The sequence below is a fragment of the Magnolia sinica genome, chromosome 11 (assembly GCF_029962835.1).
Source record: "Magnolia sinica isolate HGM2019 chromosome 11, MsV1, whole genome shotgun sequence".
NCBI classification, from domain to species: Eukaryota; Viridiplantae; Streptophyta; class Magnoliopsida; order Magnoliales; family Magnoliaceae; genus Magnolia; species Magnolia sinica.
Window position 1 is genome coordinate 77,536,600 of NC_080583.1, and position 72,089 is coordinate 77,608,688.

General features: G+C 40.6%; 1 protein-coding gene across 1 annotated transcript; it reads right to left on the bottom strand.

Moving 5' to 3' along the window:
* Positions 1 to 24,353: 24,353 nt before the first annotated feature.
* Positions 24,354 to 46,472, bottom strand: LOC131219424 (pentatricopeptide repeat-containing protein At1g07590, mitochondrial). Its single transcript, XM_058214547.1, has 2 exons — positions 45,892 to 46,472; positions 24,354 to 26,805 (listed from the first exon to the last, which is right to left on the bottom strand). Exons 1-2 carry the CDS (start codon positions 46,228 to 46,230, stop codon positions 25,555 to 25,557), a joined length of 1,590 nt encoding a protein of 529 aa, XP_058070530.1. The 5' UTR covers positions 46,231 to 46,472; the 3' UTR covers positions 24,354 to 25,554.
* Between the last annotated feature and the right edge of the window lie 25,617 nt (positions 46,473 to 72,089).

Here is a 72,089-nt window from a genome sequence, read left to right on the forward strand (position 1 = left end):
CCGGTAATCCATAAATCGTACAATATCGAATAAGCGGAAATACCGACAAGATCATGAATTATCGGAGTAAGCGAAATCTTGACAAGATCAAGAATTATAAGCGTAAAGCGAAATACCGACACGATCATAAATTATCGAGTAAGCGGAAATACCGACAAGATCAAGAATTATAAGAGTAAACGAAATCCGACAAGTTCATCACCGTACCAAGGCTATACAATTCAAAAACATAAACTATTATCACGTACTAAGGAAGCAATGTAGATCTATGCAATGCGAAGACATAATAAGATAAATTTCAGGAACCGAGGATGCAATGCAATACAATATGAAATTTGATAGAGCTATGAATACCATCAACCTCATCTAAGTCATATAAACACAGTAACCCAAAATACCATATGCCGCAGATGTAATGCAATATATGGTGCAAATGGAATAACCATGCTCGTGTGTGAAGTCGGGATGATAGTACGTAGTATCGTAGGCTATGGTGTTCATCACAATGGACTTCTATTCAAACCAGTCCCATAACTAAATTTGGATAATCAGACTCAATGTGATAAACTCTTGATCTCAGGTTAGTTACACGCCCTAACCGAAATCTTGGCCATTGTGAAGGTACATATAACAAATAGTTAAGCACCACCAGCCCGAGTGGATAGTGAATGAATGACTGAATATGTAACTCCTGCTCAATAAGTCCACATATCAGTATTGTTCATCTCTGAGATCATCACTGGGGTCTAGTACACTCCAAGCTAGCTACCGCCCCTGCCGATAGCGCAGCCTAGCGAGTGAAAAAGACCTCATTACCTGCTTGCCAATATTAACCCGGCTCGTTGATAGCGAACCCATTTATGAGCCGGTCAAACTTAGCCTAGCTTACAGCTCCCTCACTTAGGCGAATAAGGCCACACCCTCTCTCAACCGACCATGACACAGAGGGAAGTGCGGCCTCCTAGTAGTCAACACTCGGCGCTCATGTCTTCCACTCGGTCTAGACGTTGGAGCATCACCTAGCCATGGGAGTTTAAGGACTTTCACCCACGGACATCCAAATTGCCTATATGCTCAAACCAAACATTTCGATGTCCCGTTTGACCATATATGATATGCCGTGGAGGCTACGGCCCCGATGTCGCTAGGGTGTACAAGAATCATAATGCAAGATGCATGAGTCATACAATCTAGTCATGCATCAATCCGCGCATACCACGCGCTCATGTGAGATAACCTCCGCCTATCGGGAGTTTCATAAAAACATGCTCAATGACATATGCAATGATCAACCACATCTCATAACAAACATGCAGATGATGCGTATAGGCATGTATCATGATTATCTTGTCACATACTCATAATAGGTATCAACAACTGGCATCAACAATCGACCTCAACAATGTGAACATTTAACTAACATTGCCCCAGGAATGGCCCACATAGAGCCAAACATATAATGGGCCCACGGCCTCACATAAAGGCCTTGATATACAACACAATGAGCCTTACTCAAGGGCCACATATATACAACAGGCGGGCCCTACTCATGGGCCTCAAATACATGACATGTGGGCCCTACACATGGGTCTCGAATACATCAAATGGGTCATGTATCATGGGCCTAATACATATCATAATGGGCCTTGCCCATAGGCTACGAATACATCACAATGGGCCTTGCCCATGGGCCTCAAATACATCACAATGGGCCTTACTCATGGAGCCTAACATACATCACAATGACTCCATCGTCTGGCCCTCAAATGCATCACCATGGGCCTCATCACATAGGCCTCATATACATCACATTGGGCCTTAAACACGGTGAATACACATCACAACGGGCCTTAAATACGGTCACATATACCTCATGTTGGGCCCAGACAAGCGGAATCAGCAATCGGCCACGATAATCGAAATCGGAAATCGGCCACGATAATCGGCAATTGGCCATGACAAATCAGATGGTAGTCGGCCTCGATTGATAATCAGCAATCAGCTACAACAAATCAGAATCGGTAATCGACCTCGATCGATAATCGGTAATCGGCCACGACAAATCAGAATCGGTAATCGGCCTCGATCGATAATAGCCAATCGGCAACGACAAATCAGAATTGGTAATCATCCTCGATCGATAATCGGCACTCAGCCACGACACATCAGAATAGATAATTGGCCTCGATCAATAATCGACAATCGGCCATGACAAATCAGAATCGGTAATCGGCCTCGATCGATAATCAGCAATCGGCCACGATAAATCAGAATTGGTAATTGTCCTCGATCGATAATCGGCAAGCGGCCACAACAAATCAGAATCGGTAATCAGCCTCAATAATAATTGGAATCGGCCTCGATAATTGGATGAACAAGGGCTAATATACATCACAGGTGGGCCCTGCACATGGGCCTCATACACATCAAGTGGCTTGCATTAATGGGTCGCACTAATGGGCCTTATACACATCAAGTGGGCCACGCATCATGGGCCTAATACATATCACAATGGGCCTTGCCCTTAGGTCACAAATACATCACAATGGACCTTGCCAATGGGCCTCGAATTCGAGCAGGTGGGCCCCATCACATGGGCCTTAAATACAAGGCAGGTGGGCCCTATCACGTGGGCCTCAAAATACAAGGCAAGTGGGCCCCGTCACATGGGTCAAAATACAAACAGGTGGGCCCCACACATGGGCCAAAAATACATCATGATGGGTCTCTATTACGGGCCCAATGCACATCACAATGATCCTCAGCGCATGGCCCGAAAATTACATCACGATGGGTTACACAAGTGGATGGCATAGATGAAACACGTACAACATGGTGGGCCCACACCTAGCTCGTCTAGACGGATGGTGCAAATATATAGCACATACTACAAGGTGGGTCACACATAGAGAGAGATGAATGGGAAGGACTCCACCACTATGGGCCCTCCCCCTAGACGGTGTGGATGAAACAATATATCAAGGCGGACCACACGTCCATTAAAATGGACAGACAGTGCGAAAACAACACATCATCAAGGTAGGTCCACCGTTCTCGACAGATGGACGGAGCTGATAAAGTACATAAATCATGGTGGGCCAGGATGGACGGTCTGGATGATCAGATGAATAGTGTGGGGAACACATTTACTATACATTAGGGTGGATTTCCACCGTCCAGGGATCCTGGACAGTGTGAAAAATACATACATAGGTGGGTCCCACCGTCCCATCCATATGGACGGTGTGGATAAGACCCATACACCAAGGTGGTCCTTGCACAGCACCTTCCAGCAATGGACGGTGCAGATGCAACACATAAAATCCGGTGGACTCCACCGTTCGGAATGTTTGAGAGCATGGTGCGGTCCACAGCACACCGTCCAAATGGACGGTGTGGATATACAATGAGGTGGGTCCCATACGTATACAATGAGTGTACAAATATATAAAATAACATTTAATATTATATTAATATCAGTTCAAACGTCCAGCCTTGGACGCCATTCAACAAACGGCCGGGATATAGGCTCCATGTGGGACCCACTACCCTAGCTGCTGGACGGTGGGGTCACACGTGGTGATCAAGGTGGGTCCACACAATCTGGACGGTCCAGATTATCAGATATATAAGGGTGGCCCACCAACAGATGACGGTGTGTATAACATCATCAAGGGTCCCATGTGCTGCACTCAGCACGAACGCGCGTGGATATAAATCACATGCGTCATGGTGGTAGGGTCCACGTGACTTGCTAGTGTTCAAGGCAGCAGCAGCTGCCCACTACATGGGACCTGCTGTCCAGATGGACGGCCTGGATCTAAACACATCAAAGGTGAGCCTGCAATGGACGAACGGTGTGGATTTTGCATACATCTTGGTGGTCCCCACCGTCCAGAACACTGGACGGTGTGGATGAAAGGCACATGCATCATGGTCAGGGTCCCATGGACCTGCTGACGAACAGTCTTGGTATAACGTACCTCATGGTGGGGTCCACCATACCAGTCAGTGGATGACTGGATAAGATACATGCATTAGGTGGTACTCAGCACCGTCCATCCATATCCAGCACAGATGGATGGTGTATATGTATTATACATGCTTCACGGTAGCGATCAGAACTGGTTGACGTCGCTTACAGTAGTTGTGCTGCCCGTACAATCAGATGGACGGAGAGGGTTTAGAATAAATACATCACGGTGGGTCCACACGATCTGGGCGGTCCTGATACAAACCTCGTGATCAGACCCAGGGAACTTGCAGGCGTTCATCCAACAGCCAAATGGATCGTGGGTTGCTGGCCCAGCATCAGATGAATCCACTTGCTAACAACAATACAGCAGCCAGTAGCTGTAGGGTTCCACACGTCCACATGAACTGTGAACAAAACACTTACATCACGGCTAGCCCCACCGTCCAAGGTCTGGACGATGGGTAGCATGGATGAAATGCAAGCATCATGGTGGGCTGCCACATGGGTGTGGGCCACATGCGCCAACCTGATGGACGGCTGGATACATCTGGTGGGTCCCACCACCCCATGTAGTGTACGGCATGGATAAACACATTCAACATCGGGTGGGCCACACATAGAGAGAGAGAGAGAGAGAGAGAGAGAGAGAGAGAGAGAGAGAGATGAATGGGAAGGACCCCGCCACTATGGGCCCTCCCTTTATAGTGCATACACCAAGATGGGTCCCACCGTATGTGGGCCCTCAAATCATGAAATCAAATAACAAAATCACCCACCTTTCCTTCTTCTTCCTCCCTAGTGTTCCAAGGCTCCTAAGAAGCTCCTCGATGGTGGAGATGATGATCTATGGGTTGGATGGTGAGGATTGAGGGGGTAGGGAGTGGACCACACCTAGCTCTCTCTTGGAAGGTTTGGACATTGGAGTGCTTGGAATGAAAAATGAGAGAGAATGAAAGAGAGAGAAATTATGGGAGAGAGGGATGGTGGAGTGACATGAGAGGTAAGGTGATTGTTGACTTTATGGTACTTGTGTAAGAGAGAGGTAAGCTAGGGTATGGGTTGCTTGTACTTGACTTTGATTGATGGATTGATGTGACATTTGATGTGATTGATGAGACTTTCTCTTAGGATTTATAACGAGCGGCGTTTTCCTCGAACTGAACGCGGGCCTACATCTCTTGGCTCGAGTATCACCTCGGCGCGTAATATGTGGCGTCGGAACTGCAGCGACAGCGCAGTCGTATTGGACCGGCCAAGGGAAAAAAAAAAAAAAACAACTTATTTTAGGGCATGAGCCTAAAAATACGTTAGATCCAACGTTCAAGTGGACCATATCACTGGAAACGGTGGAATAATGACACGCATACCAAAACTTTTTGGGGGCCATGACTTAGGCCACGTTTATTAAATCTAAAGTCTAAAGCCTAAATCTACAGTGTTGAATGAGCCACATGATAGGAAATAAGATGTATCCAAAACTTAAATTGGCCACATGATAGGAAATAGTGGGGATTTTGTGACCATCGTTGAAACATTTATATGGCCACAAAAGTTTTGTATAGGTTTAAGTTCATGGTGTTTTCACTTCATCTCAGTCAAATGACCTTATAAATAGTTTGGATGGAATTTAAACATCAAGGTGGAGTCTAGGAAGGTTTCAACGGTAGGCATTCCTTTTCCACTGTTTCATCTCGTATGGCCTACTTGAGTTTTGGATACTCCTCATTTTGGTTGAATGTCCTAAAATGAGCTCAAAAAATGGATGGACGTGTTGGATTTCTCGCAAACATCGCAGTGGGTCCCGCCCAAAATCCTTGCGTATGCCAGATTTACCACTAAAGCCTCTTACAGAATTCCTTGCGCTGAAAACGAAGGTGGGCCCACCTTCATATGTTTATGAGAAATCCACCTTGCCCATCGGTTTTGTGAGTTTATTTTAGAACATGGGACTAAAATTGAGGTGGATCCGATAATCAAGTGGGCCCAAAACATGAGGATTAAACATCCTGATTTGAAATATTTGTGGGGGCAATATAACGAATTTATCTATTTTTTTTTAATGAATGATGATATTTTATCCGTTTTTTTTTATAGGAATAATGATATTTTAATTTTTTTCTCAAGTACTTTAGTTTATTTGAATTAAATATAATAATTTTAATCTCATTTAATAAAAAATAATTTCTTTATAATGTAAAACATTTTCAAATAGGAGATAGGGGCAAATGCATCAAATTAATGTATTTCAGACATTTCAGATGTTTGTTAACAAACAGATTGTTTCAAATTTAGTACCTAATTTTTAGACTTCATCCATAATTACCAAACAAGTTTTTTGACTTCAACTTTCAGATTCAGCCTTTAGATTTTAAATTCAGGCTTCAGATTTCAGATTCAGACTTTAGACTTCAGATTTTACAAACAAGGCCTAAGAGTCAAAAATACAATATTAATAGTGGCGATCACTCAAAATGGGAATTATACAAGCCACAATGAACATACAACAAAATTTACATATAAAGCATAACTGATCGGAAACTCTAACATATACATTCACAAAACAAGAATAAAAGCAAAGTCTTCTAGCTTCGCCTGACTCTCCTAAGACATCACGGCACCGAAAGTGCAAGCTAATCCAAGCCTACACGCTGGAAGCCTCGATATAACCTGCATCAACAACAATGCGTGGTTGGTGTTTTAAAATATCGTTCCAGGTGAGAGTAAGTAGCTAACTCAGTAGTTCAATTAGTTCTAAATTATACATGTTATCAACCCAAGCAGCGTAGGTAATAATAAAATAAGAAATCAAACATTCCCTAAATACTCTTGTTAAATGCGTGAATGTGATTATATAATGATGCATGCACCTTTTAATCTAATACTCCCTCACAAGCGACTTCAACGCAAAATCGCAAAATCATATCTAATGCAATGCGGTGAATACGTATGTTAGTCGAGTAATTAGTAAGTTTCATTCATCTAGCATATTGGCAAAACTAGGATACTAATGTTATATCACGTTTCCTTATCTAGATCACGTGGCTCGTTGTCACACGTTGCAGCTTCTCACCAACGTTTCTTGATCCAAATTTAGGTATTACCTGTTTATCTCACAAATCAACGATTCCAAAGGTACGGCATGATACCCAAAGGTATGGGGATCAATCCGATATGGATCGTCACCCAAACATTGAGTATGATCACTCAATTTCGAGGTGCAGGCTTGTCACATAAAACCAAATCACATAAGGAAAGAGCTCATCACCCAATTTCATTCACGCACGAGTCATTCGAACAATACTCTGGCACGGAACTATCGACCAGGTTATTTGACGGGGGCCTTTCGAACAATGATCTATCACCTCCATTAGTGCTCACTGGTCACTATGGGGAGGCTCGTCACCCCAACATAGGCCAATAACTCGGACAAGGTGTCCCATACCATCATACCCTGCTCATAAGTCTTACTGGGATCGTATCGCACTAACGGTTATGAATGAACTCATCCATTGGTAACGGGGTATCTTAGATTTAATTCGGTTATATTATACATTATAAACATATATGATCAGTCGGTTAGTGAACTAATTTGATTGTCTTGGGAAAACCCCGGCGCAACTGGCATTAGGTGCAAGCATCCCGTGTAGTCTAGCTACTGTCGGTTGTCCGTATTCAATATAAGCCGATCGAATAAGCCTAGGGTGGCTGCCCTAACTTGGGCCACCCTTTTAGTTCAGGAAGTTAGCTAACTGACCCAACATCATAACAATCCTAAGTATTATTATAGACTAACACTACATCACACAATTATAACATATGTTCTACTACACAACTGCTTAGGCATTTCATCGAACATGTCAGCATTCATAGGGTACTACATTTACTAAAGCATTAAATTAAACATATGAGCATGCATAAAGTAATACAATCACTTAAGTATTAAATCAAGCATGTGAGCATCAACAAAGCAACACATTTCATTAAACATGCGAGCATCCATATCCAACCAATAACATATATTATAGCAAAATCAAAATATTAACATATTGGCATATACAAATTCATTTACAAGCAACTAATCATTAACTGAGACCATCAAGGGTCGATAAATGATAACTTATAGATAATGGTCTTCACATTTGTAATGATTCGCCCGACTCAAAGCGCTCATAGGATTAGGGATTTGGAGAAAATGATCTTATACCAATTTAGAAGCAATTAGGTAAGATTCATGTAATTTAATCGAAAAAAACCTATGTTGGAAAGTAGGAATCATTTCTTACTTCTCGATCACAAGTGGAATGGATTCAGCGGAGGAGAACAGTTGGGGCTAAGACTTGATCGAAGGAACTCATCAAGAACACTCCAAGATCTCCCTTTACTTTCTCTCTTTATCTTCTTTTTCCCTCTTTCTCTTACTTTCTTTCTTTCTAGGATAAATTCGTATGGGGAGAGGGGTGTGAAATGAAATGGTATTTATAGTGCTAGATGTTGCACAAATGACCCCAATGACCCTTTATTCATTATACTAACCCTGTAGGGATTGTTTCCAACTAATGGGACCCACTGGGAGGTGTATGAGTCAATCTAAGCTATGGGATAAGTGTCCCAATAGACAATTTATGTTTGGATACAAATATATGATGAACTAGTATGCCGATCAACAGGGAAGGGCCTAACTTAGATCGACGGTCACTGATGATCAATCGAGGTCGTGGCTATACGGATATGTGTGAAGAGATATCTTTAGTTGGTACCCCTAATGTGGCCATGAACCGACAGTCCGAAAGTTGTAACTTTGCAAAAGAGCAATGGGCTAGTTTCACTTAAATTTCAAGTTTTCACTTAAGGCATTTACAAATCTCATGCACTTGGCTTGAAGGCGCAATTGAGCAATTTGATATGCAAACTTGGTTCGATGTCTCATGATGGATGTCAAGCCCACTAAGACAAATGTCTTTCTATAGTCTCGGGTTTAGTGGCCTACTAACGAGCGGTCTATAGCTTGTTTAGATAATCAGGACATTTCTAGAATGAATTAGGTATCGAGATTTCTTGTGCGCAATGATTAGGGTTTGTATTAGGTAAGTTCATAGTGTGGCCTATTCGTAACTAGCGAAAATGACTATTTGATCATAATCACCCTAAACTGTTTGGTTTTTTAATTAAGATCTGACCTCTACTTGTCTCGACTTTTGATAGGTCTTTATTTAGGTGTGTTTGTCTTGATTAATCAGTGATATGTCAGCTAGATTCGGGCCCTATGTGAACAAATCATGAGGTTAAGCCTAATGTTTAAGTGATAGAATGGATTCATTGGTTTCCTACGATTGATTAATCGAATTTGTGCGGTTCTTTACTAGGATTACTCATGTATAGGCTCACCTCGAGCATCAAGGGTCAGTAAGTGACAATGTAGGCTAGTTATATCGAAAATTTTCAAGATTTTTTTTTGAAATTTCAAAATAGTGAAAATCCAGGATGTTACAACATATAACCACAATAAAACAAAACTAAGTGAATCGGGGAGAATATACCACACCAAGAGCACTCCTACAAAATTTGAGGCCGATCCATAGGATGGGCAGCACTCAATATGCCGCTTGCCACATAGAACCCCATCAAATTTCACAATGAGGTTAGGTGGGCTGATGACGTCACCTCTACAAAAGATGGGTCTGATCCACGTGGTGGGCGGCACATTGAGTATCACCCGCCACGTGGCAGTTTCTCAACTTCCACATGAGAAATTAGGTGGGGTATAATATTCTCCCAGCTCCATGGTAAGTGTGCTAGAATGAGAAAACACTCTGCTACCCTCACCTTTGTCCAAAATTACAATCTTTTACCCTTATCCAACCGCGCCACGTGGCAGGAATCAATCACAACCCTTAAAATCTATATTATCCCTGAAATTCTCAACAATTTCCAAAAAAAAAACAACCAAAAACCATATAGATAGCCCAATCCCTTTCCTTTCAAACGGCCATCTCCTTCAAGCATCTCTCACCTTCCATCTCTCACCCTTCATCCAATTAATTCACCACTCACTTAAGCATATCCATATACCGAGGAAGAGACTAAGAGAGGAAGCCCCTTCTAGCCTTAGGTCAACCTAGCCAAGTCTTAACCTTTATCACCTGAGTCACCAAAGGCCAATCTAGTCCACTCAAACCACTCATTGTGACGCAACTGTTCACCCATTTATCCAACTTTAATCAACTTCATTCATACTTACATTAGCATCATGCATCATTCTCTCCACTCTAACTCTATGTTACTCTAGTCGGTTTAAGTGTATGCTCTACAACTTGCCAATATACTGGATCTTGCTCATTAAAGACGTAGATTGCTTGGCATCGACTGCTTCTTTAAATGAGTGAGCCAAGATAGATTTATCTGACTCGAGTCATTGCTTGTTACAGGCATCACATCGCCATACTGCATTACACACACATTTGTATTATCATGACAAAAACTAATCCAATACCTGAAAGTCTGTCTAATCCTGTGGAGTACGGATCGTACACTTGTATGGGCAGATAGGGTACCTAACACTTTCCATCTTTATAATTGTAGTCCCTTACTCAGAAATATTTTTGTCATGGATCAAAAGTCATTTTAGGATAGAGAATCCAACAATTCCTTTTCTCAAAATTTTAACTGACATTGGAAATATAAATAACTAGTTAGCAGTGACTTTAGTCAAAATATAGTAACCCCATGCCTCAAACACACCATGAAAAGTCCAACATCCACACAATGTAGCCATGCTTGATTGAGGCGGTTTGGATCATTATGTATGCACGTAGTGTCCACGGCCGATGAGTTGCTATCGTTAGAGATGTACACGAACCGAGTTATCTAGGTTTACTTGCTTGACTCAACTCGGAAAAGCTTAACTCGAGTCAAACCTAATTTCAAGCTAAGTCGAGCTAATTTTTTTTAACTTGAAAAAATTTTGAGCCAAGTCCGAGTTAGATTGAGCTCGACTCGACTCAGCTCAAAACTTCTTTTTTTTTTTTGGTTTTTTTTTTACACACGCACACACACTCTCACCGTAGTGGGATTTCACCACCCATGGATACTTGAAACCCTTAACTGAGTGTTGAAACTCCTGAGAGTCTACCACCGGAGCAAGAGTAAGGATCCTCTCGGCTTGAAACTTGACTTGAACTTGAGTCAATTTGAACCGATTCAACTCAGATGGATTTCACTTAATATAAATATTTACAAAATATTTATATATTTAAATAAATTATATATTATATATTATTAAAATATAATTATATATGTTAAAAATCTTAAAACCTAAACTGAACTCAGCTCTTAGGCTCAACTCGTACTCAGCTCGAATTGGCCAGGCTGCTGACCGACCTGGCCAATCAGACACGACGACCAAGCCAAGCTGAGTTTGAGCTGGGTAGCCTGCTGGCTGAGACGAGCCCAGTTGGGCCAAGCTCGATTCGATTTGGTTCGTGCATAGATGTAGCTGCCATTAATAAAATGGGTGAATCACATGAAATCGGATTGCGTACTGAGTTACTCAGTACGCTCTTATCGTACTGAGTACACTCAGTTGGCCCCACTGCGAATGCATGTGGTTTATCCACGCCGTCCATTCGTTTTTCCATATCATTTTATGGGTTCAACCCAAAATCGATGCATATACAAAGTTCAAGTGGGCCATACCACTAGAAAAAGTGGAAGTATTGATTTCAACCGTTGAAAATTTTCTAAGGCCCCCAGTGATGTTTATTTGCCATCCAACCTGTTCATAAGATCAGAAAGACATGGATGAAGGGAAAACATAAGTATCAGCTTGATCTAAAACCTCTGTTGTCCCCAACAATTTTTCAACGGTAGATGTTCAACTCAGCTCTTAGGCTCAACTCGTACTCAGCTCGAATTGGCCAGGCTGCTGACCGACCTGGCCAATCAGACACAACGACCAAGCCAAGCTGAGTTTGAGCTGGGTAGCCTGCTGGCTGAGACGAGCCCAGTTGGGCCAAGCTCGATTCGATTTGGTTCGTGCATAGATCTAGCTGCCATTAATAAAATGGGTGAATCACATTATCCCAGCAAATATCCATGATACGGAAAGTCATGTACACCAAACATAGCCATCGGTCCAAATCCAATGAACAATGTCCATCAACAGAGGATAGAACGTCAAATCCATCTACTATATTGGGCCAATGATCTGGACAGTTTGGATTAGGTTACATATACGCCAGGTGTACAACCGCAGGACTGTCTTCACGGATAGTGACATGTCCAGTCGTACATTAGCAGAGGATCAAATGCCATGATGAGATGTACACAAGGGATGGACTCGGATTGCCTGGAGACCTGACTTTGTGAGGCCCACCGTGATGTGTGTATTTTATCCTAGCCATCTATCCATTTTTTCAGATCATTTAACGGTATAAGACCAAAATTGAGACAGATCCAAATATCAAATAAACCACACCATAGGAAACAGTGGGATAATGACACCCACCGTTGAAACCTTCCTTGGCTCACCATGATGTTTTTCTGCCATCCGAATTTTTCATAAGATCATACAGACCTGGATGAAGGGAAAAAAATATCAGCCTGATCCAAACCTTCTGTGGCCCACAAGATTATCAATGGTAGGTATTCAATCCTTACAATTTCTTATGGTGTGGTCCACTTGAGCTTTGGATCCACTTCAGTTTTGGGCTCATATCTTAAATTGATCTGGAAAAATGTCTGGACGGAGTGGATAAAACACAGACATCACATTGGACCCCACAGAGTCTGATCACCAGGGCTATCCCTAGGCAATCTGCGTTCACAAGGGATTTTGGAAGGAGAAAAAAAAAAAAATATATATATATATATATATTTGTTAGCTGTTAGTGCACCTACTGGCAGTTCACACGTCACTGTTAGCCACCCTACCAGGGAATCGATATCAGACCTCAGTCTTGAAACGAGGTATCTTTCACTCAGTCTACCACGCTATGGATCTGGGTGTGGAAGGAAAAAAATATTGATACTCTGGACGAGTGTGATGGTTGATATACAGGCACTAAAAATATACAACGTGTCATACAAGTAACTCAAAGTAAACTGTCCAAACTGTGGGCCACAGATTAGATGATAACCTAACCGATCTAATTTTTGGACTATACCCTACTTGTGGTGGCTGCCAAAATTGAACGGTTTAGATTGAGTTAATTAATGCCACGAGTACCTAGGTATGTATCATCACACTGTCCATTGTGTCTAGAACGTATTTGGTAGGCTATCATGTAAAATCCTCACGGATTCGATGATCCTATCCAGCCGTAAGTTGGTCTTCTTTCTGCAGCCCTCCATTTTCCAAGCCATTGATCGCATCGTTAGGATTACGTGATAAAAGTGATTCTTCAAAACCATGAATGAAACATGATGAGTTCCAACAAATAGATAGCTCAAATTGTTTACTAGACCTAGTTTAGTATAAAATGATCTTGACCATCTATTTTGTAGGCTATTGATTGAAGGCTTTGATCATCCTACCGGTGTGATTTCTATCCAAGGAAAGATTTATCTGAGATAATGGACAGTCCAGATCGATCGATGGGATAGCCCTAGTGTCCTGATGAAGCGAGTAGCATTGAAACTTATATTACTGAGAGAGCACTGGACCATGTTTTCATTAACCATTTCCCACGGACACGGTTTGGTTGGGAACCCCACACCAACCAGGTAGCTAATGGAAAAGCTCTGTGGGACCCACCATGATGTATATGTTTTATCCACACCGTCCATTCATTTTTTCAAATAATTTCATAATATTATCCCAAAAATGATACAGATTCAAAGCTTTAATGGACCACACCACAGGAAACTGTGGAGATTGAACACTTACCGTTGAAAACTTATTAGTCGCCACAGAAGTTTTGTATCAAGCCGATATATGTGCTTTCCCTTCATCCAGGGTTACTTGGCTTTACGAACAGGTTGGATGGCAAATGAACATTGCGGTGGGACCCAAGAAGTTTTCAACAATAAGCGTGCAATCCCCCACTGCTTCCTATGGTGTTGTCCAGTTCAGATTTCAGTCCGCCTCAAGCTCTAGAATCAGCTTGCAAAACGAATGGACGGTGTGGATAAAACATAAACATCATGGTGGGGCCCACAGAGCTTTTTCATATGTAGGGGTCCCGGCCATTCCACGTCCATTTTCCACGCCTGAAAAGTTGAAACAGTAACCAAAGCTTGTGGTCAGCATCGAGCCATCGAAGATGAGCCAACGGCCGAAATTATAAACGTGGCCCACCTAAATGCACGTATAGTGCGTTCTTACGTAAGAGATTGACATTTTTTTTTTTCATACTGGCATATAATTTCCAAGAGATTGGTATGCAAGCATGGCATGTTCATCTCCATGATGATCAACTACCCTATCTCAATGGCCATCATTCATGTCCCTTGCTTGTCCACAGGGAGAAATGATACGGTACAACCCCAAGAACTGCTGGAATTTGATACACCAATCTGCCTACAGCACGCATCGTTGGGTGATCCACTGATCTGATCCGTCCATTTAATAATACCTCTCATTGATGGCCTATATTTAAGAAGTCATACATATTGAATAATCATATCCATCACATTGCTATCTTTTTTCCACTACCCTTGCTTTGAAGGCTACTGTTCATATGGCTAGAAATCTTCTGATGGATGGGTATTTTTTTACCCATTTCCGTCATTGTATGGAAAACTAAATGGTCGGTACTGATTGATACATGGCCCCCATGAAGAGATGCCTATGGCTAACCTTTGTTTTAAAATCTTTTGAAAGGAAAGGGAAGGTCTTTTCCGGGTTACATTTGCTTTTCTTAAGCACTACTAAAAAATTAAAATATCAAGGAGGATCCAATGTAAAATTTAGTCTCTCTGGATCTTGATATAAGATCTCCAATCCAACTTGTTAAGACCATAAGTTATGGTACACCTAGTGAAGAGCTATCAACCATTTATGTGGATGTAACAGCTAATACTTCTGATAGATTGGCACCACTTCAGGACTCATCTAGTGAAACATTCAGCCCTATCTAAACATCACGATAGCCACACCATAGAAAATAATATCTAACCGTTGATAAATAGTAAATACAAGTTTGATCTACTTGGTGAGAGGATATGGCTGATTTTTCTTTTCATAAGGTAATCCTCATGGTCGGTACAACCTATTGGACGGGTTTGATGTGGTATACGCTTAATAAGGCAGAAGTTATATGCTAGGTGGACTGTAAGTTGTGGTCCAACCGGTTGGACACGAGACCTTCCCTTTAGATATTATACTCTTCTTATCCATGTACATGTTACACACGTGTACGAGATTAGCAACAATCACCTTTTACAACCTTTTTTTCCGCTATTAGGAAGCAGATTCCCTGGTGGCAGGATATCCGGTGGCAGGCGCTGTGGGGCCCACCATGATTCATGTGTTTTATATCCACGCCGTCCATACATTTTTTCAGTTCATTTAAGGGCATGTACCGAAAAATGAAGCAGATCCAAATCTCAAGTGGGTCACACCACAGGAAACAGTAGGGATAATGTCATCCATCGATGAAACCTTCCTAGGGCCCACCGTGATGTTTATCATCTATCCAACCTGTTCACAAGTTCAAAAAGATCTTGATGAAGGAAACCAACCAATATCAGCTTGATCCAAAACTTTGTGGCCTCAGGAAGTTTTTAATGGTTGGCGTTTAATCAACACTGTTTTATATGGTGTGGTCCACTTGATATTGGATCTGCTTCATTTTTGGTCTCATGCCCCCACAATGACCTGAAAATACAGATGAACGGCATTGATAAAATGCATACATCACTGTGGGCCCCACAGCACCAGCCACCAGGTATATCTATTGTGGTAGGGTCATCAGCTACCCGCCTCGTTACTTTCCATATCCGACCTTAGATATTCGAAAGCTTTTGCATTTAATAAAATCAGTGTCCCAGTAAGAGGGCTGTCAATAGGCGGGTCTGAGGTTATCGGAGGCCTAGATTTTTATCGGGTCTGTGCCCGGCGATGTTACTTTTAAAGCAAATATATGGTGCTAAGGTGGCGTGAGTCGCCTCTGACACCAGTTTTACATGGGCGATTACACACCACGGGCCCACTATGATGTAGGCCTAGCTTGTGAATTATTTCCTCCAATCTCTCGGTGATACGTGCTATCCAGCTAAAAGAGACTAACCAAACCCATCCAAGGTGTGTATGTCTATATATATATATATATATATATATATATATATATATATATATATATATATATAATACTATGAGGTCAACCTCGTGGGAACTTCCCATTAGGTCGAGCTGTGTGGGCCTCACTGTGATGTGTTCGGGCATCAACATCGTGAATTTGATGAGTTCCCTTTAGTTTATGGGATATCCCAAAAATCAACCGTATATGGGACTTAGGTGGGCCATACCATCTAAAACCACGTAAAGACATGCCTAAAACATATCAAAGTACTTGGTGGGGCCCACTTGAGTTTTGGATGCGAATGAAACTTGGTCTGACCACTCATCCAAGTGGGACACACGTAATGGATGGGCTGGATTTGTTAACCACATCTCAGTGGGCCCAAAAAATGATTATGAATATTTTAATGGGAGGGTAACCCCTCTCAACTGTTGTATGTTGTGTGGCCCAACCAAGTCATGGATTGATTTGATTTTTATGCCTGTGGCCTGCATGGAATGGTGCATCTGGCTGATGGTGTTGATGCTAAACACACATCACAGGGGGCCCACACAGCTCGACCTCATGGGAAGCTCCCATGAGGTTGAGTTGTGTGGCCCCACCGTGATGCGTGTTAAAAATCTACCCCATCAGTTTAGAATCTTTAGATACATCATTCCAAGGTGGGCCATGGGCTTAAAAATCAAGTCAATTCATGACTTAGGTGGGCCATACCATACAATAGTTGAGAACCCATTAAATCCTTCATGATCGTTTATTGGGCTTACGGAGATGTGGTTCAGAAATTCAGCCCATCTATTGTGTGTCTCACTTGGATGAGGGGCAAGACCAAGTTTTCGTTGCATCCAAAACTCAGGTGGGCCCCACCAAGTGCTTTTATATGTTTTAGGAATGTCTTCAAATATTTTAGATGGTATGGCCCACTTGAGTTCCTCGACTGATTATTGGAATATCCCGTAACCTAAGGGGACCAATCAAATGCATCAAATGCATGGTGTTGATGTCACACACACACACACACACATATATATATATATATATATGGGGTTCTATACGTAGAGCTCGTGGGAACTCCCCATGAGGTCGAGCTATGTGGGCCCCACCATGATGTATGTCGAATATCAACACCGTGCATTTGATGGGGCCCCTTTAAATTATGGGATATTCCAAAAATCAACTATATACGGAACTCAGGTGGGCCATACCATCTAAAATCATGTGAAGACATGCCTAAAACATATAAAAACACTTGGTGGGACCCACCTGAAATTTGGATGCTTCTGAAACTTGGTCTGACCCCTCATCCAAGTGGGACACACATAATGAATGGGCTGGATTTGTGAATCACATCTCGATGGGCCCAAAAAATGATTATGAATGTTTTAATGGAGGGTAACCCCTCTCAACTTTTGCATGTGGTGTGAACCACACAAGTCACGGATTGAATTGATTTTTAAGCCCTAGGCCCACTATGGAATGGTGCATCTGACTGATGGGGTAGATATCTCACAGGAACTTTCTATGAGGTCTGTGTGGGCCCCATTGTGATGGTGTGAACCACACAAGTCACGGATTGAATTGATTTTTAAGCCCTAGGCCCACTATGGAATGGTGCATCTGACTGATGGGGTACATGTTCAACATACATCATAGTGGGGCCCACACAGCTTGACCTCATAGGGAGTTCCCATGAGCTCGACCTTTTATATATATATATATATATATATATATATATGGAAATGGTACAACCTCACGGGAGCTTCCCATGAGGTCGAGCTGTGTGGACCCCACCGTGATGTATGTCAAACATCAACACTATGCATTTGATGGGTTCCCTTTAGGTTATGGGAAATCTAAAAAATCAGCCCGTATACGAACTCAGGTGGGCCATGTCATTTAAAAACACATGTACGTAACTCAGGTGGGCCATGCCATTTAAAAACACGTGAAGACATGCCTAAAATATATAAAAGCACTCGGTAGGCCCCACCTGAGTTTTGTTTTGAATTGACCGTTCAGATTCGTAGTTCATCACCTAAAATGAATTGTCAAAATGGATGGACAGAGTGGATAAAACACGTAAATCATAGTAGGCCTCATAAATCCCCTTGATCCTGGTGGGGGTAGTACCCAATCCCCACCCGAAAATCAGGTCAATCAATCCATTATGGGCCACCATTTGAATTTGAAGGTTTTTGAGTGATTGTCCAATTGTGTCAATGGCGTGGCCCACTTCTTTTTTCCTTGGTGTGGCCCACCTAAACATTGGATACGCCAAACTCTTTGGGCATCCCACCAACACAACGGACTTAGTTCATGGGTTGGACGGCACACAGCAGCATGGGCCCCACACAGGCAAGTAAATAACTTCCAGGAAAAGCCTGCTTTAGCCTTGGCTTGTAGAGGAACCGGCCTCACGTTGACTAACGGCTACTCACAACCGAGATGGTCTCAAGTCCAACTGCTTCATCCATAAATTACGGTCCCCAGTAAATAACTTCCAATCTACCATTGGACGGGTTTGGATGTTGTACACATTTGATGCACTGGCATTTATGCGCTAGTTGGATAATAACAAAGGGTTTTTAGTGGGTGGAGCCTAAAGTTGTCTAAGTTCCAGATCTTAAACTGTTTGGGCTGGACCATCCTGCTGGGCCCATTCAAAATCTCAGGTTTGAAAAGCCCAGGCCCAGCCCATTCCATTGACAGCCCTAAATAACTCTCTAATCCAAGTATGTGAGCCTGAGACCTGTTAATTAATGATTTTCATTTATTTATTTATTTTAGGGAAATTTACGACATATATTTTGTTTTCTGCAAAAACTCCTCTGGGGTTGTTTGGCAGCATGGATTTTGCACTTAGGAATTGGAATCCAGGATTTTGAATCCAAACCATGTTTGGCACTCCCAAAGATCCTCCATTTTAAATCCAACTTAGAAAATCTCGTAAGCACCCCTTTATAAAATTCAAGAGAAAAGGTGGGGTCCACAGTATTTTCAATTCTCTATAATTGTCAACATCCAAGCCATTGAACATAATTTCTGAATTCGATAGGACTTGAAAATCTAAATTACCAAACACTACTGCGAGAATGCAAAATCCAAGTTTGAAAAGCTAAGATTTAGAATCCAAACCCATGTTGCTGATCAACACCACCAGACATGTGCATGATGTACTCAGCCTCCGTTCCTACAAACATGTCTACGCATAACACATCTGAGCCATGAAAAAGGTTGGCCTCATCCATAAGATCACTCGAAATAATGTTGTTCCACTAATCAGGTGAGTCGATGGCAGATGATCCAACCCAATTTACATGTTTCGCACGCATCATAAGTTAGATCAGTGAAATTGACTGATTTGCAACACAAGATCTAAACATTATTTCCCACTAGATTCAAAGCTTAGATCTAAACATTGCCACACAACACTCATGGTGACTGCCTTAAAAAATAATCAAGATTAGAAGATCCTAAACTTCAGATTTATGGCCTGCAAAGCAATGGTCAAGGAGATGAGATGGTTTCATTTACGGACACAAGATCTTCAAGCCCAAGCGAAATACTGTTGTGAGATCTCAATCATCAAAAGGGTCTTCTCAAGGTGAATGTGTGAGATCTATATGCCTTTACAGAAGAAAGACCGTGAGGCCCAAAACACAAATGAACTACAAATGGCATGAGTGTGTACAAACGCGGCCGCCATGTAGTAATAGTAGTAGTAGTCACAACACGAGAACAAGAACAGTAACAATAACAATAACAACAACAACAACAATAATAACAATAACAATAACAATAACAACAATAATAATAATAATCATCATCATCAAGAAGAAGAAGAAGAAGAAAAGTAAAAAGTTTAGACCGAAAAAATGACCATCAACATATTGATGTCGGTACTCTATCAGGCCGTTGGATTTGGGTTGCTTTCAATGAGCTAAACCATTTTTTTTGATGGGGCTCCCCTTTGATGGGGACGCCTCAAAAGGTCTCTTAGCGAATATTTTAACCCTTTGATTATACAAAGGTTTTGGTGGCTATTAATGTTCAAAGCAAAAGAATCAAATCAACAAAGGATTGAAATAATCCATCAAGAACTTTCATATGTTAAGCTTCCATTATGAAAAGTGAGACTCATCATATAAATGGTTTAGGTCATTGGAAGATGACCCAGATTCAAAGGCTAGAGTCCCGACGAATCATATTGCAATACATCAGGATGTATTCGAGCAAACGTCGTTAGATAAATGTATTTTGACAAATATTTCAAAGAAGGTAAGATGTTTTGAAAAATCTTGTGGAGTAGCTTTTGGGTTCATAACTACAAATATAAGTGTATTTCAATAAATCCCCTTTATTTGAGAAGGGCAGCTCTCTGAGACAAGCGTACTTCTAAAACTCATTGAGTCGACTTGAAACTCAGCTGAGTTCAACTCGGGGAGATTTCGAGCCGACTCACTGAGAAAGTCAGAGCTGGCTCTGCACTCAGACCAAACTCGGGAAGACTCCTTGAGTTGACTCAACCACTGTCGAATCGATGCAACTTGTGGTGACTCGAACAATGAAAACAATGATGAAATGGGAAACAGGGAGGGAGGGGAGTAGAACACTCAACCTGAGCTGAAATCAAAGATGCACTTAACTAGAGCATTCTCCAATTATTTGAGAATGATTTTCCTATTTTTATATTACCTATATTAATTCTATCTATATTAGATACATGACAATTGCCTAAAAAAAAGGTTGTTCACACAACATTAATATGACAAATAGGATTTAAATGAAAATGATTTAATATATATACATTGCTATCATGGATTGCATGATTTTGGGGGGTATCTGCATCATGGGAAATCATCATTGAATGACTTGAATCCAGCACATGTGCCAAGTTGGCACTTTGAAGTTAGATGCATCACATCCAATAACTCAATCAAGCCATCCGACTAGTGTGACCCACTTAGCACACATCATTGTCTAATATCCACATCTATTTAAATATCCAACTTATGATTAGTAAGCATTTGTGTGATGAACTTGGACCATTGAGTTTTTCAATCTGACCGCCACTAAAATATCCACAAATCAGGCAGTTAGGAAATCATGTCAATGTAATATTTGGCTTGACAACCATCTAAATCAGGGTCCACGACTTGTATGGTTTATTTTGAGTTTATTCTATGCCACATGTACAATTTCATAGTGCCTGCACATAAACCACCATAGTTGACCAGAGTATCACCATTTTTCTCTAGCTCCCTTGCATATTACCTAAATGCCCTTACTTTTGGTTTGGGTGACCCAACCCAAGGTATTAAATGCTTAACCTTAACGAAATACGAGTGGCTCGGATTAGATCTACTTACCACCTACAACTAGTACAATAACACAAAACAAAACATCATCATCATCATACGAACCTTATTCCAACTAATTAGGGTCAGCTACATGAATCATTTTCGGCCATTCTACTCTATCAAGGGCCATAACTTCAGTTGAACCATAGGTCACCAAGTCTTTTTGGGCCTTCCCCTTAACCTATTAGAGCCGGCAACTTGTTTCAACTCACTCCTAATCAGCGCAATTCTTGGTCGCTGTTGCACATGACTAAAACATTTAAGTTTACTTTCCCTCATCATTATTACCTATTGGTGTCACTCCAAAATTCCAGCAAATGCGTTCATTCTAATTATATCCTTCCTTGTCCTGCCACTCATCCATCCCGACATAAAATGAAACACGCAACCATCAAACCACTCGTAATTGTAAATGATGATGGTGGTGGTGATGGTGATGATGGTGGTGGTGGTGGTGGTGGTGATGGTGGTGGTGATGGTGACAACGACGCTGACAATGGTGGTGGTAGTGATGGTGATGATGATGATGATGACGACAACGACGACGGAATGGATGTCACACATATGACATGGGTTGGGCCAAAGATTGGGTTAGGCGCACCGACCCAAGTTACAACCCTACTTTTGGTTTAAAACCCTTCCATGTGTCCAAGTCTCACTTTTGGACCTCTAAAGATCGTCCATGACTTGCTGTGCTATTCCAACAGGAAACCTTGCTGGGTCTGGAGCTAAGGTAATTCCTAGGGCAAGAAAGTGTCATGACCAGCTGCACTATTCACCTGGAGGTTTTCCATGTCCTTTGATAATGAGAGTTTAAGCTACTCAAAAAACCAATTCTGTAGAAAATTCTAAACCCGCTTACTCACGTTACATATAGTATAGATATAGAGAGAGGAAAATATCCATACTGCAGATTATGAATCCAATATCTCTTATGCTTTAAGTCCAATTAATTGCATTATAAAATAGAGATTTTGTCTACCAAGTGTTTAATATAATAGAGTTGCCAAAGAAGCGAAGAAATCAATTACAAATTACACTAACAAATAGAGAAGTTTCTAGTGTTTAAAACCTAAGTCTGGAGTTCTCTGTTTGTAATGAAAAGTTGTGCACCAATTTGAACATCTGAGGCCATGGTTCGATGATCCAAACTGTCGATTTGATGAGATATAGAGCCAGAGAGAGCTGCCTCTAAAATCTTCAAGATTGCAAGATATTAAGCTTTCGATTAATGGCCCGGAAAGGTAGTTAAGTAGACAGTTCTTCAGTAATCAGAGGGTAGAAAAATTCAAATTGGGTTTTTTTTTTGGTGTCCCAATCCGAAGTGACATCCATCTTATCAATGGTATGAATCATTGAAATATGTCTCCACATGTTCAGAATTCTGCCTATCAGGAAATACCTTTTCCAAAATTCTTGATTTGGTTGGTAATGATGTTGTGAAAATTGTTATCATATCGCAAATCGTAAATCATAATGAATCACAGATTCTAGAATGGTATCAAATCGCAAATCGTATCATAAATCATAAGATTATTTATGATTTTCTTCAAAATATGAAAAATATAAATAAATCAGAAAAAAAAAAAAAAACTTTAATACAATCTTGACATGGTATTACTTTAAAATTAAATGATTCTCTATCTCTCTCTCTCTCTTTTTTTTTTTTTTTTTTTTTTTTTTGTCTTTTAAGAAATTTTCTTCAACAAACCTACAAGGATCCTTTAATAATTTATGTTCTTGTGACCTTTTTTTAATGTAGAATCGCATTGGAAAAGCAGTATTTGATTCCGTAGATCAACGAAAAAATATATTTTGATTTCTAACCATCATTCCACAACACATATAAATCAACATGATCGTAAACATCCATAAAAACATTCCAGATAAATCATACATCAATTTGGTGTTTTGACCAATTAAGAAACAAGAAATCATTTTTTTTTAAAAAGAAAAAAAGAGCTCTATGATTTAATATTGAAGTGAATCTATATCATTTAATCTATTATAAAAAACAAAATAAAACAATTCACATTTTCTAAACAATTTTTGTTTTTTAAAGGTTTTTTTTTCTAAATGATTCTTAAAGCCTCCAATTTAAAAACATAAAATGAAAGCCAAGTGAAGCATAAAATAGAAGAAAAGAAGTATAATTTGAATAATAAATCATGGGATTCAAATCATAAAATTGTATTCATACAAAAAGGGACTCAAGGTGGGATTCAAATCGTTTTTCTTAAGATTCGATTCGACACAAATCAAAAATCGTAAGTTGTAAGATTTTGACAACACTGGTTGGTAATATTTTTCCAGTCTCATTCTTCCAAATGGCTGCTCATAGTGCTCATTGTCGCGTCGACCGCTTGGATGGTCCAATTGATTGGTTTGCATTGTCGATTAGGTCAAGCACATTTTTTTAATGGCTAACATGCAAATATCACGCCAGTCAGATATTCTAACCACCCATTAAATAGCTTAGAAAACCAAAGGTCAAGTTTCATTCACATAAAAATTGGTCCAATCAACTTATTGGGGCCAATTATGGATCCAATATGGTTCCAAAGAATCACTCAATCAATCCTAACAATCCTATCTAGAAAAAAACATGCCAACCTATGTATGTATCGGACCATCTGATTGGCATTAATTTAACGGTGTCCCATGAATGCTGGATCAAATTGAAAGTCCAAATTGAGCAAGTGGACTGTCCAAGTGCCTGAATGCAACTCTGATCTCTATAATTTACTGTGTTTTAAGCATTGGATCATTCCGCATATATAAATATAAATGCATTTGTGTAATTCAAGCATTTAATATTGTAAAGTTACAAAAAAGCTAATATCAGATACAGGAAGATGCAAATAGATATATTAGCTCTTTGATTTCCTAAGATAGAAAGGAAAGGAAAGAAAAGAAAAGAAAAAAACATAGCTCTAGAAAATTGAGTGTTGATGATAGTTACCAAAATTACATCACCACGAACCGCAAACTGGTTTCAGCTTATCCGATCTATACAGTTCTTGGTAAGTTGCAATTGAGCCACCAACAGCCTCAATGTCAAGGCACAAAGCACCATCCAATTGAGCAAATGGGCTTGATAGATCAATCCAATGTATATATATGGTGGGCTTGATGAGATCCACGTACAATAGAAATCATTTCGAAATGTTGAACTACTCCACTATAACTTCAAGACCCTTGTAGCAATTATTGGATGCAAATCAAACTGCGAACTTGGTGTTCATGACTTTCAGTTGTGGTAAACATTGAATATCCAAGCACCTAATTTTCCTTGTGCCTTCGTATGTTCGCATGAAGGGCATAGATTCTCTGGAATGTAATAACCAGCTTCAGCCCAAATAGCAACTAAATGTTCCAACTACGATCAAGTGGGAAAATTACAGATTCAGGTTTGTAAATTAATGACTTCTACACAAACATCTGCAAAGGAGCCTATGGTGCCTGCATGCTCTCCCACAATTATCGTTCTTTCCATTTTCTTATTTCCACTCGAGTTAATAAAGCTTCCAGGTTTTCTGCTTCTCAAACTATAAGATTGAGATTTCGCTCCCATTATCTAGTTGAGATATGCGAGCAGGCACGCAATTCGTAAATGAGCCGCTAATCTGGTTCACCCACCATGGTGATACCCTGGTCCGAAAATGAGGCTCATCCACTCATCGTTGGGCAGTGAATTTTCTAGTGGTTCTGGTAAGACACCCCTGTATGTTGAATGTCGACCATTTTTGACTGGTCCTTTTGCTCCTGCAGCCCATTTGATGAGGGCTATGCCAGAGCATCAACCGTGTAGGTGCCACCTGATGAACATGGAATTCACACAAGTGACACAACGGCACGTGTGAGCTGCAAGTTGAGTCCCATTAACAGCACTCTTTCATGCTTAACGGCACTGCAAGAAAAAAGCAGCCACCCACCAATTGCTTTCACTTCTTCCGCCGGTCCACATCAGAAGGCACTGTCAGGTCCTAAACTGTTCCACAAGCCTCACAAGACTGTAGGTCTCAGCATCAGGCCTTGCACCTCCTAGAATCATCCTTCTCAAAAAATTTGGAGCATACACCTTACCCTTCACGTACGCCCTCAACAACGCATTGTATACAAAGGTATACCTGCTATACCTCGATTCCTTCAACTCCGAGAACAACTTCTCTGCATTCTCTACATCACCCATGTCAGCGAAAATTTCAACCATTAAAAGGGTAGTCTCCAACCACGGTGTCGATCTCCGAACCCAAGTGCTCGTGGTCTGATCCGTTCCCACGTCCAAAGTCTTCAATGCTTCCTCTACCAAACCCGCTTTCAAGCAACCCAATGCGAGATGCCGATACGTTATCGCATTCGGCTTGCAGCAATGCAGCTCCATTTCCGTGAACAGCTCGGATGCTTTATCAATGAGCCCGTGTCGGGAATATACCGATATAATAGAATTGAACTGCTCCGCCAACTTCAACTTTTTTATCGACTTCATTTCTGCCCAAAGCTCCTCGGCTCTACTCAGATTGCCGATCCTCCCAAACGCTTCGATGGCCAGTACGAAGCTTTTGTACCTCACATGTGGAAGATTTTGCACGACCTGCCATGTGCACTCTAGCTTCTTCTCCTTCCTCAAATACCCATATAAGATAAGTAGAACATCAAGCGTTGACCAGTTGTCACCTGTTTTGGACTGCTCGATCGCTTCAACATATGCCTCAGATACAGCATACAGCCTTGCCACGGCGTGTGCAGTTGCTAATATGCAGTAAGTAATCTCATTCGGCTCAACTTTTGATTGCTTCATTTCATTGAAAACCTTTGCCAATCCTTCAATATTATGTTCATCCGATTCTAGTTTCAAGAGAATGTTGTATGTGGATGGATGCCGAGCCACATGGTCAGCCTTCATCTGAGTAAGGATTCTCGGGATTCTTTTCTTCCGCCCTGGTGTGGAATGGAGGATTATCAAGCGGTTGAAAACCAAGTGAGAGATGGGGAGTGACAGTTCCCTCATCTTCTTCATGTATGCCAATGAGAGTCTAATCACGCCCTTGTCCAAACAGGCCAATACAAGATTGTTGTAGAGCAGCTCGTTTTGGAACTCAGGAGGGATGCAGGTAAAGAGACTCTCTCCATGTGATATGCCGTGAAGCTTAGTCGTGAATTCCAGTAGAAAAGAGTAGTCGAGTTCTTTCAGCTTATAGGGTCTTTCTCTAATCACCCATTCCATTACCTGTTAAAAAATAAAAAAAAATAAACAGGAAGGTCAGGTTCCTTGTATTCATTTAGTTGTCTATTCGGGCATAGCATTTCTTCTAGATATTTCGGATTTTAGGTATGTTCAGATGCTCATTGAACTGACTTGGAACATGCACTGGCACCATTTAAATTCATGATGATGACCAAACCCGTAATTGTAATTCCATGCATACATAGCCACTTTGGTCAGTTATGTGTTACGTGATTGAATTAGTACAACTCATTTTGATTGAATTATCATAATTCAGTCTGAATGAAAAAGGTTATGTTACCAATAAAAACAGATTTACGCTGCAAATAGAAAATGAAACTCAAACTCAATACTTATGCAAAGGAGAGGATGAAGCAATATCATCTGCTTATTAAATAATTGAAAATCTCACCTGCATTTCTGTTTCTAGGAAGTTTCTACAAAAAAAAAAAAGAAAAAAAAAGAGACCTTTTAAAAAAAAAAAAAAAATTATTTTTATGTTAATGAAAAGCTTTATCAAGATTGAACAAAAAGATGAAACGACCCACAGAGATCAAACACAGGGTAACTTGTTTATTAAGGTCAAGAGCCATCCCTAAATCCTAATCACCTATCGGTTTACATTGCTGAAAGCCAAACACCCATGATATCATCTCTCTTAAATAAATTGAGCCCCATACCCAAGAAAAGCTTTACCCTTGGTTAATGCAGGGCATTTTCACACCGGGCTCAAGTGGGATTGCCTATGGGATGCAGGGGCACACTCAGGGTGGGCGGCCCGTGTGAGGCAAGTGGTCAGTGTGAGGTAGGCCCCACCCATGTGAAGCGGGTGGCTCGTGTGATTTGGGGCCCCCACCCATGTGATTTGGAGCCCACGAGGGGGGTTCGGCCGAGGTCCTAACCGATGAATGTGGTGCCTAGGCTAGAGATAAAGGGATTGATTCGTCATGCTCTAACAGTTTGAGCTTTTAGAGTAAGTGATTAATTGTCCTGCATCAAATTGGTATCAGAGCGGGAGGTCTCGTGTTCGAGACTCCTCATCGAGGGTGATTAATGCAAGGGCATTTTCACACTAGGCTCGAGTGGGGTTGCCTGTGGGATGCAGAGGCACACTCGGGGTGGGCGGCCCATGTGAGGCGGGCCCCACCCGTGTGAGGCGGTACCCGTGTGATTTGGGGCCACGAGGGAGGTTGGGCCGAGGTCCTAACTCATGAGATGTGAGGCCTGGGTTATGAGATCAAGGAAATGATTCGTCATGCTCTAACCGTTTGAGCTTTTAAAGCAAGTGGTTAATTGTCCTACATCATTGGTCCTAGAGAAAACAACATCACTGGCCAATGGCGAAAAAAAATATTATTGTAATCTTAACATTGCCCACCCCAATTAGTTAGGCTCAATGTTTTAAATAGCTTACACAATGTAGCATAGCTTAGCCTTCATACTATATAGAAATGAAAATAGCTTATGTCACATATAGCCTATGCTATACTCTAACTAGCATAAGCTACATATTCCGTAGCTTATCCTACAAATTATTTTTTGCTTAAACATTAAAATCAATTACTATTTTCAGTGATTTGTTACATTTTTTATATTTTCAATAAAAATTAGTTGATCTTTTCAATGACTATTCAAATAATATTAGTAGCGATATTAAATGAGATCCTTTGCTATTTCTTTATCTTTATAATTAACATTTGCCCTACTTTTCCTATTATTGTAGGTTGTGTTTGGTTGCACCAAATATCATGAAATTTTGTGAACTAGGCACAACCTTAGTTAAAAATGTAGAAGTAGCATGTAGCATTACCCCGCGCTTCAAAGGGGTGAACACACTACATGCTATTTGCTATTTAAAACACTGGTTGAGATAAGGCATAGATGATGACAATTATAATCTTAACACTATTATAACCAAATGATGATTATGAAATTACGTAGGCAATGGAAAGACAAGGTCATCACATAATATTCGTGTATGATCTTTTTTTCTTTTTCTTTTTTCTGTAAGACAGACGATTATCAAGCATCTAATTAGATGTACTACCCCTCTTACAATAATGGTGCCATGAATTTGGAGATAGAAACCTTAAGGCATGAGCTTCAGGTTTTGTATAGATCAATTCCTTTTTTCATTCTTTTCTTTTCTTTTTTGATGGGTAACAAAGAATTTTATTCAAAATGCCCAAGCTAGTGACACAAACTACAAAGAAAACAAAAAACAAACATTACAATCCTCTAAAATATATACATTTCAGGCCCAATCCCTAACAAATTCTTAGCCCTTAAGTATCTGCTTCCTTGCTAGAGACATCACATAAGTATCTTCCATTTCTTTACCCCCAAAGCCTCCACCAAATAGCTAGAATAGACAACCTCCACGTGGTGGTCCTTTGCTTTCCGATTCTCACTTTGTGCCAACTCAACACCTCAATGGACTCGGGCATTACCCAAGACATACCAAAAGAAGAGATGTAACGGTGCCACATCTAGAGAGTGTTAGTGTAAAGAGTGTGTGTGTGTGTGTTAAGAGGCTCTTTTAATAAGTGGCTCTTTTAATGTAAGTGCATGTGCAAACTTTCTTCTTCTCCTGCAATGTACTATATGTTATATTCTAATAAAACATTGTGTGTGAGGGCATGTTGCTTACATACAACATTTTCCCCAAACTCCCTTCTTCTCTCTTCTTCTCTCTCACTCTTTTCCGTGCAAACCTTCTTCTTCTCCTGCAATGTACTATATGTTATATTCTAATAAAACATTGTGTGTGAGGGCATGTTGCTTACATACAACATTTTCCCCAAACTCCCTTCTTCTCTCTTCTTCTCTCTCACTTTTTTCCGTGCAAACCTTCTTCTTCTCCTGCAATGTACTATATGTTATATTCTAATAAAACATGGTGTGTGAGGGCATGTTGCTTACATACAACATTTTCCCCAAACTCCCTTCTTCTCTCTTCTTCTCTATCACTTTTTTCCTCTCTTCTCCAAACCCTAGTCATCAAATCATCTCCTACTTGGTATCAGAGCTTAGATCAGGCCATTCCATATCATACCGGTTAAGAGGCAACACATCAGCTTGCTAACATCAGCAGTCGTATGGTTGACGTCAGCGTTTTACGGATGCATGGACCCCATTTGAGCTGACAGTTTAGGGGTTTGATAGATCTTGATTTTAGAGGATTTGCCATGATTTTTTTGGAATTTTTAAAGACATTTTTATGGTGTTTTGGCCGAAATAGAGAGACTCAAAAACTAGGCCCCTAATTAGATTTTCTTCGATTTATCTCAAATTGGTATGCTTTTCTCCAGTTTCTTTTCTTGATATGGACCGAGAGTTTTTAGTTAGGATTGATGTTTGAGTGGGTTTTACCCCCAAACAGATGTGCAGCCATGCTATTTTTGGCTTTTTTGAGTTAGATATGACTGCATTGTGTATTGTTTTGGAGGATTGCTATTTGTTTAGGGTTTGTTTATCATTCCCTTGAAGGATTGAGTGAGAGAGAGTTGGTTAAAGAGGTTTTTTTTTTTTTTTTTTTTTGCTTAGAGCCCCCCCTATGAACGACAAAGGGCCCTCATCTCATGGCATGGGCTCTCTTGAATCCAACCCCCTGTAGATCACTTCCATTAAGTTGAATGGTCGCAATTATCTTTAATGGGCACAATCTGTAAAAGAGTTCTTGGGAGCCCGTGAGAAGCTGTCGTATATTTTAGATGATCCTCCAAGCTCTACAGATGCCACCTATAAGTCTTGTACAAAGGAGAACTATCAAGTTATTGCATGGTTGTTGAATAGTATGGATTCTTCAGTTAGCCACTCAGTGATGTTTTTATCCCCAACTATAGACATTTGGGATACACTTCATGATATGTTTTCCAAGTTTCAAAATTTTTCACAGGTATTCCAGCTTATTTAAGAAATTGGTCAATTCCAACAAGCCTCAAGATCATTAAAAGATTACTATTCGACACTTCGAGGCATGTGGGATGAGTTGTACTTGTATTAGCCTCCTCCTTCCAAATGTAAAGGCAATCATGAATATACACATAAGCAATGGGATGGCACTCGCATCATGTAGTTCCTAGCCGGGTTGAACTTCGATTATCTCAATGTTTGAAGTCAAGTTGTTATGAAGGATCATCTTCCGATAGTTTATGCCATGTGCCAGCGCGCTACTGTCTACATTCTTCCTTCACATTCATTTGTGCCACTAGAGAGTTCGGCACACCTTGTTGGCAATTGGTCTTCTTTTCTTCCTGGCCTTCAGGCACCATCCTTAAGTTCGGAGCACACTTTTGTTTATGGTGGCCGTGGTGGAGGTCACGAGGGAGATCGCGGTCGAGGCGATCATAATCTTTGTGGTCGTGGTGGATGTGGACAAAGACGTAATGGTTCCCGCATTTATTCGCATTGCGGTGGAACCAATCACACTATTGATTTTTATTGGCAGCTCCATGGTCGTCCAACGTGTGTTGCTGCATCTATTACTTCCACAGTTGCTTCTGAGGGACAACCTTCCACCCTTGCAGTTGAGCAACCTTCTTTAGGGGAGTCCCTTACCATTTCTTGGTCTGCATATGATGCCCTGATGCGGCTTCATGTTCGTGATGTTCTTGAACCTTCTCATGCAACTTCGGCCCAGTCAGGTACTGCTCTTCTTGCGTCTTCATCTAATACCTCTTGGGTCATAACCTCTGAAGCATCCTCCCACATGACTGGTAAGTCACAACTCTTTTCCCGTATTGGTGGGGAAGTTGTTTGGGAACCCCCATGCAGGTGATTCCTTCGAGTTGAGGAAGTAGAGGAATTTATGGCTCTTAGGGATCACATATATCTTTGCTAAGATAATGTGAAAAACGGATAATTCGAGATCCTTCTCAGTCAAATCCCTCTATTCCTTATTGCATGATCGTGATCGGCAATGCGGTTTCTGAGTCCGCCAAATTTATTTTGCATTACAACGTCCCTCAAAAAGATCGCAGCTTTTGGTTGGTTGCTTGGGAGAAAAATAGTTCTCACAATCGATTATCTTCGGAAAAGGTCTATGGTGATTCCAAATATGTGCTCATTATGTAAGCAAGATGAGGAGATAGTGGAACATCTCTTCGTACATTGTCCATTTGTGGGGCCGATTTGGGTAGATATTCTAGGGCGATTTAAAGTTTCTTGGTCCTTACTCATGGAGGTGCATGCTCTTTTGGTTATATAGCACGGGATGTACCTTTTCAAGGTGAAAAGGTCCTTATGGAGAATGGCTTTGGTAGCCGTTTAGTGACTGTTTGGGAAGAACGCAATGCTAGATGCTTCAAGAATGAAAGCAAGATGATGGAAGGAACTTCCCAAAGGGCTAGGTTGCTTATTGTGGAATGTGCCTCTTCTTCTTCCAATCTTGAGGGATGTAATTTAGATTTTTTTGGGATGTAAGTGGGTAGCCCTCTTGGCATCCCGGCTTGCTGTAGTTGCTTTTGCTTCTTTTTGAATAAAATCATCATGATCTTTCAATTTTTATTTTTTATTTTTTATTTTTTTAATTTTAAAACACCATCCTTGACAAACAAATAAGTGTTAGCCCGAATCATATAGACCATATCTCGGTCCCATAACCACTCTCTTTAACAGAATGTGGCATGCATCCCTACAACCATGTCACATTGTACCTAATCCTTGAACTTAGATCCAATAGAGAAGAAAACCAAGTACCTAGAGTTAATAGAAACCTTTTTCCAAACCAATGAATCTAGTATGAATGTGAATAATTATGTTCTTTGAGTTTTACATTATCTATCATTTCATGGGAAACAATGTTCTCATTGCTGCTCCCATCTATCAAAATTGTACATATCTTCCCACCGAAAGTGCAGGTGGTGCAAAAGATATTGTGTTGCATCCTTCACCCCTAATTAATCACCCGATGTGCCCATAGTAGCATTTGCTGGATAAGAACGCATTGCCTCTTCCTCATATGCATTTACCACATCTTCCTTAACATTCTCCCTGTCATCATATGCATGTTCTTCATACTCCATGTCATCTTCAGCTTTCATTTGCATACGATCAAGATTATTTTCAATACATTCTCCTTCTTTAGCCAAATTCACTTTAACTGCAAAAGATACAAAAGAAGTGTTACTTTGCCCCATCTTGGGTGCACTAATCTCTTGTCCATAACTACATGTCCCAAGTTATGACTTGGCTTCACAATTGGACGTTGGCCCATCATCCCTAGACTTATGAGAGACCATGTAGTTGCCTTATGTGGGAAGTTAGCATGCAACCTCATTGTTGATGACAGTCCTCATGGGGCACTAAATCATCACTCAAGTCCCCAATGAATTATCTACTCGGCTTTTAACGTGAGGGTTGTTTGTTTTTTCAATTACATCTATAGATTGGGGTAAATAGCTAATAATGAGTTTTGAAGGGTATTTGTTTGTGAGGAAAATACCCACGTAATTACACCTTGAAAACAACGTACAAATGCATGAAATTGAAGAGGGATTGGGTACCGTTATCCGTACAGTGATGTATGTGTGCGGTCCATGCCAACCATCTATTTTACCAAATGAGGCAAATTGGAAGCTCAAGTGGACTACACCATAGGAAACAGGGCGATTAATGACGTCCACCATTCCAAATTGAAACTTTCGTAGAGCCCACATGGATGTGTATCTATCATCCAAGAGTCCAAATGCATGAAATCGAGGAGGGATTGGGTACCGTTATCCGTGGGTCCCACAGTGATGTATGTGTGTGATCCACGTTGTCCATCTATTTTACCAAATGAGGCAAATTGGAAGCTCAAGTGGACCACACCACAAGAAACAGGGGGGTTAATGACATCCACTGTTCAAAAATGAAACCTTACTAGGGCTCACAGGGATGTGTATCTATCATCCAACTTGTTCATAAGATCACACTAACATGTATGGAGCTTAAGCACAAATATCAACTTGATCTAAAACTTTTGTAGCCCCTACGAAGTTTTCAATATTAGGTGTTCAATTCCCACCATTTCCTATGGTGTGGCCCACTTGAGCCTCAGATCTACCACATTTTTTTCTCATACCCTAAAATGAGCTGGTAGAACAGATGGACGACGAGGATAAGATACATACATCCAGTGTTTGAAGTATCAGTATCGCTACAAGTTTCGCTGGCCAGGGATACGGAAACAATATCGATATCATCGATAATATCGTTGATAACCGGAAATGTGAGGAAACACGGGAAAAACAGTGGAATTGTTTCCTCACATTTCCGGTTATCAACGATATTATCGGTGATATCGATATTGTTTCCGTATCCCTGGCCAACAAAACTTGTAGCGATACCGATACTTCGAACACTGGGTGGACCCCACATTTTTACGCGTGGAAATTGTACGAATGTATTTTATAGAGTTAGAAGCTTTGCAAACAAGCTCCCTATTAGCGTCAACCTTGGGATTGATGCTGCAATTACATGGGTAAATAATCATTACTTATTTACCGTGAATTACACTGGTAAATGAAAAATAAACACCCCCTAAGTGTATATGCGTTGTGCATCTTAAATACATCTTTGAAAGCCAATTCATTTCTTATATCTAGATTAAGATAATTAAGATATCTTGAAATCTTTTAGTCTTTATACTCATAAAACCCTTCCCATGATGTTAAGGAATGGAATTTGTTAATATATTCATTCATCAATTTATTCCCTTAACATAAATTATGATATCTTTGATAGAGGTCACGTGCGAAAGTCCAGGGTATAAACTTTCGTTTTGATTTCTTTTTCATTTTTTACAAGAATTTACTTACTCAACTTAATGGATTCATTCAGCTTGGAGATCATCCACCGTGCTAATGCATAACTAGAAAACTTCATTGCTATTAATTTAACCTTTCAGTTGTCTGCAATTTCCTTATACTCAAACATCCTTCTCCACCTTGCTTAGCCAATCAATGAAGTCATCAACATACAAATGACCATGGAATTCCAAAATTTCCACCTTAATTCTAGGCTCTATATCATGTTCCAACAATTGAAGGACTTGATCATTGTTGTTGTCATCAGTGTTCAAATTGTCGACGAAATGTCAATATTATCGCCGATAATATCGGTGTCGCTAGTCTAGCGATACCGAAACCCCAATTTTTCGTTTCTCTCCCTATTATCAGCGAAAAATCGGAGATATTGTCGATAATTTTGGATTATCGCCGAGAATATCAACCATAGCCACCAACCGCGTAACCTAATCAATGGAAAACTATAGCCAACAACCTATTTTTTTTTATAAATAGGTAAAAATAAGGAGGAAAAAAAAAATCAAAAAATCACTTTGAATTCACTGTTTTTGTAAATACGTGAGAGTGATCGTGTACCTGGTTAATCGGAACTCACAACTCGGAAGAACGCCTCCTGTCGATCTTTGAACATTGCAAAGACGTAAGAAAAACCTCAAAATTCCCTTTCCTTTTTCGATTGGAAGATTGAAATTTCGGCAAAAAATCAGTGATTTTGAGAATTTCCTCGCGATTTGGGAATGATATAGGGTTTCAAAACCCACCCTCAAAAACCCCCTTTCTTTGGTAAGAATCCCTCGCGAACGACATTTCAGGGTTTTCTTCTTCTTCTTGTTTTTTTTTTCTTTATTTTGAGGCCCGATGATATAAGGACGCGGATTGGCTGGTGTACCTTACACCAGCTATATAGCTGCTGTATTGACATCAGCAAGTTCAGTGGGTCTGATCATGAGGTATGTGTTATATCCAGACCGTAAATCCATTTGGCAAGCTTGTCTTAAGGCTTTAGAAGAAAAATAAGACAGATCTAACTATCAAGTGGACCACACTGCAAAAAGAAGTGGGAAATTGAACGTCTACCATTGAAACACTTTTTGGGGTCACAGAAGTTTTGGATCAATATGAAATTTGTTTTTCCTCTTCATTCAGGTTTTTATGACCTTATGAACAAATTGGATGGAAAATAAATGTTATGGTGGGCCTTAGGAAGGTTTTAACGGTGTATATCAATCTTCCCGCTGTTTTGTGTGGTGGGGTCCACTAAAGCTTTGGATCTGCCTCGTTCTCTGGGTAACGCCTTAAAATAATATCTCCAAATGAATGGACGTTGTGGATACAACACGTACATCATAGTGGGGTCCACAGAACTTAGTGACGTGTAGCGAGTCTCGCTACTCAACTTGTTAGTATCTAATCCGCGTCCGGTTTTTACGCGGAAAGCAGGCTCTTATCATATTGAGTAAACTCTATTAGGCCCACCATGAATGTATCTGGTCTATCCATGCCGTCCATCCGTTTTTCCATATTATTTTAGGGGTTGAGAACAAAATTTAAGCATATCCAAAGATCAAGTGGACCATACCATTGGAAACAGTTGGAATAATAACTTCCACCGTTGAAACATTTCTTGGGCCCACAGTGATGTTTATTTGTCATCCAACCTGTTCATAAGATCACACAGACATGGATGAAGGGAAAACACAAATACAAGCTTGATCCAAAACTTTTGTGGCCCCCAAGAAATTTTCACCGGTAGATGTTCAATTCACACTGTTTCCCATTGTGTGTTCCACTTGAGGTTTGGATATACTTCATTTTTAGGCTCAAGCCCAAAAATTATCTATTAAAATGGATGGACGGAGTGGATAAAATACATAATCACGATGGACCCCATAGAGTTTACTCAGTACGCTTAGCCTACTGAGTTACTCGGTATGCAATCCGCTTCCTTTTAGCATGGTGTGCGGGTGCGAACGTCAGTGGCGTGTGGACGTCACCAAGTTCTGTGGACCATACCATGATGTATGTGTTATATCCACATGGTTCATCCAATTAGCGAGATCATTTTAGGTAGTGAACCCAAAAATGAGGCAGATCCAAAGCTAGGGTGGACCACACCGCCAAGGCAATGGGGACAATGATTCCTACCGTTGAAACCTTCCTAGGCGCTATGGCCCACAGTGGTGTTTATTTGTCATCCAAGTTGTTCATAAGATCACACGGAGATGGATGAAGGTAAAATACAAAAATGACATGGATCCAAAACTTTTGTGGCCCCTAATGATTTTTCAATGGTAGGCATGTTCAATTCACATTGTTTCCTGTGGTGTGGTCCATTTAAGAATTGGATATGCTTCATCTTTGGGATCAAGCCTTAAAATTATCTTGTAAAATGGATGAATGGGGTGGATAAAATACATAAATCACAATGGACCCCACACAGTTGACTCAGTATGATAAGCATACTGATTAAAATAGGGTGCGCACGTGTCACTTGTTTGTATCCGTGGATTGATAGGTCGATATTATGTGAGGCCATCATAATGATAAATATTTTATCAATGTCGTCCATTTATTTTGATAGATAATTTTAAGGCATGAGTCCAAAATGAGACGGATCTGCATGACTGCATCTCAGGTGGACCACACTAAAGGAAACAGTGGTGATTAAATGCCCACCATTAAAAACTTCATAGGGCCATTGTAATGGGTTTTTTTTTTGCCATCCAACCTCTTGATTAGGTCACACCGATCTTGATGAATCGAAAACACGGTTTAGATTATGTTAGAATTTGCCACATGTACTATTTTCAAATGCTAGGTATCAAGTGTCATACGCAGCCAGAGTATCAAATACCACACAGATTGGATAATCTAATCCATCCTTGATTTGGCATTTTTGAGTTCATTTACTTTTACATGTCTTAATTACTGTATGCCAGCTACATTTGTATTATATGAACTCATTTTGGTTACTATTTGAGTGATTTATTATGACAACGAATGGCTTTTGGCCCCCATTAAATGGAAACTTCTAATTTAATGCATTCTTTTTGCAATTTTTTCATTCTTGAATATGTAAATATGTGTATTTAGGCATGTCCTGAAGTTTCATTAAAAAATTTCACCATTTTCTCCATGTTTCCCTCTTTTTCCCTGCATTTCCGATTATCGGGGATATTATCGGCAATAACGATATTATATCTTTATCTTCGGCCAGCGAAACTTGTAGCGATACCGACAACTCGAACACTGGTTGTCATCAGCCAGGGCCACCAGTTATTGCCTTATTGGTTAAAACCTTAACGGGGATCTTCCCCTACGTGTCCTCGTGATCCAAAGACTACCTCAATGTCAGAGCTCTCCCACTTGATTAGTGAGATTGCCTACCATAGGCATGAGTTGATATACTCACTCTATGAGTGCATGGATTAATTAGTTACTTGTGAATAACCTTCTTACATCACCCTTTTCAAGCCATTAGGAAATGATGTAGAGATGAAAAATCACTCACCGATCACCACATTGAATACCAAAATGGTGCAATCCAGATATCCAATCAACAAGGGTTTGATACTGCAAGGGCGAGAATTGACCTTCAAGAATTTAGAGTAGAGAGGAATAAAACAACTTTATTGAAACCGAAATTCACAAGTACTTCAAGACTTACACAGTTGGAATGCCATACCTCCTACACAACCCCTCCCCTTTGAACCTACATCAACCATCCTTCTATTTTTTTGCATGATATCTGGGACTTATGGTTTAACTATGAGATTATCATGTCCCAAAATGCATCAAGAGGATAATCCAACTCAAGCATCTAACTTCTTGGCTAATATGGAATTGTGGGATTTCCTTATTGAGGAATTTAACTTGGTCCTTCTATTCACAATTGGTCATTTGCTTGGTTCGGTAAAAGCTTGCAACTTTGTTATTTTAAGAATTTAGTATGGAGGCTGACGTTGTTGGCTCTGCTTTGGTCTCTTTGGTTAGAAAGGTACAACCGCGTCTTCCAAAATCTCTACAACGCTCCGTGAGGGGTCATCAATAGGGTGTTGGAGTCATTATTTGAGTAAGCTTCTTGAATGTTGGGTTTGGGTTTGGGGCTTAGTTTTCCAGCCCCTCTGTATTTTGTAGGGTTTTTTCTTTTCTTTTCTTTTCTTTTCCCCTTTTGTATAGTTTTTTTCCTTCTTTTCTTTTTGTTTTGGTTTTTGTTGGTTTTTTTTTTTTTTTTTTGGTTTTCTTTCCTTGTTGTTTTCTCTTGGCCTTTGGCCCTTAATAAAGTGCCATCATCTTCAAGAAAGTAAGAAAAAAAAAAAATAGTATGTTATTTGTCAAGAAAAATAATTGCTCTACATAAAGCATTAGATTGGTCGAATATCTAATCATTTATTGATCAAATGGCTACTTTTACAAGCTCTTCAACTTTGATGAGATGCAGCATCATTTCCATTGTTTGGAGAAGAAAAGTACCTAGACACATCGAACAATAGAAGCATGTGTGCAAAGCTTACTAGCATGGAGGTGCAACATTATTTAGGAGTGGAAATAAGGAATTTCCATTCAGGAAGTAGGAGCATGGAGGAAACCACAGACGAGTCCTTTTAGGTCTTCCCATAATCATCCTTTAGGCCCTTCAATGTAATCAAAGTGCCTTACCTTGTCTGGGTTATCCCAACTTCTGTACCCATGGCTGAAACATCTCAATCAGCTCTCCATCATTTAATCTCCTATTAAGGCTACTCTTAGGCTGCTCGAGGTGTCCTCATTCTTGGTTCTATCATTCCTAGTCCTTCCACACATCCAGCTCATTATGCCCATCTCTAGAACATTCATCCTTTGCTAATGCTGCCGCCTAATTTCTCAGCATCCTCCCCCATTGTTCAATAGCCATCTTGTAAAGTTTCATTGGCACGTAGCAATCAAACCACATCTCTAGAGGCACGTCTCCACTTCATCCACCCATTTTTACTTCTACTGGAACCATTCTTATCCATGTCTCCATCCTTTTGAATTACAGAGCTGAGGTAACGCAACAAGTCACCTTGAAAAATATCCTACCCATCAATTTCTAAAGCCTTGCCTCTATAACTATTTCTAACTAAAGTTGCAAAGTACTCTATCTTGGTTCTGTTATTTTTTAATCCTCTAGACCTTTAAACCTCCAATTTAAACTCCAACTCCTCTCTTGTCAAATGCACATATCTTACTTTACAAAAAAAATATGAACAACTAAAAGGTTTGGCACAATAGTCCAAATTCAATGCTGACCTGTGGCAATGATTGGAATTGAACTGGTCAAATTATTGGACATTTGAACAACAGCAACCATCAACTGAATAGCTTGAATCTTGCATACCTCTGATCATTTCCTGTTTAATTGTATCTAATCCATTTTGGAAGAAAAAAACGACCTGATAACACCTGTTACTTTACCTTAACTGGATTAGTAGTAGGTTGGTTAATTGCACATAATATCTCAAATGAGAAGAAAAGAGAAGTATCCCATGATCTCTCAAAGAAACAAAACCTTTATTTTGAGTCTTAACTCAATTTTAAAACTAGCAATTTCTATTTTATCCTTTTAGGTTCTTGATGTAGAGCGGATCGCGGATCGTGGACACTTTCATGACCAAGATGGACCAGAGAAGGCCCGATTGGAGGCGGAAGTCATTAAGACCGTTAGAACCTTAAAACAGGCATATCTCGCAAACCGGAATGAGTTACTTGACGTACCATCTATGATTTTCGGGTAGGACGAGCTACTTTAGCCAACCAACCCACGCCGAATTTGCAAGATTTCATCATATCGATGGTCGAATTCCATGTTTATTTCCGTTTTTACTATTTTTAGTAAGTTTTAGTTTGATTATAACTCTTCATCCGTTGGGCTTTAGGAGTTGTGTCCAACATGAAAAGTGCTTATAATAATTAGGAGAATAACGTGGTTAAGCCACATAGGACACTTACTATAAAAAGTAAATTTACTATTTATAGTAAGTTACGAATTTTAGGAAGTTTTAGTTGTAGTTTAATTCCTAAACTTCTTCCAAGTCTTGGTATCCCTATTTAAAGGGTTGTAGACTCGTTTATTTCATCTATCAATCAAATTACAAATTTTATAAAATTTATTTCTATTTTTCTTGTTTTTTTCCTTGTGGATTCGAGAAGTCTCTGTGAGGAGTCCAGAGAAGCTCCGTGGATTCGAAGTAGTTATCCTTGAGGAAGACGGTGATCGACCTCATCACGTTCATCCCTATGTCAGTTCTACATTTTAGTGGACAAGAATCTCCTATACAAAGAGTTGTGACTTGGATTTTGCTTCTTTGACGAGCATTGGATTTTTCACCATGAAAAGTTGCACAAAGAGATTGCAGAAGAGCAGTTTTACAACAATTTTTGTGGTATCTACTACCACACACTCTGGAATATAATAGGCTTCCTTTTTAAGAACAAGAGCAGTGATTGAACAATACATTTTAGATCTTATCTCCAACACTTCCCAACGTGCCACTGTGAGATGACCAGATCATTCATCTCTTGGAATCCACTACTTACGTGCCTTGGCCCAATAATGAGAATGGTCTGGTCATCAGATGAGACATGTATGTATACGACTATTACCAATGGCCTAGATTTAAGACATGCGTGGCATGCCTGTGTTCAGCCGGATGATAAATCAGTATCACGTCCGAAATTTGAAACCAGCCGTATCGTATCTGATATTTGAAACCATTGTGACTAGCCATATAACCTTTTTAATCAGAAATCTTATAGGCCAAACTTTGTGCGCGTTTACAATAAGCATGTACTTGGCCACTGTACATGTGGCATGAATGCACATCCATACAGATAGGGGAAAGTCTTTTATGGATAGTTGGGCTAAGATAGCCCTAATTGCCTGCGGGTTCAGTTTGGACCTTAAAATAAGGCCTATGAAGCAGACACCAGACAGGTCAGACTTGGGCTGATACCCAATTCGCTTATAAGAAGCATATCACCATCATCATCACCTTAACTTAACTAAATGGGATCAGCTAAATCAATCCTGTTATGCCATACCACTTTATCACGGACCATATCCTCAGTTAAATGATAGGTCCTTGAGTCTTTTCTTACTACATCCACCCAGGTCCTTTCCAAGGTTATTTCTGAGAATCAGGTTGCCTTTGTTGTGGGAATACAGATTCTAGATAAAGCCCTTATTGCTCATGAATGCATTGATGCTCGGAATAGAGAAAAGAAGAGTGGGATTGTGTGCAAGCCGGACATCGAAAAGGCTTATGACCATGTAGATTGGAACTTTCTTGATTATATGCTCTTCAGGTTGGGTTCCGGCTCTAAGTGGAGAGGTTGGATTGCTTCCATGTGCGCTCCGCCTCATTCTCCATTCTAGTGAATGGATCACCTAAAGGTTTTTTCAGAGCTTCAAGGGGGCTTCGGCAAGGGGATCCCTTATCACCATATTTGTTTGTAGTGATTGGGAAGACGCTCAGTAGGATGCTTCAGAAAGGGGAGGGAAATGGGCTTTTTAGTGGATTTATGGTGTCAGCTGCTGGCTCCCAAATTAGTCATCTTCGGTATGCAAACGATACACTACTCTTTTTTCATGCAGATGCGGTTTCGGTGGACAACCTCCGTAAGATTACGGACTGTTTTGAAGCTGTATCGGGGCTGAAAATTAATGTTGCTAAATCGGAGTTGCTGGGTATTCAGGTGTGCGAGGACAAGTTGTGCCGCCTTGATAGCATCTTTAGGTGCAAGACGGGTTCCTTCCCTTCATGGATTACTCCTTTGTATTGAGAAACCGGCCACGCATCTTTGGAACCGGGTCATTCAGAGGATTGAAAGGAAATTATCGAGTTCGAAATGCCAGTGTACCTTTCCTTTGGGGGGCACATAACCCTCATTAAGATGGCTTTCTCTAATATACCAATCTATTTCCTTTCTCTTTTTAAGTGCCCCAAGGCTGTGTTGGATAGGTTTAAGAAATTGAGGAGACACTCCTTTTGGAAAGGCTCTAAGGATGCGAGGAAGTTTCACCTGCTCAAGTGGGAAGAGGTCTGTAAACCGTTAGAGGAAGGGGTGCTGGAATTAGGAGATTGGGGGACAAGAACACTGCTTTGCTAGGGAAGTGGATCTGGAGAATTGGTTCTAAGCCAATAGATTATGGAGAGAGTTCATTGCAAACAAGTACAGAGTTTTGAGGGGTGACTGGTTCGTGAAGAGATACTCCTTGTATAGATCCTCTTCCATTTGGAAGGCAATTGCAGCGACAAAAAACATTTGGTTCAAAAAGGTATTGCCTTCTTCCTCGGAAACGGGACCCAGATTCGGTTTTAGGTGGATGCATGGTGAGTTAACTCAGCATTGCAAGATTTATTCCCTAGAGTGGCTAATCTCACTCCCGATAGATTCATGTTGGTTGCGGAATGCTTTTCTGCTGGTAATGGGCAGGTTGTTTGGATGCCTCCTTGTCATTGGAATATGTTTGATGATGAGATTGTCAAATACGCCAGGCTTTTGGAGTTACTTGAGGATATAGCTCCTTCTCAAGAGTCTGATACGATGATTTGGTTGGCGCATCCTTCAGGAAAATTCTTCGTCCGGTCGTTCTATCAGTTGATCTTTTCGTCACTCCATCCAGAAGCCAGCCATGGTTTTACAAGGCCCCTCCTTGCGTGACAGCTTTCATTTGGCTCATGGGCCAGAAAAAGATTCCTATGGTCGATAATCTTCAAAGGAGATCGCTTATTCTTCCCAATATTTGCCTCTTATGTATGAAAAATGTGGAGTCAATTGATCATCTATTTCTTCATTGCACTTTCACCAAGCAAAATTGGGAGCATTTTTTAGGCATTTTCAGTACCGACTAGGTCATGCCTAAATCAATTGACGTCTTCATGTGTCTTGGCAAAGGGGTGAAGTTGGTAAGGTTGGAAAAGCAAAGTGGTGGCTTACTCTTATGGTAGTGCTTTGGGCTATTTAGGGTGCTGGAAATGGTTGTTGTTTCCAAAATGAAATAGTGGGTGTCAAAGAGGTTATTTTGAAAGTTAAGGTTTTCCTTTCGAGTTGGGTTATTAGTGTTAAGGCCCTCTCAGAAAGTAGGTTATCCTCTTAGTCTGGTTGTTTTCTTGGGCTGTATTATTTTCTTGCTTTTTAGAGCGTTTTATAATATTCTTTGTTGCCTTTCAAAAAAATCCACACAATTCCTTTTGGGCCTTCCCTTGCCCTTTAGAGCTTTCAACCTGAACCAACTCACTCCTAACAGGTGCAGATCTTACTCTCCGTTGCACATGGCCAAACTATCTAAGTCTACTTTCCCTCATCTTATTCCCTATTGTTGTTGCTCCTAAGTTCCCTTGAATGCACTCATTCCTAATTCTACCTTTCGTTGTTGCCACTCATGCTCGTCCTATGAACATGCTGTTCCTTGAATACCCAAAATAATACCCCACAAAGCATGGCTGATCTTATAGCTATCACATAAAATTTCCCCTTCAATTCCATTGGTACTTGATGATCACATAAAAATCCAAGGCACAACTCCACTTCATCCACCCAACTCTTTGTATGAGCAACATCCTTCTCAATCTCTCTGCTCTCCAAATTATTGACCCAAGATATTGAAAATGATCATTTGGGATACCTTGTTTTCACTCCTATTTTACTAAAATTGCCTTCCATATACTCTGTTTCCCTCACAGTTCTAGCCTTGTGTTTATTTCCTCCCTCTTCTCATCAATCAAAACTATGTCATTTGGAAACAATATATACCACAGGATCTCTTCCAATAAACTAATATAAAAGCTTTAATCCCGAAAACCTCTTAAGTAGAGCAAATGGATCATAAAATGAGGAACATTAACTAAACAGGTCGAGTAGAGATGGGCTTGGGCCTAATATCTGTTAATGGGTTGGGTTGGGTCGGGCTGGGGGCTGAAATTCTAGACCCATTTAGGAATGGGTTGGGCTCAGTCACAGGTTTGAATTCCTAGCTGATTTAGAAAACAGGTTGGGCTAAACACTAACTCCAAATGACCCCAAACATAACTCCGACTAGATGCATTGTGGGGGCAGCAATGATATGGGATCGAATTTTGTTAGAGCAATCTGTTTGTGGGATGGTTGATAAGCAGAGAAAACAATTGATACTGTCAGAGTGATGCTTGATACACTGGCACTTGTACACGTGGCTTACAAGTAACAAGCAACTAAACTAAACCGTCCAAATTGTGAAAATCCCAATTCAAAGGAACCATCATTGTCATTGTCATCATCTAAACATTATTCCAACTAATTGGGTTTGGCTACACAAATCATTTTTCTACCATTCCCCTCTATCAAGGACCAGATAAACCATAGGTCATCAAATCTTTTCTTACTTCAATCTCCACCCAAAATTAAACTGATTTCACGACCGATTGGTCAACCATTTAGCAGTCATAAAGATGAAAACATCAGATGATCTAAATTCGATCAACAAGCGTCCACAACTCAGACCATAAGATTATTCAACCAATCTTGGTTTGGGATTAAGAGCTATCTACGGTATATTCTGTAATTTGGATTTTGAGTTAATGTATGGCATGTGTTCAATTTTTGACTGCATGTGTATCAAGCATCACACTCTACCAGAGTATCAAATAACTTCCTTATGCCGAGACTGTTTTCAAGGTGGGCCAGGCCCAATTATTTACAAGCCCAACTCAAGCAGGCCCACATTTAATCAAAAAATAAAAAGGGGCGCTCCAGCGGTACTATGGTAGTACCGGGAAGGATGTGGGGCCCACGTGATGTACTTTTACCATCCAACCCATCTATCAAATGTGCCACCTACGAAAACCCCATCACTCAAAACTCATTCTGATTCGAAAACTTATGTGGGCCCCACAGCAAAGGGAACGAGCTGTGAGGAAACGCCCACCGTTGAATTCCACAGGGGCCCACATGAGTCACAAAACAGCCTAATTTTCGGCAAGACCCTTCATCTACCCTTCATCTGGACTGGATGAAGGATCTGAACAGCCTTGATTTATCTACACAACAAGGTGGATCCCCTACGCTAATCAACAGTAGGCATTCCCTCAGCATACGTTCCCTGTGCCATGAACCATCTGAGGTTTGGATCTGTCTGATTTTTCGTCTCTGGAGGTTTTCTGAGGTGATGGATCTTATGGACGGGTTGGATTATGCGATGGACCCCACATCTGCCAGTACCACTAGACCCCACCCAAAGAGAGAGAGAGAGAGAGAGAGAGAGAGAGAGAGAGAGATGGGAATTCTGCAATTCAATAACCTGTAAGGCGCGTTTGGTCATCTTGAGCTTCCTCAAGCGATTAACGGCGTGAAAGATGTCGCCGCGGTGGACCGGGAGCCCATCGGACATCCAGCTCTGGAAAGCGGAGACGACCGATTCACCTCGAGGAAGCTTCTCGATCCGATAAGATAAACAGCAGCTGGTGGTGGAGTGGTTGGATTGTTCTTGAATTTGAGGTTCTTCTTCTTCTTCGGAGCGAAGGGCTGATATTTGAGGGTTGAAAGGAGAAGAAGAGAAGGTGAGAGGAAGAGTTTGGAAGATGATTCCATGGAAAAACGCCCTTCTTTTCTGAGAAAAAAGGGTAGCTCGCCATGTCATTTCCCTCGCTTGCTTGGATTGATATTTCAGAGAGAGAGAGAGAGAGAGGTTTCCGACGCCTACGCTATTCGCGCGGAAGATTGAAGAGGCGGTGGTGGCACACGTGCTAATGTGTACACGTGTGCGAGGTGGCGGTGAACCGGGTTACCGCGGGACCAAAACGAGCCGAACGGGATCAGATAATATAAGGCTACTCTACGGACCCGATTCATTTACAACTCATTTCACTCGTCGGGTTAAATGGGTACCTGGATCCATGGATAACCGAAATATTCCATCCAGTTTACATGGGGTTCTGGTCTAAGAGATCCACTTGGGTACTTTAGATACATGTTGGAATTTTATTTTGATCTTTTTAAAAAAAAAACCATAGAAAGAGGTGTTTTCAAATAAGGGTTCATATCCAAAAACAGACCCGAACAAAGGTTAAACTTAGGCTGGTATACAGATCCGTTGGGCTCATGTATGAACCATTGAGTGTTGCTCGTCTGAGTCAACTTAGACTAGTCATCTCCAATCCAGTTCAGTACCAAAGGAAAATGTGTTTATGTTAATGTGTTGAATCTTTCAGTAACAAGGTCTGTCGATGTAATCGATAGACCATTTAATTTCATTGACAGTTGATCGATGCAGTTGACAACTGCTTAATGCCATCATGAAAATCCAAAAATTCCATATTAGTTGTTGGACACTCTATGGTGTCCACTCGATGACATCAAAAGGATTTGATGCCATCGATAGGTCGTTAATGCCATCGAAATCTCATTTAAAATACCATCAAAAAATTTGAAAAATTTATATTTTGTTGTTGAAATGTTTTGGTATTCTACCCGTTGACATCAAACTGCCATTGACCGCGTGCACAAAATTGCGTAATTACAAGATTTATTTTCTATTTCGAATATAATTCCCATGCCCCAACTCTTACAGCTGATGCATGCTAAATGTTGGCCTCGCTGTGTAGATCACTTGGAGCGAAATTTCGAGCTGAGCAATCCGCCAGGTAGGCCACACCATTGAAGTCAATGTACGGCCCACAATCTCTATCAATGTACGAGTGTGGTAACAATGTTAGGACCCTTATGGCTTAAAAAAACCAACCTTGATGCACTCCCTAGATCAAAAGGGTTTTGGTGCATTAATTAAATTATCAACAGCAAGTATCCACAGGATCTTATACTAGAATCACGAGAAGAGCCAGACCTATGAAAAACGATAACCCAACTGTTGTGAAAGCCCTAAGCTACAGGATTAAGAGCTAAGGTGGTCTACTGCAGCTTGTGGTGGAATGTTATGATCCCGGCTGTTAAGAAGCCTGGCTGGACTCCTTGAGTTGAGTTGGGACTGAGTCAGGATACCAGTCACCAGTCTCCTCATCTCCACTCTTTTGTTAGTTTACCGCCATTTATAAAATGGTGTCACTCTTCCTTGTGCACATGTCGGTAGAGTTGGGCATAGAGTCGAGTTGGACTAAGTTAAGGCCGACCCGCCTCTATCCAGTGATGAAATAGGTTTGACCCGATTCAATACCGAGTCTAGCATGCTTGACCCAATTTGAGTTCGGGTCCAGTCTGAAGTAATCTCGACCATGGGCTGAAATCACAACTTAAAACCTAAATTCACTTGCCAGAATTGCAGCCTCTCCATCAGCTGATTTAAGTGTTGTTGTTGTTATTATTTTTATTATTATTATTATTTATTTATTGTGTATGAGTTGAGTTTTAGATTGAGTGGACTTAAGACCAAGATGAATTTTGGGTTGAGTCAAGTTACCGGGGGACTTGAACTTGATTTGATTCAGATTAAGTCACCCACTCAATTCAGATCCAGTCGGATATGAATGAGTCGAACGAGTTCACTTTGTTAGTCGATTCTAGTCGTCCCATGCCCTGCTCTACCGGTAGGTGCATGGAAACCAGCTGCCCAATATGCTGGCGCAATTGTGGATGTACCAAGATTTAAAAATTTAAAAAATAAAATTTAATAATAATAATAATAATGAGTAGGGATCCTCTGTTATCAGGTCAACAGAGAATTCCTGTTACCTTAATGGTTTGGCGTTCGAAGCTGTTTTTATTTATTTTTATTTTTTTAGTGAGTGGTGACGTGGACCAATGAGAATTAGGGTATCAGGAATTCTCTGATAACAGAAGATCCGGACTCACTAATAATAAGTTGACAGGAGCTTTCCGATTTTTGCACTGCAAATTTGGACCACTAACTATTTCAATTTCCAGCATCCATTTCATAGCGGTCAATTGGATGGTTAAGCATGTTTAATCAGTGCGATTTTAAAGATATGATTCATAGAAAGTGTGCCCCACACATTGGACGGTCTAGATAGTCGTATATGAGGGCATCTCGTGAATACGATAAGTCACCACCATTTTCAAAACTGTGGTAAACTATCACGGGGCCGTCGTATTGCCCAGAGATAAGATATCGTATTTGCCAGAGACGGGACACTGAGAGAGAGAGAGAGAGAGAGAGAATGGATAATATCACAGCAAATGAAGTGGCGGGACTTGGAGTCGGTGCTCTGCTATTTTGCGCCACCATAGCAGCCCCAAAAGTCGACGCTCTCATTTCAGCTTCTCAAAGGAGGTGTAATTAATTCCCATTCTCCCCATATGCCATGATATATATATATATATATATATATATTATTTTATTTTATTTTATTTTTCAGAATTCTAGCTTTAAATTCCTTGCAATTTTTATTTTATTTTATTATTTTTTTAATTTTAATTTTGGGATATTGGGTTTTTCTACATTCATCCATTTTAGCTAATAAGTTGCTTTTTCTTCTCTGCAATTTTTGTTTTTGAATTTTTGGGCTGCATTCGGATGCTCAAGCGAACTGAAATGCGAATGTTCCTAATGCGAGGGTTACATTAGCTTCAAGTTCCGGTTCAAGTTCAAGTTCAAGTTCAAGTTCAAGTTGAAAGTAAAGTGATTGCAATTTGAAACTCAGACCTTTATAATTTGAATGCTAAGGAAATTACAATTTGGTTATTTCCACTTTAGTGGAAGACTAATTGTGAATTTGCAATTCGATTTGATAGTGCATCCAAACGCGCCCTTGGCTGTTTATTTGTATTTTTTGTTGTGGGTTTCTGTTGAATGCAAGATCAGTTGGGTTAGTATGAAATTTAGGGGGTCGTTTGGATGCCTTTGAGTACTAAAGTTGTGACTTCTAACTCATAGTGACTTTCCTGTGAAAGACGCTTACATGCTACTTATTTGGATGTAAGTCACTTATAAGTAAGTAATTTTTGGTGTTTGGGTAACCTGAAAGTCACCTACTTATAGGTAAGTAGTTGTGTTTTCACACCAAATAGAGCTTGGAGTAGGAAATCACTCCAAAATATTCAAATCACGTGAAAAAGCTTGTCATAAATATGCTATCGGGTTGAGCCCCAATTAGATGATTCTTTGAGCTGATTCTTAGGCTAAACCAATCATCCGGTGGGCCACAAAAGTGGGTCCACAGATTCAAAATACTAGCAATTAGTGGACGGGCCATATTTAGTGGCCAAGGCATGCCTAAGTAACTGTAGGAAGGATCAGATCACATACAAGTGTGCCATCTTGCATTGTGTGTTGGGTGATAGACATATATGATTTCACAAGATTAGAAGATGATGGCCGAATCAATGCTAGGGCCAAAAGGTTACACAATGCTGTTCTTGTTCTGGTTTTTGTACAAGACAAGTGGGACCCATAGTTCAATAATCTAGATTGTTAACATTATGGGTGTCGCTTGGGATGGCCCATGAGCCAAAACCTCCCAGGTTGGAAGAGTCGCATACCCAAACTACATGGTCAAATATAGACGGCTACAACAACTGTTCACATTTAACAAAGAAAAAGGCCTAACATTATTCATATAGGAACATTAAAGCTAGGAGATTTTCAATCAACAAGCTATCTACATGAGGACCATATACTCAATGCTTGGGATCATAGAACAGTCTGCCTCATTTAAACAAAAATCAAAAACCTTGAATGATACTATACAAAAACCTTTGGGACAGAGCGTTGTATTAAACACACACTGGAGTCGTTTCCATCGAAACCCCATCATCTTCTTCTCCCTTAACAATTCCTCTGTAAAAGGGGGAGAAATCAGAAATCTGATATGTTGAAATTGCGGCTGAGATTTGAGGTAAAGATCTTTGCTCCCCCTTTTCTTGATGCCCTAAAAAAATATTAAAAAAGGAAAGAAAGAGAAGAAAGGAGAAGCAATACCTTGTGCTATGAAAGCCTGAGAAAGATGGAGAAAGGAGAAGCCAGTTTGGGAATCTGACCATTGCGTGTCTCCTCCTGCAACATCAATTTCAAAAAATCCAACTGTTGGGGTGTGTTACTCGCTCACACATAACTGAAATCCCACCTCTTCCCCACTTAAGTTGCCTATAAGTGACTTGTAGATTGTAACTCACATGTGAAATTTCACACCCAAACACCACCTGTAAATGCCACTAACCCAACTTATAGGAATCCAAATGACCCCTAGAAGTTTGAATTGTAAAAAGAGAGATCATTTTGTTCTATTTTTACTGTTTTGGGCATTTTTTTATTTTGGAAATTATAGAATCGAAGTATGTATTTTTCCAATAACAAGAGAAAGCGGGTAATGGAGATTATTTTAAGAAATTGTATACATTTTATAGAGGATCCAAAAAAGAAAAAATAGTATACAAATCCATCGAAAACTTCTTTTAATCCACCGGAATCATGTCATGTGTTAGAGAGAAAAAATTCTGGATGTTCAACTCCCTTCTTATTTATATTAAGTGATGTCCCCAGTTATATGAATTCCCTTAGAACCAAGGGCAAAAGAGGAAAAACAAAAGAAATAAAAAATTATAAGAGACGACCATGGTTCAAAGAGAGAACACCCAAGGTCCAGAAATATCTACATCATGCATGTATGCAAAACCAAAATGTGTACGATTTCTAAACCCTATGGTAGATATGCCATGGCTCAAGCAAATCATGATGGCGGTTTGGTTGTTAAAGCTAGATTGGTTCATTATATATATATTTTTTTTCTTGACCATCTTCTTATTAAACCATCGATTTAATGGCGAATAGTTTGACAATTTGGATCATTTGATCAGTGTGCCTTTTGGCCTATGGCTTTTCAGACTCGGAAAAGTTTGATGCGAGTCATGACTTAGTTTGGTTTGATAACACGAGTCACCTCCTGAGTCAACCCCAACTCGAGCAAGTCAGGTCAATTTAGCCTCAACTAGGGCAAGTCCCAACTCACTCAGGATTGATGGAGTCAGTTTGAGTGAGTCTTTTAACCATGCTCATGGGCCATTATTGGATCCATGATTGGACAGTTTGGATTAATGTCCATGTATGCCACTAACTTGAATCATGATCTTAATTTGTGAGTTCTCTATGCTCCAACATCATCTCGTATGATGATCTTCCATGATCCAATATCATATTCGGATTAACTATTCATTCACACAAAACATATGCATGGTCGCGCAAATAAAATCTACATGTGCCAATGCAATTTACATGGAGTATGAGGCTACATACTAAATGCTAGTTCATCACATGAAATTGCACCGTTTTACATCCTCCGGAAGTATAACCAAAACCTTATTGCAACTATATGGACCTTGAAGCTACATACTTACTAATTTATCACAAGAAGTCTCATTGTCCTACATCCTACAAAAGCACAACGGATGTTATATTGTGACCATAAAGATGTCATGCTATGGTCTATTGCAATAGTTCTCCGAGATGACCCAAAGGGGTGGGAAGCAGATAGGTTGGTGTACCACACACCACCAACCTGGCTAGTGTGGGTACGTGTCGTGCGAAGATGAGCTCTGACGCTCCTCGAGCTCCAAGTTATACGAACAGTTCAAAGGAGATCAAAGTTACATGGCCCCACAATGATGTGTTAATTATATCCACACCGTTCATCCATTTGGAGAGATCATTTTAGATCATGAGCCCAAAAATGAGTCAAGTGGACCACACCAAAAATAGTAGCGGGGACAATAATTCTTACCATTAAAACATTCATAGGGCCCACCATAACGTTTATTTTCCATCCAATCCATTCATGATGTCAAAAAGACCTGAATGAAAAGGAAAAACAAATATCATATTAATCCAAAACTTTTGTGACCTCCAAAAGGGCTTCAATGGTAGACGTTCAATCCTTCACTGCTTTTTGCAATGTGGTCCACCTGATCTTTGGATCTATCTCATTTTTCGTCTCAAGCCTTATGACGAGCTTGTCAAATGGACGGACGGTTAAGATATAACACATACCTTGTGATGGGACCCACGGAACTTGGTGATGTCAACACACCAGCCAGGTCGGTGCTGTGTGGTACACCAGCCAATCCGCTTCCAAGGGATGTAGAATGTCGTTTTAGATTGTACTGTATACCTTCTACAGTAGTGAAACTCTAGATGGTCTTATATTGTGGACGTGGTCACTACACAATGGCAAATAACATAAATCTGTGTTTCCTATGTGTATGCTTTCTTTTGCTTATTGCTTCTCAATTTGTTATCATCAATCGATCTAGCACATTTTCACTATTTTACATGTTGGATATGTGGGGAGAACCTTGTGTTCTTCTTGGGGGTTTTTAGCTTCCATGTTTGGAAGATTCAAAATTTAGAATAGAAGCACATGACTATTGAGCATCATCATGAACTTAGCTCTAGATTTTCTCTTCAATGCACCGCCCCATGCATACCTGTCTTGTGCCCCCAGATGAATATTTGATGGGGAGGACCATGCCATTGGTTATGAATTAGTAAAGATTTCTCTTCTTCCGCTTCAAGCTAGAACCCATCCAAGGATGAGGGTGCAGGTGAGGGTGATGAAGCTTCTTCCTCTGAGGCAGAGCTGATTTGTGCTCAGGAACCCAATCCTCCATATAATTTACCTTGAATACATACATGGTTAATTCATTTTATTTTATTTTTAAAAAAAAACATAATAATGGTAATGCCAAATAATATCTATTTATTAATAGGCAATGGTAATTTGTTAGAACAAAACAAAGGATGACACACAATCCATCAAGCTAATAGATTAGAAGGCCCATTAATGGAGAGATCATGCTCTCCTGTTATGGAATTGAAACTCAAAGAAACATCTCAGTTTTGCTGGTTTCTGTTCTGAGTCAACCCTCCAAAAATATTTTTCATTTTTTTTTTTTTTGGTTACACACATACACACCCCACATGGAATGAATAGTAACATTTTTGGCCAAGTTTGAACAATCCTTAACAATTTATGTACACGTGGGAGCTGCACCCTGAAATAGAGCTTTGATTTGTAGTTTTTTGTTTGTTATTCTGCCTGAAAATTTTGATGATAGTTTTCAGTTGCTAGACATATGCTCTTATCAAGCTTCTTGATCCAATTACAAACTAGTCTGCTACACCCAAAAGTTCTTCAAAATCAATAGGAGTTCTTAATGTGTTTCATGATGTGACTAGTATTGTTTTTTTTTTTTTTTAAAGATTCTCCTGAATATAAGACTCTAAGCTGGTGTTCTGTGCATATAAATATATTTTCATCTCTACTTGTGATGCAGTCTGTGTATGGGTCAAATTGTTCTCCACCATTGATCACCTCGCAGCTCATGATTTTTTTAACCCTAAAAGGTCCTTATTTTTGAGAGATCGTGTTTTGATTGTCATCTTTGATCTTGGAGGACCGTGATTGCATGAAGAATGGGCCACTGTCATAGATCCCATATGAAGAGTCCTCTATCTGAGTGATTCCAGCTTGGACAGTTTCCTTCAAGAGATGTACTCACAGTTTCTAATTATCTGGATAGAGTTCCCACATACCTTATATGTCCATCAGTTATCTTGTGCCCCACCTTTTGGGTATCAAACGATGTCGGAACAACATGAAAACAGTCTCGTTTGAAAAGCCTACTGGATTAGTTTTCCAACGAGCCCGAAGATAATGGAATTGTGATAAATTGATAATGTTTGAGTGAGTTATGGTCAATTTAACAATGGCTTATAAGGTTGCAATGGTATTTAAGGGTGTTTTGGTTAGATGATTTGGTGTTATGGATGGTTAGGATTAGATGTATATAAGGAATGGTGAGGACTACAGTAGGATTGGAATTTCTTTTGGTTTGAGAGAGTACAGATACATGCAATCTTTACAATATATCTATTTGATTTTGATTTCTTAAAAGAAAGTTCGAGTTTTCTCCTAAATTTCCAGCAAGGGTGTGCCAGTTTGCTGAAGGTTACTCTGATGCTGCTTAGCTGCTCGTGAATATCTTGTAATCAGGGTTTTTATCAATCCATCACTGGGGCCACTCATGGGAGTCTGATGCCCATCTACTATACATTGATTTCAGCCAACATTTATGTACACACTCGCTGTAGCTTTCCATTTCAATGAACAAACTGCATGTTTTGGTACCAGACCCAAAGTTCCCAGACCCAACGTTCCTGCATCAACATATGCTTTTGGAACGAAGGACCGCTTCGTTTGATGCCATTTTAACCTGTTTGCAAACATCAACATCCCAAATAATTCATATTTGGTGACATTAGCCAGCCAAAAGGAGAGGGAGGACGACTAGAATTTATGGGTTTTGCCTCTTAAATTCAGATTTCTATTCTTGGTTCAGACAACCAGATTTCGAGCATGATCTTGCCATAGTGGTTCTTCAGATGAGCTCAGATCTATGTTTTGTTATGTGATTGGAAGATGTGACTTAGTGGGATTTCCAGGATTTATACCAGTGGACCCTTTTGTTTTGTTTTTTTGGTTTTTCCTAATTTTAATGCCTCCTTGTGGTTTGTTCTCAGCTGAATTTTTGAACTGTTTTGGTTAGCATTCTTAGATCAAAATTCTCATCTGTGTTATTTAAATTGGGTGTGATGAGCTTTGTTAAGCCCACATGATGTGTTCCACATGCACCACACAGCACCAATTCTGCCATTGTGGTCATATGCTAGGTATCCTAGCTGTTCATCAGGTGGGTCCAGTGTAGATGACCTTGCCCCAAAAATCAGGCAGGCGAGGGTAAGGGGTGGGGGTGGACCAAACATGTAAACGATGCATGGTTTGTAAAAATACCAAGTGTCCACATTCAACTTGCATGTGTGGACCGCCTGGTGAGTTGACCAGACTGATTTTTGGGCAAGACAATCTACATGGTGGGGCCAACTGATGCACATCTTGGATGTCCCATAACAATGTAATTTGTAAATGAGAACATTGCCTTCTCTTTCTTGCATATGAATGTTTGAGCAACATTTCATCATGGGGATTTCAGGATCAAACGGACTGATAACAACACTCAAAAGCAAATAGATGTGGGTAGAGGGGATGCATATCATTAGAGCTGTACATCGAGCCGAGCTATGCCAAGCTCAGCTCAGCTCGGCCCCACTCTAACCCCACCTAGAGCTCAGCTCGGCTCGGCCTTTGAGCTCAACATGCTAGCTCGCTTCAGTCCGATGGTTTGAGCCGAGTTGAGCTTGAATCGAGTTGAGGCGAGCGAGTTAGTTGAGTTGAGGCGAATCATGCCGAGCTATCTTTAGTAATGGCTAATAGCCTAAAAGCAAGATATGAATGATACATATAATTTAAAGAATGGTAAATCCAAAAGTGTAATCCATTCAACACCATGGATGAGATGGATCTGAGCCGTCCTTAATTTAGTTTATATGTATAGATATGCATGCACTCCGCACATGCATAAATTGCACATTTTTTTTTTCAAGTGGATCCAATCTTGTTTATGTTTACTTCCCTATGGATAATGGCTTACTCTCAGTGCGTGCGTGCATGTGCAGCTCGTTAGGTATGTGCAAGAGATGCGGTGATCTGAGGATGATAGCATGCTCAAGATGTAAAGGGTTGGGCTTGGTTAAAGGTGGGCCTTTTAATTTTATCATCGTGGATGACCTCTTCCGGTTATTTGGAGGTGAGCCAGCAACAACAGGGTCCATTCCATGTACCAAATGTGGAGGTGATGGACGCATGAGCTGCACCGGTTGCTCCAAGCTGCCTTGAATTCATCTACACCGTCGAGGATGGTATTATTTCTTTTCAGCTCTTGTTGTTCTGAGCAGCTTCATTCCTGTAAAGCTTAGCTAGTTACCCAATTCTCATCTATGGTGGGACACATTAGATGATTGGCTGCAGTCACCTTAACAGTTACTGTCTGTACAGTTAAGGGCAGGCTGCAGGCTAGCTAACCGGGCCCCACACACCAATATTTGTCTCCTCTCTCCAAAAATGCACTGTACATGTCACCCAAATACTCTCTAGAGAGAAGAAGAACGAAGAGTACTAAAAAGAAATAATAATGTTACCATTTCATGTTATTTTTGTTGGCTGCTTTGTCAACCTGTCTTTGCTTCTTGCACTATATCGACATACTATATGTTAATTTCCTTTCAATTACTGGATTGTCATTCACCACACGCCACACCTTGTTGGAATTACAACGATAGAAAAAATGAGATCCCTTCTTCAGTAAAAGTACATTTTTATGGTACTGATGATAAATAAAAAATTAGATGGGCTTGCAAATGCAATCCTCCCTGCCAGAGAGGATTTGGAAGTAAATATGGTGAAATGTTTTTTTGAGCTCCCTTGGAGAGTTGCACGAGTAAACAAAAGTGCCACTACGTACATGTCCACCATACACGTGGCATGCTAATGATACTCCAAAACAATTCCATTATCAACTACATCACTAAAATCACACCAATAGAATGATTCAAACCATCCAAAGGTTGGGCATCTAAATGGATGGTTAAAAAATGTTGGCAAGTTGATTGTTTGTGATCCTTCAGTTATGGCCCACCCAAGGCTCAAAATTTCCTCTTTTTTTGGCTGAAGTATATATTTCAAATGGGCTTATCATAATCATTCTATTAAATATCACATATGTACACTGATTTGGGATATCATATATGTTCTTGTGAATATATTAAAAATTTTCAATGCATTCCAAGTCCTCCTATTTGCTCCCATCCAAACAGGATATTTGGATTTCAATTGCATTTCATTTACTCTCTTTCAACACTGAGATGGGGAGATTGAGTGCCCATGTGGTGTGGGTGGGTGCATGGAGTGTGGGTGTGTGTTAAAAAAAAAAAAAAAGCAATTGAGTAAGCCATTTACCCCCAATTCATTTTACCTCCAATTCCATTTCCCATTTACCTCCATTTACAAGCTAGCAAATGATTTCTTCGGTGTGTCAACGTCTCTCGCATGTGCCACTATTCATATTTGCTTGTGCTCCACACGCAAAAAGCATCCCACATATGCCAATGTGCTATTGTCTATCACTCTGTGCCAAAGTCACTTTTGCTTATGTGCCAATTTGCACCGTAGCTCTAATACTCGGTGGGTCGACTCGAAACACGGCCTACTCAACTCAACCTGCTGAGATTACGTTGCAGGTGTGTCTCAGTTGAGACTTGACAAGACTCATTGCAATATGGCTCCGACAATAGGATTGTAACCTGTGACTTCACCCAGGACTGGAATATCTGCTACCAATGGACTAGCAAGCACTGTTGTACTTCTTCTTCTTCTTCTTCTTCTATTTACAGCAGTCTTCATTTTGAGTTGACTGAGTTTTCATATTTCCAGACTATAATCTGCGCATGCTCCCATCTACCTTCAAGCACCCAACATTTGCAAAATGGGTGCATGGTTTGACAGCTTGGATGAGTCCCATGCCACTCATCTAAGCCAACTCGGTCTCAGTCAGACCCTCTCTGGTTAGATACAATGAGTCACCCCTGACTCAGGTGAGTCCATCCGATTCACCCTGACTTGGCCGAGTCACCACTCAACTCGAGGCACTTGCTTGAATAAAACTAATCTCTGATTCGCAGACACTTCTTTGTTGAAATAAGACCATTGAATATTTTTCATTATTAACTGTCCAATAAATGTCCACATTCTGATAGTGAGATGGTAAGTAAGCGTAATTTTTGGGTCATCATACATCTAAGCTGATATGTATAATGTGGACGGTTTAATTTAAAATACTTGTATGACACATGCACAATTCTTAGTAATTTCTGAGTGCCTCGAATCATCCATTACACTGCCATTGTCAAAACCTTTTCTTCTTTGATGGGAGTAAATGGAGATTACTGACATTTGAAGTGTGTTTGGATGAAAATAAATGCATGGAAATGAAATTAAATGGTAGTAAATGGGCTTGCAAATGAAATTCTCTCTAACAGATGATTTGGAAGTGGGCTTTCGCAAATGACGATGAAGGCTCTGCAACCATCGCCCTTGTCTCAGAAGCTCAACAGGCCGAAATCCGGATATGCAACTAGATGAGGAATCTTCGGATAGATGGCATGAAGTCGCCCGCAGAAAGGGGAAAGGGAAGGGGGTGATTCGCAAAACCAGATTGGTTGCGAGTTAAGCAGGTGTTGCGGTACATTAATCACCCCCGGTGAGGAGTCTCGAACAAGAGACCTCCCGCTCTAATACCAATTCGATGTAAGACAATTAACCACTTGCTTTAAGAGCTCGAACTGCTAGAATATGGTGAATTAATCTTTTTATCTCATAGCCTAGGCTCCACATCTCATGGGTTAGGACCTTGGCTAAACTCCCATTGTAGACCCCAAATCTGCCTACCCCGAGTGTGTCCCTGTATCTCACAAGCTACCTCACTCGAACCCAGTGTGAAATGTGCATTAATCACCCCTGGTGAGGAGCCTTGAACACGAGACCTCCCCCGTGGGCCCCGCCCACCCCGAGTGTGCCCCTACATCCCACGGGCGACCCCACTCAAGCCCGGTGTGAAAATGCCCCAACATTAATTCTCCTGCTTCGGCATGGAGGAGGTATGGATCCTCCTCTGGGTCATTCCTCTCGAATTATGGTATGATGAATTCTTTACATTTGTTGCCTCTATGGTGGGTTCTTTCATGGAACTGGACCCAAAACTAAGATTAGTGAGGAAATGGGCATCATCAGAGTTCGCGTTCGAAGAAACAAAGGGGATCGTCTCTCTCCCCATATCGTAGTCACCGTCGACAACAAAAGACTCTGTTTGCTGGTTCAAAGAGAGGCCATGAATGAACCGATCCCTAGGTGGGGTGACCTGTGGAGGACGAAAGAATCAGGGTCCTTGTCCTCCATTCCCGACGTCGTCGAAGAAGATGGTACGGCAGTCCATATGTTGTGCCCCCGCGGAGCACATAATCAAACCATCATGACAGCTAGCGCCCTTGACAGTAGCGTCAAGCCTCTCTCAACCTGCTCGACACGTGGATCAATACCCGCCTCGACACGTGTCCCCTATGCTGCAGAGTCCTCGATCCCCTCCCCTCCAGCTAGTTTCGCCAGACCTCCATCGGTCTGTGTGACACGCAATGTGTCCACAGTCTCAATCCCCTCCATCCACATGTCCCAGACGACACTCCAACCCCCCACGTGGCATATCGAGTGGTCTCATAGCTCTCTCGAGCCCACCACATCCTCCAGGATCGATTACCGTGCTTCCTCTCCTCTTCAGATGGTGACACGTGTCGGGTTGGATAGCCAAACATCAATAGCTGGCCCCACACAGCCTCATGGCCCCGTGCCTTTATACCGGGTCTGATTCGGATCCGAGCCCAGATGCGCTTCTTGGGTCGGGTACTCAAGTGGAATTGGACCGGGCCTTTAATCTCAACTTATCCCCAAGCCCTAATCCACACCTGGACCGTAGGTTGATTTTGGTGGCCCCTAGCTTTTCCAATATAGCCACGGTAGTGTGGAACTCTCCTTCAATTCAGCAGGCCATGGAGTTAAGAAATCTCTCAGGTCTCAACACTCCTAAACGGAGCTGCGCATCCGACCTCAATCTCTACTTCAACGAGAGTGTCAGTATGGGGGATTCTGATATTCTTTCCTGCAACTTAGAGAATCCAGATTGTTTCGACTCCTCTCCTCCTTCTCCCTTGGCTCCATTTGACTCGATTGTAGATCAAGCTCTTTCCACCCTCTTTTAGGAAGATATAGGCGATCGGATTATTGAAGCGGAACCACTTCAGATCCGAATTGGTACCTCCATCGAGCAGGGAATTCTTATGGATAAGAAGTCGGTAGACAATGAATGCATAACGATTCTTATCAATATATCCAGAAGAAGAAATGGATCAGAGATGCGATTGGCCATGTAGGCAGGGTCGTTGGATTATCTTTCGGGGATCACCCAGAAGATTATATCGCTCTGTTCCAGTGTGTGGACGAGATCCCCCAAAAATCGCATGTCCCAATCTTTTAGCAATAGGCAGCTTCAGCGTCTTGCTTCTTCTGCGGTTTCTGTGTCGGAATCTGTCAAGATAGTCGAGTGCCAGGGTACTTGGGGCAGTTTAGTTCTCCAATGAAGATCATCTCTTGAAACGTAAGGGGAGTGGGGTTAAAGCAAAAGAGAAGGCTGATTAAAGACTCTTGCAGTTCCCGTCACTCGGATATCATCTACCTCTAGGAAACGAAAGTTCAGAATTTTAACGACAAAATCATGGGTTCATTGTGGAAGGCAGCTGACATCAAATAGTTTCATTAGACGCTATCGGTAGTATTGGAGGTATCCTGATAGCATGGAAATCCTCCCTTTGGAAGCTGGTGAATTCCTGGTCTAGGATTTTTTCGATCTTAGTTATTCTCTCCGACATCACATCTAATCAGAAGTGTCTCATATCATTTGTCTATGGCCCAACCACTAATGCCAGAAGGGCTGATTTTTGGGAATAACTGTTTGCCTCTAGGTTGAAATTTTCAGGCCCTTGTTGTTCGCTGGAGACTTTAACATCATCAGATATGCTGAAGAAAAATCCCATGGTAGGAAAGTGTCGCCTGCGATGCGTTCCTTCTCAAGTTAGATTGATGCCCAGGAACTGGTTGATCTACCTCTCCTCGGTTCTAGATTTACGTGGACAAATGGTAGATTGAGCCCCTCTCTTTCCAGGTTGGACAAATTCCTCGTTTCTTCGGAATGGCTAGAATAGCTTCCATCCATCTCTCAGACCGCCCTCCTGAGAGCCACTTCTGATCATTGTCCGATTATGTTATCGACTGACGAGCAGAATTGGGGCCCGAAACCTTTCAGATTCAAGTTGTCTTCGTTGAACATTGATGGCTTTTTTCAATTGGTTTCTAATTGGTGGGGTGGTTTCCAAGTTATAGGCTTTGCAGGTTACAGGTTAAGTAGTAAATTCAGAATGCTGAAGGAGAAGCTAAGGATATGGAAATAGGAAGTCCTCTCCTTTAGAGACTTGGAAATGGGTTTGATCTTGGCTGATTTGCAAGCGATTGATGTGGGTGCTGAAGCTGGCCTTATGTCCACCGAGATCCTATCCAAAAGAATTTGGCTGATCCAGGCTCTGTTTGCCAGAGTGCTTGAAGATGAAGTTGCATGGAAACAAAGATCCCGTGCCAAGTGGCTTAAGGAGGGGGATAAAAACTCTAGATATTTTCACAGCATTGCCAATATGCATGCTAGGAAAAATAAAATCAGCAGCATCTCTGTGAATGGTTAGCGCATTGAAGACAAAGACAAAATAGCAGAGGAAGCAATCGCGCACTTCAGAACTCTGCTTACGAAGGATTGTTGGGATAGGCCGCAATTGGACCACCTTCGGATGGACTGCCCATCGGCTGAAGATGTGAAAGCCTTAGAAGCTCCTTTTTTTTAAAAAAAAATGGAAGAAGTCAAATTGATAGTTGATTCCTTAGGTAGTGACAAGGCTCCAGGCCCTGACGACTATCCCATTTGCTTTTATACCTTCTTCTGGGAGGTCATAAAAGAAGACATCATGTTATTTTTCAACGAATTTCATGAAATGGGTAGATTGTCTAAAGGTTTGGGGGCCTCTTTCATTGCTCTCATCCCAAAAGCTCTGGGTGCTAGCTCCTTCAACAATTTTAGACCCATCAGTCTAATAGGGGGCCCTTATAAGATTCTGGCAAAAGTTGTGGCTTCCTGCTTGAAAATGGTTGTCGGGAAGATTGTTTCAGGCCATCAAAGTGCGTTTATTTTGGGGAGACAGATTATAGACTGTGCGCTCATTGCTAACGAATGCTTGGATTCTAGTCACAAAGATGGTTCTAAGTCTATCTTTTGCAAGCTGGACATTGAAAAGGCTTGCGACCACGTGGACTGGGATTTTCTGCACTACATGATGAGGCGTATGGGCTTTGGTGAGAAATGGCGTGGGTGGATTGGTGTATGCCTTGGATCGACCTACTTCTCCATCCTCCTTAACGGAACCCTAAAATGTTTCTTTAGGAGCTCCAAAGGTATTCGTCAAGGCGATCCGCTATCTCCCTTCCTCAATCTCACTGTGGGGAAGCCTTTTCCATAATGATTCAATCAGGCCAGGAGGCAGGTATCCTTGGCGGCATCAGAGTGAGAGGCATGCCTTCCTTGATATCTCATATTTAGTATGCAGACGATACTCCTGCTTTTCAGCGAAGCAGATCCGGTTAAAGTTGGTAACTTACGCACAATGATTCTTTGTTTTGAAGCTGTGTCGAGGCTAAGGATCAATCTGGCTAAATCTAAGATGTTCAGGGAGAATTTGAAGGATGAGGAGGTTAGCAACTTTGCTGAATTTTTTGCATGTGCTCTATCTTCACTTTCAGCCTCCTTTGTCGGTCTTCCTCTACGTTTGAGAGTGCTTCCAAAATCCCTCTAGGATAAGGTTATTGATAGGTTCGAAACCTACTTTGCAAAATGAAAATGTAGATATCTTTCCTTGGGTGGCCGCTTAACTCTTATCAAGGCAGCTCTTTCAAAACTGTCGTTATATTTCATGTCCCTTTTCAGATGTCTAGCCACAGTTTTTGCTATTCTTGAAAGATTAAGGCGGGATTTTCTTTTGGCACGATAAGGAAGAGAAAAAGAAGTTCCACCTTGTTCAATGGCATCAGATCTGTCAGCATTTCAAATAAGGTGGAGCGGGGATCAAAGATCTCAAGAGGATGAATAGGGCCCTCCTAGGGAAATGGATCTGGAGACTTGGCATCGAGGGGGACAGTCTGTGGAATAAGATTATCAAAGGGAAATACGGCAAGTCCTTTGTTGGATGGTGGACCAAGGACTCTTCTCGCTATAGTGCTTCGGCCTTTTGGAAAGGGATCTCTTCTCTGAAAAAGGTCTTAAAAGGTATCAGATTCATTCTAGGTAAAGGAGAAAACATTCAATTTTGGGAAGACATTTGGGTGGGAGATTCGCCTTTAAAAGATAACTTTCCAAATATTTTCTGCCTTGCCTCAAACCCCACCATCCCAGTTGCAAGCTCTTCTTCAGGTCGGCTAAGAAAATAGAGTGGATCGTGAACTGCAGGACGAATCTTCATGATTGGGAGGTTGAAGAGTATGCGGGTCTGCTTGAGCATATATGTAGGGGCATTCCAGATATCGATTCCCCAGACAAACTTTTCTGGAAGGCAGACAAAACCAACAGATTTTCAATTAAATCCTTTTATGCCTTGCTGGAAAATGAGTAGGCCTCTCTTGATAATATCTACCGTCTTTGGAAATATTCGGTCCCCCCTAAACATGCCGCCTTTGGGTGGTTGGCGAGGATCAAGAGGATCCTCACGGTGGACAATTTGCGTGAAAGGGGGATGCCCATTGTCAATGTCTGTCTCTGCTTTATGAAGAATGAAGAATCAATCGATCATCTGCTCATTTTCTGCCATTTTATCGCCCGAATTTGGCATTTTTTCTCCTGCTTCAAGTCAAATTTGTGCTTTCATGGCTCGGTGAGTCATCTCCTTCAAGCTTGGCATGGGGTGAGATTGGGCAAACCTAAGATGCACCTATGGAGAATGACCATCATTGTGATTTGGTGGTGGGTTTGGAAAAAGAGAAACGGTAGATGTTTTAGGGATATTTCAAACTCGGAGGCAGTTGTAGCCAGTAAGGCTAAGCGATTAATGATTGAATGGGCTGTCTTTGTAGTGTGTCTAAAGGACTGCGATTTTCTTTTTCTAGGAGTCTAGTTTGAGGTTGCTCTCTCTATTCTTATTCGCTTTGTATTTCCTTCTCTTTTATCAATATATTTTGTGACTTCTAAAAAAAAAAAAACAAAGAAGAGGATTTGGAAGTAAACAAGGGTGAAATGCCTTTTTGAGCTCCTTGGAGAGTCGCACCAGTAAACAAAAGTGCCGCCACGTACTTGTCCACCATACATGTGACACGCTAATGATATTCCAAAACAACTCTAAATTTCCTCTTTTTGGCTAAAGTATATATTTCAATGGCATGTTATACTCATTCTATTAAATACCACACATGTATACTAATTTCAGATATTAAAATTGATTTAGGATATCATATATATTCCCGTGAATAAATTGAAAATGCATTCCAATTCCTCCCATTTACGCTCATCTAAATAAAATATTTGGATTTTAAATACATTTCAGTTACTTCTATCTAAACACAACTAAGTAAGCCATATACTCTCAAGTCCTTTACCTCCAACTCCATTTCTCATTTACCTCTATTTACAAGCTCCCAATCGAGCTAGCATGTGTTTGGCTGCACCAAATTTTAATAAAAATAGCTCCATATTATACTGATCAATCATGAAATTTCATGAAATGGTGCAACCAAACGCAACTTTGGTGAAGTGAGGTCTAATCAGGCCGACAGCCTATCTTCACATAAAATTACTTAAAATGCCCTTTCAATTGCTTAGAAATCCTTATTAATACTTTGTTTGGATCATGGAGATTACACTTTTCAAATAAATCTCTGTCATTCTCGTTTGGAAAGCTGCAACTCAACTATTTTCTCAGCAGATGGAGTCGTGGTGGTGGGCCCCACTCTTACGGTCGGATGGAAGTGATACAATATTGCGTGGAATTTTCGTGCCTCTCCACATGCACCGTACGTGTGGCATGTGTAATAGCCCAAACCCTGTGGGTCCTACAGGCTCCACCATCCATGGGCTGCTACCAAACGGTTCTTGGATCACGCTATCCTAACCGTTGATAAATGAAATGACTTACATGGTCTTCTGGTATTCATTTCTACCAGACCGATTAACGGCTTAGGATCATCGAGTGAGTGATTTTGAACTATGGCCCACTTACTATATTGGATCTACTGAATAAATGGTCGTAATCTCATCCATGCAAGCCAAGTTCCTGCGCTGGAAACCTAGGTGGGGCCCACCGTGATGTTTGTGAGAAATCTACCCCGTCCATCCGTTTTGTGAGAAGGATCCAAGACTCAAGGGGGCCGCACTAAAGGAAAAGGTGGGTAGGGAATTTCCTACCGTTGAAACCTCCCTGAGTCTACAGTGATGTTTACATGCTATCCATACCGTTAGTAACGTCATTCCTACTTAGATGAACTGAAAACACAAATATTAGCCTGATTCAAAACTTCTGTTGCCCCATGAATATTTCAACTGTGGACGTTCAATCCTCACGTTCTTGGCCTACTTGAGTATTGGATCCGGCTCATTTTTGGCCCGGTGACCTAAAATAATCTCAAAAAACGGATGGACGGAGTGGATTTCTCACAAACATCACGGTGGCCCCACCTAGGTTTCCAGCGCAGGAACTTCCCTTTCGCACGACATCCGCGTCCTACTTCCCATGCCTCTGGAGGCGCTCATTAGCTCCTCAAATATATTAATTTATACAAGTGTGGCCCATTGTTCAATAATCAAGACCGTTGGTCTACTAGCCCCACCTCTTGGACATAGACCCATTGGAAATGAGCCGTCCATCTTCAGCCTTGCAAAGGTCCGCAAGATCAGATCATTTAGATCCATTGAATCGTATGATTTTGTTGATCAGGCCCGCCGTTGGATTTCAAAGTATTATAGTGCACATATAGTAATGCATGAGAACGTGTGGATGGACTGCCAATAGGGATTAAAGCGAAATGATAAGATACAATGGCTGCAGTTCTCACTAATGTGTCATATGTGTACCATTTCTGATGCATCTACAGGTGGGCCACACCATGATGACATGATGATACGATGCTCAGGACCATCCACTCCCATGATAATGGACCTCGTAGCTTGGCCAGGACCACTAAAGGCCAGCTCAAGCCTCCCTCTTTTTTGGTCTGCCCATGAAAATTTTTCTTGGGCCGAGATGTTGATGGAACGGCCCATGAACTATCTGATTAACATATATGACCCAGATTCATAAGAAACACACCATGGATATTCGAGGGCCTTGATTAGAGCTGTACACGAGTCGAGTTAGCTCGGTCAGCTCACTCGATTCCACTTGGAAAAGCTCAACTCACCTCAGCTTGAAATTGGATTCGGAATCGGACCGAGTCAAGCCAGTTTTTGGAGCTCGAAAAAAATTAAATTTCAAGCTGAGTTCAAGCTTACCTGAGCTTGACTCAACTCGGATTGAACCTCAACTCGAACTGACTCTGATTGAATTAGCTCGGTGACTCAGTTATTTTGATATATGAATGCTGCCCGCTGAGTGTTTGATGAAATGACTCAACGAAGTGTTGGCGAGGAAAGAATGGATACATCGGCTGTTTGATTTTGATATTGCTCACCCGGGAGTTTGATTTTGATGCTTCTCTTTGGGTGTTTGATGAAATACCTGTGAAATATTGTTACTATATATTTTACATTATGTGAGAAATTGAAGAAGCATTCTACCTATTTAAGAAAATGCTGAACATGCTTGAACTTGGCTCGAACTGGCCTGAGCTGCTGCCTGAACCAAGCCTAGCTAGTAAGACAAGCTCGAGGACCGAGTTGAGTCGAGTTCGAGCTGGGTTTAGCTATTGGTCGAGCTGAGCCGAGCTATGCCAAGCTCGATTAGATTAGACTCGTGTACAACACTAGCCTTGATTGCTCCTATCAACCCATGGACAATGTCAATGAATAGTACCCATATACCACATAAGTGTTGGGCCTGATTTTTGTTGACAGGCCCAGATAGAGATTAATGGGCCGTTTGTATTGCTGACCTTTATTCTCTCACCACAGTCCATAGCATGAGGTGGGTCCATGTGTAGTGGACCTGTGCACACTGGCAAATCAAACAACATGAGTGGGCCCATTCATTATAAGAGTGAGGTGGGTCTTTGGTGAGAAAATTAGTCAGCCATCTTTGAATGTCCATCTTTTTGTACAAGTAGAATAATTAAAGATGTAGAAACTCAGAATTTTGCAGGGGCATTTGGGTGGTAATAATTCTGGTCCATTCAATTTACATCATGGTCCACCCATTCATGTAAATCTATCGGCTGCACTTGATGACCCATTTCTGAGCTGGTTCAAGGTCCGACCAAAGGGATACGGGTATTGGACACGGGTATTTTCGTGCGGTCTTTCCAATGTTTGGGTCATTGGCACGATGGATGGTTTGATCTTTCCAAACAAGCACTAAGGCATTGGTACACACTACTTATCTTTTTTATTTTATTTTTATTTTTTATGAGCTTGGGATTTCAAAGATGTGAGGTGCATAGTTGTTCCCATGCATGTAGTTAAGGTAAAGATGACTTTATCATATCATTATTGCTAGTTGCAAATACTAGTAGAAATAGGATTTCTGTGTTAAAAGCTCCCTTGGCTTTGAAATTTGATATAAATAATTTGGATGTTGGGGAATCGTGAGAGCAAACTTTGAATTCGAATTAAGCAAGAGAAATATAAATGTAAGTACCACAGAGAACACATGAATTTACGTGAAAAAATCCTTGTGGAAAAAAAACTACGACACAAAGCGATAACGAATCTACTCTAAAATACAAATTACAATAGATGGATAGACTTACTGATCCGAAAACCCTCAAAATCCCTTTGCAAAACTCTAGCTTTGCTCTAGAACAACTTAGGAAATCTTAGCCCTACCTTAATCCTGATTACACCCGCTTAGATAGTGTTACAATCAAATTAAAAAACAAAATACACACTTCCGCAAAATCGCACAATTCTATTGATATAACCTTTGATAGGATTGACAACCATCGAAGCATGCCGATGAGATCGAAGCCACCTTCGATGGGATCGAAGAATACCTTAAAAACTGTCCAACGAGCATATGAGAAAAATCAAGATTTTCTCGATACAATCGAGTGGTCTGTTGATGGCATCGACAAACCACTGTTCTAGTCAAATTAAAGACATTTGATAATAATCTCTACCATGACTTCAATTATCATGATTCACAGCTCTAAGATCCATCTTTAATCACCTCCATCATAGCTTTATCATCGTCGTCACTTCTCGTGCACACTCCGTCTTCATCAACTCTTTGCCAGACCTAAAGAGGTTAAATATAATCATAACTTCTGTGGGAACCACCTTTATAAGTATATCCGCCAGATTGATGCTTATATGGATCTTCTTAAGAGCCACACAACCTTCCTCAATTCCTCATTGGATAAAATGATGACGAACATCAACATGTTTAGTATGAGAATAGTAAATCGAAATTTTCACCAAATTGACCACACTTTCGTTGTCACAATTAACTGGCACAACCTCTTGTTGAAGCTTAAGTTCGTTCATCATTTCTCGCAACCAAACACATTTCTTGAAAGCTTCTGTTACTGCCATATACTTAACTTCGGTTGTGGAAATGGCAACCACAGACTGAAGCTTTGACATCCAATTGATCGCTCTACCCGCTAATACAAACGAGTAACAAGAAATTGACATTCTATTATCTACATTTCTTGCGTAGTTTGAATTCATGTAGCCTATCAAATTTTCTTTTGATTTTTGAAATGTCAAGATGTAGTCTGTTGTACATCATAGATAACGAAGTAGCTATTTTACTGCCTCCCAATGTTGCTTACTGGGGTTTGACATATATCTGCTTACAACACCGATTGCATGTAAAATATTTAGTCTTGTAGAGACCATGTCATACATCAAATTGCCAATTGCGCGTGAATAGGGCACATGAGATATAACATGCTTTTATTCATCTGTAATGGGACATTGCTCTGAAGAAAGCCTAAAGTGAGCAGTATGGGGTGTGCTAATTGGCTTAGCCTTGTCCAACCCAAACTTTACCAATACTTTCTCAAGTTACTCTGCCTAAGATAACTGTAACTTGTTCCAATTCCTATCTCTGTGTATGTCTATGCTGAGAATCTTCTTTGCAGCCCACAAATCTTTCATTTTGAATGTGCTTGATAGCTGAGTATTTAATATATTGATCTCAGACATGCTTTGACTATCAATAAACATGTCATTAACATATAATACCACTAGAATGAATCCTCTATCACTTAGTGTCTTAATGTAGACACAATAATCATATTGACTCCTAGTAAACCACTGACTCACCATGAAAACATTAAACTTCTTATACTAATGCCTAGGCGACTGTTTTAAGGCATACAATAAACTCTTTAACCTGCAAACCTTATTCTCTAACCCATTTTTTTCAAACCCCTCTAGTTGTTTCATGTAGATCTGCTCTTCCAATTCTTCGTGTAGGAAAGCAGTCTAAACATTCATTTGTTCCAGTTCCAAATTGTATTGGACAATCAACACCAACACAAATATGATAGATACCTATTTGACCATCATCGCAAAAATCTCACTGAAGTCGATACATTCCTTCTACGCATGTCTTTCGCAACCAATCTTGCCTTATACCTATCTTATTTCTCTGGTAGATCCACATGGACCCGATCTCTTTACGCCTAACGGGAAGCTCCACCAACTCCCACATCTCATTCTTATATAAAGAGTCTATCTCATCTATCATCGCCGTCATCCACTTCTTAGCATCCAGGTCATCCCAATGCTTTCTGGAAGGTAGACGGATCCCCCTCATCCACAATAAGGGTAAATGCAATATTCGAGTCATCTTTGTATCTCACCGGTAATCTGTGATCCCTTAGTGGATTTCTACTCACAAGTCACTACTCCACCTACTCTTATACCTTTTGTTGTGTCTCAACTTCATTATATGTTTTACCTTTGTCAATTTCAACATCGATCATTGCTGATTTTTCTGGTTACTTGTGTCCATCCTTACGAAACAAGGAATCTTCATTAAACTAGATGTCACTGCTAATCATAATCTTACATGTGACCCGGTCATAAAACTTATATCTCTTTAAACTATCGCTATAGCCAACAAAGATACACTTCTTTGTCATTTGGTATATATTCTCTCTCAACAGACGGTACACGAGAGTAAGCATCATGACCAAATATTTGTAGCCCTAAGTAATCAAATTTATGATAACTCCATACTTTTTTGAGAATTTTACAACCGATCGGCCAAGACAAAGACCGATTCACTAAGTAATAAGATGTGTTAATGGCCTTAGTCTATAACTCCATGTCTAACCCAGTGTTGCTCAACATGCTTTGGGTTCTCTCTAAGAGAGTTCGATTCATCCGTCCTGCTACACCATTATACTATGGTGTATGCTGACTATGTTGTGTCATACGATCCCTTCATATTTACAAAACTGGTTAAATTCATTCGAAATGAATTCACCTCTATTATCTATCCTTAAAACATTTAACTTCCACCTTAATTGCTTTTCTACTATTACCTTCTACACTTTGAATGTGGTAAAAATATCGAATTTGTACTTCATAAAGTACACCCACACCGTTCTAGAGTAGTCATATATGAATGATACAAAGAATGATGACACCATCCAGAAACTATGGGCAACGACCCCCATACATTAGAATGCACATAATCTAGATTACCCTTACTAACATGCTTTTCAAATTTAAAACATAACATTGATTGTTTACCGTATATACAATACTCATATATAACAAAATTAACACTTTTAAATGCGAGAATCAAAGAATGATCAGAAAGTACCTTCATACCGGCTCGCTCATGTGGCTCGTGCTGACGTGGACTCTGTTACAGAACGTTCAGAACATATTCAAAACCGATAAATTTACACCTAATTGACTCAAGAGCTCTTAAAAATATCATATTTTTTCATAGGTCAAGAATCTGTCTTACATCTGTTAGAATACGTTTCATCCCATCAAACATCCTGATGCGCATTGATTTGATTCCAATAACCTTACAGGCAACATCATTGCTCATAAACACCTGGCCACCATCACACTCGCTATATGTGGTGAACCAATCTTAATGCGAGGTCATGTGATATGACGCTCCCTATCCAAAATCCACTCATCGCTGACATAATTGTATTTGGATGCGGTTAGAATATAACTAGTGCTCACATTCTCACTTGATTCCGTTATGTTGGCCTCATTCGATACTTTATCTTCATATGCCATTTTCTTCCACAATTCCAACACTTCATATTTCCTTTGCTATTAGACTTGGATTGTGATCGCAAATTTTCTTTCTTCCGCTTAAAATTCCTTTCCTTAATTACCAATGCATCTGTAAAGGAATCCGCTTCACTGTCTTTCTTTCATAATAGCCTTGACTGAAGGGATGAGATGACAATCTCAACATCAATGATCTCTCTATTATAACATATAGTGTCTACGAAGCTATCGTAAGACTCTGGAAGAGAGTTCAACAGAATTAGGGCTTAATCTTCTTCATCAATATTCACTTCCACACTCATCAATTTGCAAAGGATTTGATTAAATGCGCTAATGTGATCATTAAGATTCAACCCTTTTGCCATCTTCAGATTATAGAATTGCTTTTTCAGATATAGAAGATTCGACAACAATTTCGTCATGTACAATCTATCTAACTTCTTCTAAAGTCCTGTGGTGGTATTTTAATAAAAGATATTGGTATTTTAATAAAGGATATTATAAATGACATCATCTACCAAACATAGTTGGATTAAAGTTTTTACTCTTTTATCCAACTCTTTCCACTCTTCATCGTTCATAGATGCT

Coding starts and splice junctions, on each gene's coding strand:
- LOC131219424 (XM_058214547.1), bottom strand. CDS start 46,230: ATGACATGGCGAGCTACCCTTTTTTCTCAGAAAAGAAGGGCGTTTTTC. Junction 26,806..45,891: donor TGACCAAACGCGCCTTACAG/GTTATTGAATTG, acceptor ATTTTTTAACAG/GTAATGGAATGGGTGATTAG.